We start from the raw sequence: 72,089 nt of genomic DNA, 5'->3' as shown, positions 1-72,089 counted from the left end.
TGGAGGGTAAGAATTTTTTACTACAGTAAGCAGGTTGAGATGGGTGCGTGTTGCAGCAGGCATGAGAGGTGAAAAGGCTTGCACATAATACACTACCGTGGAAAAACTGCATCGGACTAGTCTTCCGAGTAAAGACCACAAAAACAACAACAACTCTTATTACAACATGACGCATGAAAATGAATGAAGACTTGCATCACTACACAACAGCGTGTCAGTAAGCGTCACGATGTAATGATGACTTCTTAGTTTTGAGAGCTATCTTGCTATCAGCTACGCAAGTAGCGTACTTGGAACCAGCTACGTCATCCTTAGTTAATCGCTTGACAGCAATGCCATATTTCAGCCTGACGACATTCTTTGTTATACGCCGAAACTTGAGTGACAAGGAGCTAATCGCTGGGATATCGCGAGGAACAATGCTTGAATACAAGTCTCTTTGTTGAAGGAATAAGGGGGAGAGGAAATGGGGTGAACAAATCCTAGCGAGCTTTTTTTTTTTAACTCCATTGTCTTCGTTTACAGTTGGAATTTTTACATACATTTAAGCATTTTTACAATGAAATGTTAACTGGATATCATAACTAGTTCCAGTCTACCGAGCGAGGCGGCGCAGTGGTTAGCATACTGGACTCGCACTCGGGAGGACGACGGTTCAAATCCGCGTGTGGCCATTCAGATTTAGCTTTTCTGTTCAAAAATGGTTCAAATAGCACTGAGCACTTTGGGACTTAACATCCTAGAACTTAGAACTACTTAAATCTAACTAACTTAAGGACGACACACACATCCATGCCCGAGGCAGGATTCGAAACTGCGACCGTAGCTGTCGCGCGATTCCAGACTGAAGCGCCTAGAACCGCTCGGCCATAGGTTTTCCGTTCAAATGGCTCTGAGCACTATGGGACTTAACGTCTGAGGTCATCAGTCCCCTCGAACTTAGAACTACTTAAACCTAACTAACCCAAGGACATCACACTCATCCATGCCCGAGGCAGGATTCGAACCTGCGACCGTAGCGGTCGCGCGGTTCCAGATTGAAGCGCCTAGAACAGCTCGGCCACAACGGCCGGCAGATTTTCCGTGATTTTCCTAAATCGCTCCAGACAATTGCCGGCATGGTTCCTTTGGAAGGGCACGGCCGATTTCCTTACCCATCTTTGAAACAATCCGAGCTTGTGCTCATTCTCTAACGACCTGAATGTCGAAGAAACGTTAAACTCCAAACGTCCTTCCTTTACAAGACCGTTTGTAGCAAGGATGCGTGCAAGTTGACGTCCTGTTTGCGTGGAAATTATTAGAAACGAAGAAAACGGTCGTTTTTACATGGATGTAGGTTGCCCTACTGTTGTTAACGGAAGCCTCAGGCAATGTAATGAAACGGCGAAAAACCTAAATCGATATGACCTGATGCGATATGAACGTAGAGGCTCCAGACCACGGACTCAGTACTCAAATACTGCGCCAGCTCTCTTGATTACATCTGAGACAGTTTTAATGATGACGTGTAAGTATTTTCCTTTGCTGGAAGTTAGAGATTAAATTTTCTGTGATGTTAGGCTGTATAATAGGTACTTTACACGGTTGCTGGGATCTTCCTCAGGATCTAGCAGTGTCCACAGTTGACGGCTGACTGAATGTTCTCTGCCCAGGACATCGCTAAATCTTGAAGAAGATACCAGCAGAGGGGTCGAAACGTCAACTGTGAAGAAGTAATATGACGCGGTCTAACAACCCAGAAGACTTTGCCTCCAGTGACAGAGCCCACGAAAGCCCACAGACGTACACCAAATCAGTTGTGGATAAATCAGTCAAGGTGCTGTAACAACATACTCAGAGTAGAACAGAGGATGAATTTCGTCAGGAGAAAATTCGTGCTGCCCTCTCCAGATTCTCACCACAGTCATAGTATTTTCAGAGCCTCTTTGGGTCATAGGAGGATGGGATGGAAATATTTCCTGTAAGTAAGTTACATGAAACTGCAACCAGTCACTTTTTTGAATAATTTGTTTTATTCCATGAACCGGTTTTCAAACCTTTTCAGTTTATCTTCAGATGGTTTCTGGAGGTTGCATCATTATTTCTAGCAAAATGCTGGGTGCTGGTTCTGTGACAAGATGATGGAACACGTTTTAATGTATCGCCATGACTTTTGTTTATCTGTCGATACGGATACAAATTTAGTTTTTTACTTACTGCGACAGTATGGGCGGCTTTTTTCCCGTTAGTCTCCATCTGTCTGCTTCCATTTTGATGGCCAGTTGGTATATCACTTGACACACTTTTACACAATCGATATTAATTTACACTCTGACAGCGAAACTTTGCCAGCATCCAGCATATGCTGTACAACTGTTGCTTGTAACAAAGATCTTGACAAAAAAATATGGCATAGGCCTACTTTGCACAGAGATGTGATTTCTTCTTTTTTACATGTATTACAGTCGATATAAGGGCAAATATTTTAATCAGACTGGCGATAACAAGAGAGCACAAAATAAAATAAATAAATAAATAAATTACAAGAACAAGCTTCAAATGATCTGATGTATTATTTCTGTCTGTATATTAACGTATAATACATTCAGTTTATAGCAAATATTTTAATCAAGATTGGCGCTGACATATATCCCAGAAGTCAATAATACAGAGTTATTGTATCTGCAATGAGATACTGCTGTTTGTATGACCATGACCTCTATATTTAAATTTTAAATAATAACAAACCTTCAAATGAACTATTAATTTATTTTTGTTCTTACGTTAATATGATCTGGAATATTAGTAAGAGTAGGTTCTATTTATTTTAGGTAAAGGTAATATGTAGAAAAGTTGTAGCGTTTGTAATGGACTAAAGCTGTTTGTATGACCGTACACTTTATATTCAAAAACCAAGAACATTTCTGTTTATGTGGTCTTCAATCCAAAGACTGGTTTGAACCAGCTCTACACGCTAATATGTCCTTGTAACCCTCTTCATCTCTGCAACCTACATCAATTCGAACCTGCTTATTGTAGTGAAGCATTGGTCACCCTCAAAAATTTGTGCCCTCTTGCTTTCCTCCAGGGCGACATCATGATGCCTCATAATGTGACCTATCAACTGAACACTTCTTTTAGTTAAATTTTGCCATAAATTTCTTTTCTCCACAGCTCGATGGCCTTAGTTGTCGGATCTACGTCAACTGATCTTCATCATTACTCTGTAGAATTGCATTTCAAAATCTTCTGTTTTCAACTTGTATTATCTCTTTACCGTCCTTGTTTCACTTTCGTACAAGGTCACACTTCAGACTAATCATCCTAACACTAACAGAAGATGTTACCAAATTTCTGTTTTCCGTAAACGCTTTTCTTGGTATTACCAGTCTACATTTCGTATCCTCTCTACTTCTGCCATTATCACTCATTTTGCTTCCCAAAGAGCAAAACTCATCTACTTCTTTCAGAGCCTCATTTAATAATGTGATTTTCTCAGTATTGCCTGATTTAATTCCACTACTTTCTATTACTCTCGTTTTACTTTTGTTGCTATTCATCTTATAACACCTGTTCAGGACACTGTCTATTCATGTCAACTGATCCCCAAAATTTTGTAGTTTCTGACAGAACTACAGTGTCTTAGGTAAACCTGAAAGTTTTAATTTCCTCTTCCTGCACTTTACTTTCCTTCTCAAACAGTTCCTTAGTTTCGCTTGCTCAGTGTACAGACTGAATAACATCGGGGATTAGCTACAAACCTGTTACACTCGTTGTTCAATTACTGCCTCTCTTTCCTGTGCTTAGGGTCTCATAACTACAGTTTGATTTCTCTAAAAGTTGTAGATAACGCTTGACTCCTTGTTTCTTACCTCTGCCACCTTTACATCTAAATCTACATCATACTCCGTAAGCCACCTAAAGGTGTGTGGCTGAGGGTATTTGTGGTACTAACTGATTCTCCCTTCCCTGTTCCACTCGCGAATGGCGCTTGGCAATAATGATTGTTGGTAAGCCTCTGTATTAGCTATAATTTCTCGAATTTTCTCGTCGTAATCATATCACGGGAAATGTTGTTGTTGTGGTGGTCTTCATTCCTGAGACTGGTTTGATGCATCTCTCCATGCTACTCTATCCTGTACAAGCTTCTTCGTCTCCCAGTACTTATTGCAACCTACATCCTTCTGAATCTGGTTAGTGTGTTCATCTCTTGGTCTCCCTCTACGATTTTTACCGTCCACGCTGCCCTCCAATGCTAAATTTGTGATCCCTTGATGCCTCAGAACATGTCCTACCAACCGGTCCCTTCTTCTGGTCAAGTTGTGCCACAAACTTCTCTTCTCCCCAATTCTAGTCAATACTTCCTCATTAGTTATGTGATCTACCCATCTAATCTTCTTCTGTAGCACCACATTTCGAAAGCTTCTATTCTCTTCTTGTCCAAACTATTTATCGTCCACGTTTCACTTCCATACGTGGTTACACTCCATACAAATACTTTCAGAAACGACTTCCTGACACTTAAATCTATACTCGATGTTAACAAATTTCTCTTCTTCAGAAACGCTTTCCTTGCCATTGCCAGTCTACATTTTATATCCTCTCTACTTCGACCATCATCAGTTATTTTGCTCCCCAAATAGCAAAACTCCTTTACTACTTTAAGTGTCTCATTTCCTGATCTAATTCCCTCAGAATCACCCGACTTAATTCGACTATATTCCATTATCCTATCACAGGATATACCTGGGAGGAAATAATATGTTGTCTGTCTACTCCCAGAAAGTGCTCTCTCGAAATTTCAGTAGTAAACGTCTTCGTGATGCACAACACTTGTCTTCTATCGTCTGCCTGCGGAGTTTCGTTGAGCATCTCTGTAACGCTCTCGTGCGAACTAAACGATCTTGTGACGAAACGCGCCGCTCTTCTTTGGATTTTCTGTACCTCTTCCATCAGTCCTACCTGATAAAGATCCTAGACTGATGAACTATACTCAAGAACAGTGGCGGATACAGAAAAACCTCAAGGAGGGGGCGCTAAAGATATCTTGAGCTACCTTTACTTTTACCGTAATAAAAAATAATCAAGTCACGTGTAAAGTTTAAGAAAGTATTATTTAAACTGATTATACACATATACAAGACAATGCCATTTCATGATATCAAAAAGTTACAATTGTCGCTCTCTCCCTTAAATTATGAATTCTAGGTGGGTCGATGCAGGGAGCACATAACACCTAACAGAAAACAGCATTAGCATTAGCTTCCGAGTACTAGCCTTTTTTCAAATAATAACATACACATTCAAACACACCACACAGACACCCCAAATGCATACTTCCATGGCCATGGCATTACTCTTCCATCCTAAAAATCATCATATCACAGGTTACAACCATGTCTTTGTACGCCGCAATGTTGAAAAACTTTTTTCTACTGTAGCAATAGATGCAGGTAGACAAGCAAATATTTTGTACAGCGTGTTCAAAGTAGGATAGTCAATTCTAGTGCAACAGACAACGTTTGCGTAACAGAATCACAATCAACTGACCACTCTCACTCTTGACTAATCTTCATACTTGCACCTTCTACAACAAGGACTTTCTACTTGTTCATCCTTCAGTCTTAATGTTTCTGCTTCTGAATGTAACCTAGCATCCTATTCGGCAAATAATCTGTATGTATAACGCTACGTACCGAAGGTTCTCTGTACAAGAAAACAGTAGAATATTCGCGACTTTTGTCCAACAAATTCCCGACAGAATAACGTATCGAGATAACTAGAATAGCCGCGACTTTTCTCGTAGGTCTGTGTAAGCTATCTACGTACTAGACAGAAACGTATAAATACGATGACGCGGGCGCGCGTGCTACATAGGAAAGTACAATTACTTGATAACTCGCACCCCCACCCGCCCCCCATATGTAAGAATCGCTCAAACAAACGCCTTGTAAGCCATTTCCTTCGTGCACGAGTTACATTTCCGTAAGATTCTCGCTATGAATCTGAGCCTAGCACCTGCTACTATTTGTTTTACATAGTCATTCCACTCAATGTCGTTCTGGACAGTTAGTCTTAGATATTTTACGGCAGATATTGTTTCCAGTTGAGAATTCCAAACTGTGTATTCCAGTTATTTTTAAAAGCTTTTTGTAAATCTACAAGTATTGCTAGTGCCGAACGTTGAACGGAAATCACTGAGCGTATTATCTGCATACCACAGACATATCACCATAAAAATGGAAAATAAAAGAAATGCGTTGCGCACGATGTAACAAGGACAAAGGCGCTCTGTTTCAAACGAGCGCTGTAATCGCGTTTTCTGGGGAATGTAGCAAAGGTCAGGAAGGCCATTGAAAGCTGACAAGTCCTCCTTCTAGAAATGAATGTCTGGCTTGTCGTCGATAATGTATTTCGCGGACGATTCTATTTTTTTTTTTTTTCGATGTGGCCCCCCACGATTTCTTTTCTTGTGTTAGCGCCAACCTCTCCATCTCGGAGTAGCACTTGTATTTGTTTGGCGTATTCCTATCTCTGTCTTTCCCTACAGTACGTGCTACTACTCCCTCTAGAAACATGAAAACTACTTCCTGATGTCTTAACACAAGTCCCATCATCCAGTCCCTTCTTCAGAGTCAGTGTTTTCCATAATATTCCTTTCTTCGACGATTCTGCAGAGAACCTTCTCATTCGTTGTCTTATCACATCACCTAATTTTCAATATCCTTTTAACATCCCGCTTACAGAAGACAATAGACAGCTGACATGCGATTTGATGCCCAAATTTTTCAGTTATTGCGAAATGTTTGCGCTATAAGTAGGTGCCGTGCACGCCATTTCTATCAGCAGAAGAAATTTAACAACTGCAGATTTATAAAGACCTTTCGATCATTCAGCATAGGCTTTCAAGGCTGGTATTTGCATCCTTACTTATTTTTGCTATAGAATGTGTGTGAAATCTTATGGGACTTAACTGCTAAGGTCATCAGTCCCTAAGCTTCCACACTACTTAACCTAAATTATCCTAAGGACAAACACACACACCCATGCCCGAGGGAGGACTCGAATCTCCGCCGGGATCAGCCGCACAGTCCATGACTGCAGCGCCTTTGACCGCTCGGCTAATACCGCGCGGCTTTTGTTGTATGGGTACACTGTCGTGGTCTAAGGGACGTTTGTGTGCCTAATGTTTCGTGTCCTCGTGCTGGAGGCATCATCACAAACTGTAAAGATGCAGTTGAAATTTAAAATTTAAGGAAGATGAGCAGGTAGAATTGCTCTTCCGTGACTGCCAAATGATCCGATCGTGTCGTCATCAGACCGCTACAGTGTGTCTGCGATACATGTTGTGGAACTTGCACTGCTGAAGAGTTGGCGCGGTTTGCTTTATCACTAGAGCCCAAACGTTATATAACTTCAGTTCTTTTTCTTTCATGTTAAAGCTTTTTTTTGTGCTTTTGAATTTCCGCAGAACAAGCCCCATGAAACATTGCGGAGCGACTCCGCGATCATAGACAGCGGTCTGATGACGTCACGACCCCGTTGTTACACGATTACGTACAAACAATTCGGCTTGCTGAGCATCTTTATGTTTGAAAATACTAGTTACGTCATTATAGCGTCTGCTGATGTCACAGACAGTAGGAGACGAAACGTTAAGGTTCCCACATGATCAAAATTATTTGTCAAATTCCGTTTTATCTATTCACGGATTTGTCAAACAAGTTTCTCAATGTAATCTCAGTTTTAAATCAGAGCTGTTCGTGTATGCTGTATTTTACCATTCGTGGGAATGGCAACGAACGCATATAAAGCATTTCGAAGACTGGCTCTAGCACTGTGCTAAAAGAAAGAGAATATGAAGAAGAACACAAGAGGCTGGTCCAGGCAATGGTTTAAAATGAGAGAGAAGTATACACCTTTTAAAGAGAATGTTGTCCTCGGAACCTAACGGTTACATCAATTGTCTCTGAATGGAGAGAAACTTTTAATAATTTCTTTAGTTTTACTTCGCCCTCACATTTTTAAAACAAGACACAAGTATGTGAAAATATATTCTCTCTTACTTGGCCCTCTAACGTTGTTGTTGTTGTTGTGGTCTTCAGTCCTGAGACTGGTTTGATGCAGCTCTCCATGATACTCTATCCTGTGCAAGCTTCTTCATCTCCCAGTACCTACCGCAACCTACTTCCATCTGCATCTGCTTAGTGTATTCATCTCTTGGTCTCCCTCTACGATTTTTACCTTCCACGCTGCCCTCCAATACTAAATCGGTGATCCCTTGATGCCTCAGAATATGTCCTACCAACCGATCCCTTCTTCTAGGCAAGTTGTGACACAAACTCCTCTCCTCCCCAACTCTATTCAGTACCTCCTCATTAGTTATGTGATCTACCCATCTAATCTTCAGCATTCTTCTGCAGCACCATATTTCGAAAGCTTGTCTAAACTATTTATCGTCCACGTATACAAATACTTACAGAAACGACTTCCTGACGCTTAAATCTATACGCGATGTTAACAAATTTCTCTTCTCCAGAAACGCTTTCCTTGCCATTGCCAGTCTACATTTTATATCCTCTCTACTTCGACCATCATCAGTTATTTTGCTCCCCAAATAGCAAAACCCCTTTACTACTTTAAGTGTCTCATTTCCTAATCTAATTCCGCAGCATCACCCGATTTAATTCGACTACATCCCATTATACTCGTTTTGCTTTTGTTGATGTTCATCTTATATCCTCCTTTCAAGACACTGTCCATTCCGCTCAACTGCTCGTCCAGGTCCTTTGCTGTCTCTGACAGAATTGCAATGTCATCAGCGAACCTCAAAATTTTTATTTCTTTTGTTTCCTCTACTGTTTGCTCAATATACAGATTGAATAGCATCGGCGAGAAGCTACAACCCTGTCTCACTCCCTTCCCAACCACTGCTTCCCTTTCATGTCCCTCGACTCTTATAACTGCCATCTGCTTTCTGTACAAATTGTAAATAGCCTTTCGCTCCCTGTATTTTACACCTGCCACCTTCAGAATTTGAAAGAGAGTATTCCAGTCAACATTGTCAAAAGCTTTCTCTAAGTCTACAAATGCTAGAAACGTAGGTTTGCCTTTCCTTAACCTAAGATAAGTCGTAGGATCAGTATTTCCTCACGTGTTCCAATATTTCTGCGGAATCCAAACTGATCTTCCCCGAGGTCGGCTTCTACCAGTTTTTCCATTCGTCTGTCAAGAATTTGCGTCAGTATTTTGCAGCCATGACTTATTAAACTGATAGTTCGGGAATTTTCACATCTGTCAACACCTGCTTTCTTTGGGATTGGAATTATTATATTCTTCTTGAAGTCTGAGGGTATTTTGCCTGTCTCATACATCTTGCTCACCAGATGGTAGAGTTTTGTTCAAAAATGTTCAAATGTGTGTGAAATCTTAAGGGACTTAACTGCTAAGGTCATCAGTCCCTAAGCTTACACACTGCTTAACCTAAACTATCCTAAGCACAAACACATACACCCATACCCGAGGGAGGACTCGAACCTCCGTCGGGACCAGCCGCACAGTCCATGACTGCAGCGCCTTAGACCGCTCGGCTAATCCCGTGCGGCTAGTGTTTTGTCAGGATTGGCTCTCCCAAGGCTGTCAGTAGTTCTAATGGAATGTTGTCTACTCCCGGGGCCTTGTTTCGACTTAGATCTTTCATAGCTCTGTCAAACTCTTCACACAGTTACCATATCTCCCATTTCATCTTCATCTACATCCTCTTCCATTTCCATAATATTGACCTCAAGTACATCGCCCTTGTATAGACCCTCTATATACTCCTTCCACCTTTCTGCTTTCCCTTCTTTGCTTAGAACTGGGTTTTCCTTCTGAGCTTTTGATATTCATACAAGTGGTTCTCTTTTCTCCAAAGGTCTCTTTAATTTTTCTGTAGGCAGTATGTATGTTACCCCTAGTGAGATAAGCCTCTACATCCTTACATTTGTCCTCTAGCCATCTCTGCTTAGCCATTTGCACTTCCTGTCGATCTCATTTTTTAGACGTTTGTATTCCTTTTCGCGTGCTGCATTTACTGCATTTTTATATTTTCTCCTTTCATCAATTAAATCGAATATTTTTTCTGTTACCCAAGGATTTCTACTAGCCCTTGTCTTTCTATCTACTTTATCATTTGCTGTCTTCACTATTTCATCCCTCAAAGCTACCCATTCTTCTTCTACTGTATTTCTTTCCCCCATTCCTGTCAATCGTTCCCTAATGCTCTCTCTGAAACTCTCTCCAACCTCTGTTTCTTTCAGTTTATCCAGGTCCCATCTCCTTAAATTCCCATCTTTATGCTGTTTCTTCAATTTTAATCTAAAGTTCATAACCAACAGATTGTGGTCAGAGTCCATATATGCCCCTGGAAATGTCTTGCAGTTTAAAACCTGGTTCCTAAATCTCTGTCTTACCATTGTATAATCTGTCTGAAACCTTCGAGTATCTCCAGGCCTCTTCCATGTATACAACGTTCTTTTATGATTCTTGAACCAAGTGTTAGCTATGATTAAGTTATGCTCTGTGCAAAATTCTACCAGGTGGCTTCCTCTTTCATTTATTACCCCCATTCCATATAGACCTACTACGTTTCCTTCTCTGCCGTTTGCTACTATCGAATTCCAGTCACCCATGACTATCCTCCCGAATGCGAGCCCAAGAGGATGCCATCATCATTTAACCATGCAGTAAAGCTGCATGGGAAAATTAGGGCTGTAGTTTCCCCTTGCTTTCAGCCGTTTGCAGTACCAGCACAGAAAGGCTGTTTTGGTTAGTTTTACAAGGCCAGATCAATCAATCATCCAGACTATTGCCCCTGCAACTACTGAAAAGGCTGCTGCCCCTCTTCAGGAACCACACGTTTGTCTGGACTCTCAACAGATACACCTCCGTTGTGGTTGCACCTACGGTACGGCTATCTGTATCGCTGAGGCACGCAAGCCTCCCCACCAACGGCAAGGTCCATGGTTCATGGTGGGGTGGTTTTTGCTATATCACTGATTTGTGACAACGACACAAATAAGGAACTTCTGGTGTCTGATCTGATACAAGCAGCTCTGCCATGCCATCGACGTCAGCACCTATTTGGCCTGCCACATAGTCTTGTGATCCACGCCCTCTCCAGGAAGGATGCAGCCTGCACACTGAAGTCTCACACTGGTATTCACACCTGATGCTGTTTGCTTTGATCCTCTGGTCTGGAATTATCATGACGACTCAGCAGTCCACAGATTTCTACCTACAGATTCGATTAAAGCTCTGCAGTTATCAACCAGTGCCAAAAACGCTGTAGCATTCGACTTCCACTTGGCACCACTGATCCCCATGAATGCACCACCAAGATATTATTATATATACAGTAAAGTGTTCACATGGAAATTTCCCTCTATAATGCAAAAATTTGCGTCTCAATAAACATCTGACGAAGCAGAAATAAAACTTTAGCCCCTGCGATGCCACACTTAAACGCAGTCAGTGTTTTATTTCCAGTGGGGTATCATCCCAGATAATTCATTTGATAACAGAATAACTCCTGTTCGGTTTTTGAGCTCCAAACGGATTATGAATCGTTTGGGAATCAATGTACTGATGGCTACTGCGTCCCTGCAAATCACAGCAACTCCTCTTATTGGTGTAATACACGCAATGAAGAACGGTTGTGGGTGGGTATTAAGTCGTATAAAGGTGTTTAGAGCTCATTAGAATGCGATACCTGAAGCATAGTCACAAGAAAATCTAACCAAGGAATTATTCAGCTGATATAATTTAGGGAAACATTTGTTGACAGTAGTAGGGTGCGTCAACATGTTCTACCGAGCTGTACGGAGTCTTAGTAAAGTGAATCTTATTTTTCGCTACAGTGTACTCATAAAATGTTATCACACCAGAAAGATTCTGTATTCACAGCATAGTGTTCTAGTAATATGATAAGAAAACGTAACTAACTGCATTTTCAATGTTTATTGAAGTAAATTATGTTAACCTGTTCCATACAAGGCATATTTTTGTTTGTACATAATGCAAGGCAAGATAAAATTGCGTATCTGTTTGCCGAAATGTGAATAACTGCAAGTAGTCCACTGAAGGTTGCTGATGTTTTAGGTGCACCTAGAAAAATAGTTACTTGTCTGATAATGTCATATATGTGTGAACTGCTGCAAAATGTCGTCGACTAACTTTAGTACTCGATGGAAGCGAATAAAATTCAAAAGGAATGTCATAAAACTGTTTAATGCAGCAAAAGAGAGAAGTTTTGTTTTTTGCTATCAAACTCAGATGTCAGCAGTACAAACTGCTGGTGAATTACTGGGCAGTAATCTGTGGTCGTTTATGCCAACACATCAGCATGAGTGAAATAATACTGATATAATATTAGGCCAACCAATTACGACTGAAAAATACTAGCACAGTGCACAGTAATCTTAAACCTCCATTTAACAATACATCAGAATGGCGTTTACCCCTACTCTTATACACTAACAGTGAGTGATGCTTCCCTAATATGTCCAACATCCTTTTCCCACTGTCAACGCAACAGTAACACACCGTACCAAGTATTCCATAAGGAGACGAAATATTAATGAGCTGTAGTGATGCACAAATGCTGATTGGCCACCCTCAAGTTCGCAATTTGGTATGACTGGGATCCAAAATATCCATGTCCTAACTATATCATCCCAGATGGGGCTGGTTGGAGTGCCTTCTGTTAACATTGTGGCCAGACAGTACCATAATATGTTTATTCAACCACAGTAACAGACATAGTATTGTGCTGATTGTAGATTACTGACTAGATGCAACAAGTGAGCATGAGTGCAAATGATCTGACAACAGGACACTGTGCTCCTATAGTTCACATGTGAGAGTGTGAGACACTATGGCACACATAGTAGGGTTACAGTTCTGTTATCTTTCTCATCTTTGATGTAAAAATTGCATTAATTCTACAAATTGTAGTTATTTTAAAAACAGCAGACATTATAATCTGAACAATATTAACAATATTCTTCATTTTAGAGTTTAACATTTTGCTTTTATATAGGTTTTCGTTGGTCTTTCTATATTTAATGATAATGTTTTGATGGTGTGACATGAAGAATAAATAAACTTTTCAATATTTATGTTTGTTGTTTTGATCCATTCCACACAAACAGTCCCCAACCAGGCACACAACAGCAGATCAAAATCGCCACTTGCTGGCATAAACTGTCATTTAACGCAGACTCATGTAACTTTTGATAAAGTGATACCTTGCCATGATTATCATCTGTACTATGACTCAACAGTCTGAGTGATGTTTACCCAAGGCTGGAGAATCAATAGTGGCGTTCCTTCATTCGAGATTAGTCTGCACTGAGTGATGTGTGTCTGGCAGACCTAATTGTGTGGGATGACAACTTCTATAGTTTTTTAATGAAGTGGTGTTTCTGGATAGTAAGAATTGATGTTTATTGAAAGAGCTGCTACTGTGTGACCATCTACACGATATTAAAATCTAGCACAAGCAGTAGCAACTTTGGTCACTGGCTTATTGCTGATGAAGTATGGGTTGTGTAAAGTCCAGTGCCAGCAAGTATTTGTGTTTGAAGTTTGTCATAAATCTAGTCCTAATATCATGTGGTGACTAAATGTGCCACATATCTTATACATGCTATAATCAACTAGTACACTTGCTGACAAGGAACTATTTATAATCTAATGGCTCAGTAGTGACCAGTGGGTATTTACATTGCCCAGCAGCATCCTCACAGGCATTCAGATCTTTCTTCCAATCATATTCGTGTCATTAACATTCCTTAGTAAGCATTTTGACCACACAATCCTTGAGATACACAAACCAGCACACAAATATGTTGAATGGACATCTATTCTTAGTTCAGTATTCTTTGGTGTGAAATTCAACGAAATAGCTGCACTTTTAACTGTAAATCTTTTTCTTCTAAAAAATAGTTTCATAAATCGGTAAGAAGCAATTTGTAATGTATGCAGTTGTCATTGTAGTAATGCCTTGTCTGATAGAAACCATCACGATATTATGTATTTACATACCCAGGATGACTCAGCATGAAAAAGATATTTGTAACCATGTGCAATGGATTGCTTCCTGTAACATACTTTTGGGAACCATATTTTTGCTGATTCTAAATAAAGGTTGAAGGTAATGGAACTAATAAAGTGTTGTATTAATATGAAAATAACCTATGGAAGATGGTTAACAGTTCATGCCTCTTGTAGCTCCTGTAATGTATTTGTGTCGACTAGTTTTGATTGAGAGAATTCTGTGAAAAACACTGTTTACTCTCCTGTATTTATCTACCAAGGCACAGGCAATAGGTGGGGGAGCAAGTTAGGAATTAATCCTTATTGATATAAAAGTGATTAGTCACTCATATTACATAAATTATTCCAAGTTTTGCCAAAACTTCAAATTGTATACTCCCACTTGATTTGCTTCACAACAGCATTCTGTTTACAACTGGACCAACTTAGTAGAAAATATGTGGGACGTTTTACATTTCTTGGAACTCTAATTACATTGACTGTGGTGACACTGGACCTAGAGCTGTCGAAATGTTTCTCTGAGATATTCCATGTGTATTACTCAACTATGTATGACCTCTGGCAAGATACGATCAGAAGCACCAAAATAGAAGTTTAGAAAACCTAGTACACTCCTAACACTATAGACACACTTGATTGGGTGCAATAACATCTAACTCTACTACACTCACATTCAAAGAACATACATTTCTTTCAATAATGAAAGTTATATGAAACACTGATGGAAATATCTGTCATTGTTGTATATCCTTTAAATTGTGTTTTACCTTTTTTGCAATTATAACTCCAAAATATTTTTGTCAATAATATCAAAATTTAAAAAAGAAAAGAAATATCATTTTTTGTTGTATAACTCCTGTATTCACCACATATATAGTTTGCTATTTGTTAGGTTTGCTTCTAATAATAATTCTAATGACAGAATCAGTTCCTCAGCATTCAATGATTTATGTGCAAACTAAATCATCACAATTATAAAAGGCTAACAATAAACATACATTACTTTCTTCCATTTTAAGTTGTCACTCGGTAACCTATAGTTACTTGCAAATTCAAGAAATTCGAGGAGTATTGTAAAATAGTTTTTTTATGTTTTCAATTAAAGATTATAAACCTACATTATATAAGTGGTCATTAAAACGATATTTCATGAATTTCTTCACATCTCAATGATCGGTCTCTGCTTACTGTTTGCCGGTATCTAAGTATGATCTTGCAGAAAAGTGAAAATAATATGAATGTAAGGAAATGTCAACAGATTTGTTTTACCAGTAAGTAACCACAGTACTTTTGAAGAGATAGTCTGAACTCACACAAAGGAAATAGGGAAACAATATGAAATAAAACCTTATGAATTTTAATACAGAATATTTGACAGCTATTCTACAAATTTATTTGTTTATTTTGAAAATTAATTAATAAAATCAGAATTTATTCAGATTTTGAAGGAGAAAAATTATGAAGGTTTGTATATAAGTTCAATATGTTTAATATACAAGACACTAGTACAGAATATTGTAGTTTACTACGGCACTAGCTTCCAATCACTCAAAAGTTATGTAGAGATATATTGCTCCTCAATTGAAAATTGTAATGAACTTGAAATTCGCTTCAGTCAGAACAGTTTAAAGCAGCAAATTGTTCCAGTGAGCTGGACTGGATCTATATCAAGAACATTAGCCTACCATGTAAGTACCTGAATGTACCTCAGTACATGGCACATGTATCTGAGCTCTTCTGTACATGCTACTATTTAAGCTCTACTGAAATTTGCAAATGTAAGGTTATGTCAAAGCGCCTTTTCTGCTTGAAAGAGTAACTGGTATCTACGAGATTTCTTGCAGATAAATATATTTTTTGTGGGTTTAAAGAAACTGGTATATTGCTGCAATAGAAGTGAATACAGAATGCCTCCTTCATGAACCAATGTAAATAACACCAATTAGTACTTTTGAAAGGTAATATCAAACCATATTTGAAATTGAGCTTGTTGAATTAAAGCACTACAATTTCTTTTCTTTTGTTAAAAAAATATATATGTACATATTTTATTTAACACATGTAAAAAATATTTTACAAGCAGGAGAAAATCCAAATGTATTACATTTCTTGATGCACTGTTATGTGACTATAAAATATAACATAAAACTGTTATACAGTTTAGTGTATTCTTTAACTATAAACTCAGAAAATTGAAAAATTTTCAAAAGGAAATTACTGTTACATTCTTCAAAGTAATAACAGGTATGATGTTTGCGACAATGACAAGAAAGTAAAAATCAAGGCACCCAATAACTAACTATTTCTTGTACTTACATGTAACGTGATAACAGTATCACCAATATTATAGACCCTTTTACTTATCTATTTGTCATTAGAGAAGTATTTAAAGTTGTGTGTGGTTTTGCCCATTTTATATGTGACTGTAAAATAGACAACATACACTATTCAAGAAAAATGAGATACTACAGACATTGTTTTTACTGGTATCCAGTTGTGTCATGTAGTACTGTCAGTAATGTTACTATGTACTATGCTACTTGACAAAAGCCAACAAACCTATCTTATAAAGGTAATATGTTGTGCAAAGCATTTGTCACTTATTGATAGTAAATTATATTTATATTCTGTAGAGTACACAAAAACAGCAAATTATACTTGCATTCTGTGGAGTACTGACATCATGCATTTGATACTGCAGCAATGTATTTAATCAAATAGTTGCTGCATATGTGCATGTACAGGTATGTTACAAGTAAGATCATTCATATGTTTCTCTTTACAAAGAAATACAATGATGATCCGACATCATCTCAAGAAAATTATTTAGATGAAATTGGGAATGCAGAATTAATGTTTAATACTGAAGCAATATGGTTATAGGAGATTTATATACACCACACCAATGACAACAACTATATGTTCAGACCCCACATCAGATAAGTTTCAGTACTACTTCAAGTGTGAAGGTATAGATGTCTATATCAAATAAAGAACATTCATGACTGGGTTAATAACTTTCAAAATTTGATATTTACTGTGAAGAAAGTATTGTGATATTCATCTCAAATTCCGAATTTTCTAGATGCACTTTAGGATAGCACCCACCATGCTCTTATAGGAACTAACGTTAGAAGCATATTTTTTATCAAATAAATAGAAATAAAAAGACAAAGTAAAGTTTTGAGAATTACGTAAAAATATGTTTAATATATGCATTTCAGGTACAATATTCAAATGACCAATAAGACACAAATATAATTTTTTACTGTTGATTTATCATTTACTTTTGCATATTTACCAGTAATCTGTTAGATTCCAAATTGGTCTTCGATTTTTAAATGCATGTTCAGATAAAAATTGATTGCATTAGAATCTTAATGAATTATCAGTCTTCCTACAAGGAAACAATGCTTAATGCCCTGAAAGTTGCTTCATGTCCTGATAAAATATCGTAGAATATTGACATGTTTGCATTTCAAGTTATGAATATGATTTTATTTTATCTAGCACCAAATCAATATATAACTAAAAAATCATGAACCTAAATGTTTCTTGTTATTAAGGTAACTGGAGGTATACTTAATTTAGCTAGTCAAAGCTTACAATTTGCACTGCAGAAGATCACTGTTTACTGAGCTTCAACATATCATTTCGTTTCAGTAGTACACAAAATGCTTTGCTCTCATCTGTCAAAAAATAGTGATATCCTAAGAAGACGTGGGTACTTCTGCTGTAAATTATGAAGTGGAAAGTGTACCCACTATGCTAATGTAAGGAATGCTAGAAACTGTAACGACAGGAACTCTAAATGCATGTAAAGCAGTGTTTCAGACAAGATGAATGATTGTAGGGACAGTACTGCATGCGTCCACCACTATAATTGAGCAGTCAGTGCAGTCAACTGCCATGCAAAGAACCCGGGTTCGATTCCCTGTAATGCCTAGGAATTTCCTTGGCGGAAGGACTCAAACAGGGGCCCTCAGCCTGGTGATGCCAATTGAGGAGCTTCTTGACTGTGTAGTAGTGGCTCCAGGTCACAAAAACTGACAGCAGTCGGGTAAGCAGTATACTGATCCCACGACCCTCTACATTGCATCCAGTGACGTGATTAGGGAGGGTAACATGCTGTTTACTCTGTACTGATAGGCCCACTAAGGCCTATGGACAGAGTTTATGTTTTACATGAAGAGTGTTTTCAGCAATCAAACAGTTTTATTGATTTTTTTGTATGTTTATAAGCTGTGTTTGTGGTCTTTTTCTGCTTGTATGACCGATAATGACTGGAAAAGTAAAAAAAAGAAGGAAATCAGTTCTTTAGAAGTAAAATCGCAATATTTCTTTTGCATTACATAAGGGAAATAGCAACAGGAAACATGTAACAGATATTTTTAAAATATTCCCTGAAGGCAATGAAGTTAAGGGTATCAAATGGAAGGGGAACATCAAATAAGAAGGAGAAGAGGAAGAAGAAGAAGAATGGATATCAATGTGAATGGTAAAGAACTATAAAAATGTAAAAGCGTGAATTTCTGTGGCACAAATTGTGCAGCCTTGGAGCATTTTCTTCATATCTGCAGTTCAATAGACACCAAGTACAACAGCTCTTTTGTGATTCTACCTGTCAGAATTTTCATAAGGCGAGGCGATTTTTGCTAGTTTCTAATTACAAGTCGAAATGCTGTACAGAATCTCAAAGATATCTGCCATTTCAAGATGTCTATCAGGCTGCAGATGAAACTGTTAGAAGGCCGGTAGATGGCGCCCTACAGCATAAAAAGGTGTAATAAAAAACCTTTCTTCTCACTGTAGAGAACCTGCTTCTTATTTTCGTAAAGCTCGTGCCTCATAGCTATTAGAAAATATTTGCATGACACCACATGTGGCTGCATTATAAGCTTTTATTTCTCACACTGAAGAAGTGTTTGGGCAAAGTATATTTTCAACAACTGTGGTTATCAAAGGATGGGCTCGAAGTTATATACACATATATGGGAAAATGGAGCGGAAATGAAAAGCTAGGTTTCTTCTGTGGTTCTGCATGTCACGCCTTTCTCAAGGCGAGGAACTAGAAGATGAACGAAAACAGAACGACATAATTTCATTTGATCAGCTCACAACTTCTTGTAAGTTGAGATAACCAGGTTAATGAAGGTTCTCTTACATTTATTTTATCACAAAAACTGCTGAAAATGATTTTGGTCCGAAATGTATTAAGTGTGAGAAATAAACGATTATAGAACAACCCGTAGGTGTCTGAAGATGTTTTCACTCTGACCCTTCTACTTTGCAGCAGTTGGCGCCTCGGAGCAGCCTCGTTGTCACACACTGTGAGACGGAGTTAATGTGTGGACGCCAGCCGTTGACTCTGGGTCGATATCTGGCTGATCGGTAAGGTGAGACCGCGATATTGTAGGTCTCGTTGCTCCCGTTCTTACTGGAGATACTCGGCTTCTCGCTTCGGTTCCACCCACTGCGAGACAGTAGTCGATGTGTAGACGCCAGCAGTCGACTCTCGGTCGATATCTGGCGGGCTGGTAAGCTGAGACCCAGCTGTCATGGGTCTCAGTGCTTTTTTCTACTCGTACCGGGGTCCATCACGATAAGTAGACTCTGGCCGTGTTCTGGAAGGGTTGGCGGCAGACGGGACAATCTGCAACTGACAAGGCGCAGTCGACGCAGGCCACGATGTGCCCACAGGGCAGGAATACGACGCCCATTTCCTTTTCGAAGCATATTTTGCAGAGACGCTTCTCTTCGGTGGCACCGTTTTCCGTCTTCTCGACTCGGCTGTCCGGTGTCTCTTGTCGCGGTTGCGACTTGGAGCTTTCGGCCCGCACGACGGTCGCAGTTTGGTGGGGATCCGTTTTGGCGGCGATTAAGTCGTCCCTCTTCCGAGCAATCTCGTTGACGAAGTCGTTGCCGCGGTGCAGCGACACGTGCCAGCAGCCGGGGAACCAGAGCTCGTGCTCCACCCAGGGGTCGTCGTTGGCGTCCCAGTCGCGCAGCCCCCTGCCACAGTAGTAGCAGATGGTGCGGTCGCCGCTGCCCGAGTAGAAGAAGCCCGCCTCGCTGAGCGCCGCGGGCTTCACGGGGATGGCGGGCGGCCAGTCCTTGAACGAAGCCAGCCTCGCCTCGCGCCCACAGTACTGCGGAAAGGCGGGGCGCTTCGCGTGCACCGGCGTCGGTTTCGGCTGCGGCCGCGACTGCAGCGCCGCTGGCGGCCCGAACGGGCTGCACGAGTCGTAGGAGACGGCGTCGGCGCAGCCGCGCCGCGACGGGTTCAGGAACGGGCACCGGGGCGACCACCTGCGGTGCTCCGCCAACGGGTCGTCGCTGGGTTCCCACTTGTTGACGACGACGTCGCAGTAGAAGCACTTCACCGCGTCGTCGCCACGGCGCAGGAAGTAGAATCCGGCGGCCGCCACCTGTAACACACCAACAATGCACAACCTTAGTACACGACCTCAAATAATCCTACACTTATTTTTATTTTACACATAATCACATTTATAATAAGATTATGACTGAAATAGAAGGGATACAAAATGCAGACTCATACACTACTCGCCATTAAAATTGCTACACCACGAAGATTATGTGCTACAGACGCGAAATTTAGCCGACAGGAAGAACATGCTGTGATATGCAAATGATTAGTTTTTCAGAGCATTCACACAAGTTTGGCGCCGGTGGCGACACATACAACGTGCTGACATGAGGAAAGTTTCTAACCGATTTCTCAAACAGTAGTTGACCGTCGTTGCCTAGTGAAACGTTGTTGTGATGCCTCGTGTAAGGAGGAGAAATGCGTACCATCACGTTTCTGACTTCGATAAAGGTCGGATTGTAGCCTATTGCGATTGCGGTTTATCGTATCGCGACATTCCTGCTCGCGTTGGGTTCTAGGCGCTACAGTCTGGAACCGCGCGACCGCTACTGTCGCAGGTTCGAATCCTGCCTCGGGCATGAATGTGTCTGATGTCCTTAGGTTAGTTAGCTTTAAGTAGTTCTAAGATCCAGGGGACTGATGCCCTCAGAAGTTAAATCCCATAGTGCTCAGAGCCATGTGAACCATTTTTTTGCTCGCGTTGGTCGAGATCCAATGACCGTTACCAGAATATGGAATCGGTGGGTTCAGGAGGGTAATTCGGAACGCCGTGCTGGATTCCAACGGCCTGGTATCACTAGCAGTCGAGATGACAGGAATCTTACCCGCATGGCTGTAACGGATCGTGCAGCCACGTCTCGATCCCTGAGTCAACGGATGGGGACATTTGCGAGACAACAACCATCTGCACGAACAGTTCGACGGCGTTTGCAGCGGCACGGACTATCAGCTCGGAAACCATCGCTACGGTTACCCTTGACGGTGCATCACAGACATGAGCCCCTGTGATGGTGTACTCAACGACGAACCTGGGTGTACGAATGGCAAAACGTCATTTTTTCGGATGAATCCAGGTTCTGTTTACAGCATCATAATGGTCGCATCCGTGTTTGGCGACATCGCAGTGAACGCACATTGGAAGCGTGTATTCGTCATCGCCATACTGGTATATCACCTGGCGTGATGGTATGGGGTGCCATTGGTTACACGACTCGGTCACGTCTTGTTCGCATTGACGGCACTTTCAACAGTGGACGATACATTTCAGATGTGTTACGACCCATGGCTCTACCCTTTATTCGATCCCTGCGAAACCCTACATTTCAGCAGGATAATGCACGACCGCATGTTGCAGGTCCTGTACGGGCCTTTCTGGATACAGAAGATGTTCAACTGCTACCCTGGCCAGCACATTCTCCACATCTCTCACCAATTGAAAACGTCTGGTCAATGGTGGCCGAGCAACTGGCTCGTCACAATACGCCAGTCACTACTATTAATGAACTGTGGTATCGTGTTGAAGCTGCATGCGCAGCTGTACCTGTACACGCGCCATCCAAGCTTTGTATGACTCAATGCACAGGCGTATCAAGGCCGTTATTACGGCCAGAGGTGGTTGTTCTGGGTACTGATTTCGCAGGATCTATGCACCCAAAATGCGTGAAAATGTAATCACATGTCAGTTTTAGTATAATATATTTGCCGAATGAATACTCGTTTATCATCTGCATTTCGTCTTGGTGTAGCAATTTTAATGGCCAGTAGTGTCAAAGCAAGAGGAGTGTTTACGTAAAAGACAAATTTTTAAGATGTATATAAATAAAAAATCAATTGCCGCATATGAAAGATCATCACTTGGGAATGGCTTGACTCGTTTGGCTGATTTTTTTGTTGTGTTTGTAACTGTCAGGACAGGGTCTGTATGAAAGACATTATTTGCAAAATTCAAATCGTAAGTTTGGAGGGCATTTCTGTATGAAAATCTCAATGAAAGAAGTGTGGCGGTCAGTTTGACAGTTCTGCAGTCACATGCTTTCATAACATTTATTCGTGGATGACATTCAGTGGCATCACACATTCACTGATACTTGTTGCGTCTACTGCACATCAAATTCGATCACATTTTGTCATCGTCATTTAAACGTGTTTTCCTTCGAATCTACTCGTTTTACGGAAAAAATACAAAGACAATATAGCTGAAAACATTCTGCATTGAGTGCGTACAACAATAACGAATGCCGAACTTGAATTTTACGGTGAGATTCACAACGCACCACTGATTTCTATAGAGAATTTGTACCTGATGATGGCGGCTGCTGTGGCCGAGCGGTTCTAAGCGCTACAGTTTGGAACCACGCGACCGCTACGGTCGCAGGTTCGAATCCTGCGCCAGGCATGGATGTGTGTGATATCCTTAGGTTAGTTAGGTTTAAGTATTTCTAAGTTCTAGGGGACTGATGAACTCAGATGTTAAGTCCCATAGTGCTCAGAGCCATTTTTTGTACCTGATGATGTCCGGCACGACGTTGCACGAATTCGGAATGCCAGCGGCGAATCGCGTCATGCATGATTCATTCGGTCAAGAACTTGACCGAGAACGGGAATACGGTCGAGATGCTTTGAGTCACGAAAACAGCTCCCACTTTTGAATCAGCAACAGAAAACCACGCACAGTAATACATTGATGACAGCAGCCAAACACGGATACGCAGGAATCTTCTTCCTCGATGCACCTGGTGGAACTGGCAAAACGTTCCTAATTTCATTGATTTTAGCTTAGATTCACCACAAAGTGAATCAGCGCTGGGCATAATATCATCTGGGATCGCTGCCACATTGTTCGAAGAAGGACGAACACCTCACCCTGTGCTCAAAGTGCCGCTGAATTTACAATCGATTGGTAAAGCGACGTGCAACATTGGCAAAAATTCAGCAATGGTGAAAGTACTACAGAAGAGGAAAATAACCATTTAGGACGAATGTACGTTTCCGCACAAACGAGCAATGCGGGAACTCGATCGAACATTGAGAGGCTGGTGCAGTAATCTGGACCTCTACAAATACGACCACTGTACAACGTTATTAATATTCAACGAAGAGAATTACTTATGAAACATCGTGGAACATCACTGGAGTCCGCAATGGGAGGGGGAGTGGGAGCGAAAGGAGCCACTTGTCCTCTCCTGATATTTGTGGTACACTTTTTATTAATTCCAAAATTCTAAGGTATTTCGCGAAATGATTGTCTCTGTCACTGATCAACATTGTTTGGTGGTCAGGTTGCTCACGGGACATTATACAGTTTGCTTGTCATGGCGGCAGTTTCGACGTCGTTTTTCAACTTAGGTTGGTGTGAACATTTACACAATACTGCCGAAATGGTGTATCTGATATTTTCTCTGACGCTTCTTTGTGCAGCCCTTAATAAGCTACAGAACAGCACACTTAGCCCAGTATAACCATGGCTGCATTATACCCGTCCAACGCTTTTCCCTAATTCCCACAAGGACAGGCCAGTCACTTGCGCACATCTTAATCTCCACAGTAAGTTTACATTTGACCTGTCAAGGTTTTCCGAGTCTTCATTCAGTTTCACGCGGCAGAGTTATTGTACGAGGGGCGTTCTGTAAGTAGTGCAACACATTTTTTATGAATGTAAACACGGTTTACTCAGGATTCCAATGCACCAATTATTCCCCACTCTTTTGGCTAGAAAGCTCTATTTTTCAACATAATCCCCTTTCAATGCGACGGCCTTACCCCATCTTACTGAGAGTGTCTGTATCTCCGCATAGTACCATTCCATTGGTTGGTGTAGGAGCCAAAGTCTTGCTTCATCAATAACCTCCACATCATGCACATACTGCTTTCTGTGGAGTGCAGCCTTCATTGGATCAAACAGATGGAAGTCGGAGGTGCGAGATCCGAGCTGTAGGTTGGATGAGGAAGAGCAGTCCAATGATGTTCCATGACCTGCACGCAGGTGCGTGGAGTTATGTGAGGCCTTGCATTGTAGTGGAAAAGTAGTCCGCTTCTATTTTACTGTCTTCCATTAGGCGGCGAGGAACCCACCTTAGAGTAGCCCAACTGATGGACGAGTGTCAGCACTACCATCAGAGACGTCCAGTTGAACAGCGAGATGTCTGATTGTGATCCGTCAATCACCTCGAATAAGAGTGGCCATATGTTCCAATATTGCTGGAGTCACAACTGTGTGAGGCCGGATGGCGCACGGGAGATAGAACAGGTTATGCCTCGCCCAACGATTAAAGGCCGGTTCCCACTAGGGCTGCCGCGCGTCAAAACCGCGCGTCAGCGGCGTGGTTGCCATGGAAACGGCGTCAGCGGCACGCCGCGGCGGGCTCTGCGTCGCGGTTTGACCATGTCGAACCGCTTCCGCTGCTGCGTGCCGCGCTCCAGGTGCGCGCCGCCAATCACAGAACGCGCTGAGCGTGACGTCAGGAACGAAACCCCTGGCCACACGAACTTTCGCCGAACCGCTGGCGCGGACGCGGCGGCAGCAATGAAATACTTATCATCCGATTCCAAGGAAACTATTCGGCAGAAAAATTTGATTCTTGGGTATGTTACAGCCTGATATCTTCTCTCGATAAAGGACCGAATTTCTTTTCGTTATTCGTCGTGGTTACTTGCTGTATCGCATTTACGTAAACCTTTACACGAAATTTTAATGAGTGTGCAGAGGTAAAAACGCATTGCGTGGACTTTGCGTACAGTTCATTTTAGGTAATACATTATTGCGTATGAAATTTAGTCAACATATGGAAATTGTTTTTAAAGCTGAGAGCAGAACGATAGCTATCGCCGTTCTCGAGATATTGTCTGATATGTCGGCGGACGGGCTGTGCGGTGACCGGGCGCGGGTCGCTCGGCGACGCGACCGATACTTCGTCCTGCTCGTCGTAAACCATGGGGTTGTATCAACCGCAAATTTCGTAAACGGTTCAAGAAATCGAAACGTGTTTTTTTGCAAACGATAACTTGTGAAAAGTCATGTATTTCGTCGCATGATAAATATCCTAAATCTGTTTATCTACCGCGATATGAAAGTAACTACAGTTTTTCAGAAGGGATAGATGAATTTTTTTAAACAGCATTTAATAGCATGTGGAATGAGAAGTTAAACCGAAACTAATTTGCTGGTATGTCATAAGATGTAATTTACTAAATATCTACAGCTATTGATTATTCCCTTTGGTAAGTAAGAAACTTTTTTTTCTTTATCCAGTGTACTTCACTGATTGAAGACGCGTTTCGCCTTTTACTTTAAGGCACCTTCGGTGGAATCTAGAATGATTCAGTTTTGTTTTGATATGTGATACTTGCAGATTATAAAACAGTTCACATCTTTTTTTACGTGAATGACTGATTACTTACAGTGAACCGAGTTTTTGGCGGACAGGCGGACATATACGTTTCCCTTCACCTGGTCACATGCTGGAGGTTGAACTAAAACTTAGATTATGGAACATAAGCACATTTTCATGTTCGCTCTGTTTTTTTCTGTCACTAGCAGTAGACGTTTTACCGAAAACTCTGATTTGAAGTCCTAACTACAGTGTGTTCACCTCATGTCCCTTCCTGTCTGGTTTGTTTAGGTACATGTTGCCATCCTGCAGAATTATATGCTGAAAACTAATGTTTGTTTATTTTTGTTCTCCTTATATCTGTATGTGCGTGTGGCTAGTCAGTGATAGTTATAGAAAGTTGAAACTGAATCCAGTAGTTGTCAGACAGTGGTTGAAAGATTTGGTGTTCAGCTGATTTCAGTTTTGGTTTAAATGTTTTGTGGAGGAGTGCATGGAAGAGTAAATTCACTGCTTACATTAATAGATAAAATAGTAGAATAGCATTTCAACAGATGATTATTATCATAGTACTATCACCCAACCCCTTTGTCCTCACTCTTTGACGCCTCATAATATGTCCTGTCAACTTACCCCTGTTGTAGTCAAAGTTGTGCCGTAATTTCCTCTTCCTCCTCTATTTAATTCCGTACCTCTTCATTAGTTACACGATCCTCATATCTAATCTTCAGCATTCTTATTGATCACCACGTTTTGAAGCGTCCATTGTCTTCGTGACAGAACTGTTCATCGTCCACGTTTCACTTACATACAAGGCTGCAGTCCACACAAATACCTTTGTAAAATAGTATCCAACCATTATAATTTATATTCGATGTGAACAAATTTTCTTTTTCAGAACGCTTTCTTGCTATTGACAGTCTTCATTTTATGTCATCTCTACTTCTACCTTCTCAATTACTGCTTCCCTTTCAAGTCATTGAAGTCTTAGAAATGCAGTTTGGTTTCTGTACAAGTTGTAGATAATCTTGTGGCCCTGTGTTTTATCGCTGACATCTCCAGAGCTTCAAAGAATGTTTTCATTTAGATTGTAAAAACCTTTCTCTAAACATGCAAATGCTATAAACACAGTTTCGCAGTTCTTCAGTGTGTCTACTTATCTAAGTGGTAGGATCAGTATTGCTTTGCGTGTTCAGACATTTCACAGGAATCTAACATTGTGCTTATGTTAGTTTGCACAACCCCTCCCACTCTCCTACCTACATATTCCTTCCACTTTCTAGCCTTCTCTTATTTGCTTAGTTCTGGCTTGCCAAATGAGTTCTTGACAGTTGCTTCTCCTTTGAGGAAAGTTTTCTTTGTTCTTTCTCATTTTCATTCCCCTATGTTTTCCAAGTGCAAAATCGCGTTGCAATTTTGGACTTTCTGTCGACGTCATGTTTAGACATTTCTGTTTCCCATGGTCTACTTTATTTGCTGCATTTTTATAATTTTTCCTCTTGTCAAATTTAATATCACGTTTTATCTAACGATTTCTACTGTACCTTCTTCCCGTTAACATACTCTGCTGCATTCACCACTTCTTCTCTCAAAGATATCCATTCGTATTCTAGCGGATTCCTTCCTCTGTTTCAGTCAGTCGTTGCATTACGGTAAATAAGATTATCGAATAACTGTGGTTCTTGACTTATTCAAGTTCCATTTCCTTAATTTGCTATCGTTTACTGTATTTTTGGTTGTAAACTGCAGATCGTAACCAATAAAGTATTGTAGGTTTGCGTCTGCACAGGGAAAATGTCTTATAATTTAAAATCTGGTTTCGAAAACTTTGTTCCAAATATGTATTATTCTTTCATGAGTGTTAAGCAAGGTGCCGGCGATGATTACATTATGCTCTGTGCGAAATTCTACCAGGTGGCTTCCACTTTCATCCCTTTGTGTTCTTACTGTTTTCCTGTACCTGCTACCGTATCAAATTTTAAATTTTTGTCTCGCTTAACTATCTGAATAATCTCTTTTGTCGTACATTGATTGTTTCAATGTGTTTATGGTAAAATGAGAAAACATGAATAATGAAATATGTGAAAGAGTACATTCTACAGAAAATGAAAATTTGGTATTTCTTCACCCAACTTCGTCTTTCGTTCTTGTAGGTGTAAGATATAGTTAATCAAACGCACCGGGCGTTTCAGTGGGTCCCGCCCCGTACCTCAGTGGCTGTCCGTCATTGGCTACCGCTAGCGTCTGCCGCTTCCAGATGGGAACGCCAATTCCGCGAGCCGCCGCGTCAAAGCGGAAAACGCTTGCCGCCGCCGTTGCCGCACGCCGCGCTGCCGCGCTCTAGTGGGAACCGGCCTTAACAGTGCATTTGTTCACTGCCATCTCTTCATAGGCATTCTGCAAGTGAAACTGAATATCTGTGATGCTATTGTTGTCAGCCAAAAGAAACTCAGTGACAGCTCTCTGCTTGGAAAGCACCTCGGTTACAGATGCCATCTTGAAAGCTACATATAGCTCCGCCACCTATCGGAACTTCATGCAGCTATAGGGGCTGAAGCGGAAATATTCCACAATGTCCCACAACAAAGTCCCAGATTCTGTATTCTTTAAACCATAAATCGCCAAGGAAAAAATCTTGTGTTACATATTGCCTGGAACCGCAAGACCGCTACGGTCGCATGTTCGAATCCTGCCTCGGGCATGGATGTTTGTGTTGTCCTTAGGTTAGTTAGGTTTAAATAGTTCTAAGTTCTAGGGGACTAATGACCTCAGCAGTTGAGTCCCATAGTGCTCAGAGCCATTTGACCCATTTTTTTTGTGTTACATATTGAATAGCCCTTACTATATTGCATGTGTATTTAGCTATACTTCATCTGCGGCTCCAAACACAGAAAAATAGAAATTTCGGTACCAGGAGAAAGGAAAAATGGATAAAATCAAGGTTGAAAAGATTTTTGGACATTCATAAAATACATGGTTCTTAAATTATATGAGGTGCAAACCTGCATGACATACAGCCATATGAGGGAGATAAAGACTATTTTAGTTGAGGCCTAGCCTGTTAAGAGTTGGTTCTACTGACCAATTTGATGGTTGTTTCTATAGGTTTCCTACAGTCATTCTCTTATTAAGAAAATAAAAAAAAATGTATTTTAGATATACAAATGAAATATGCTTACATTTAAGGTATAGGAGAATCGACCTTGAAAAAAATATTGACTCGATAACTATCCAGAGTTTAAGATACAATAATATTTGTGTACTTCAAATACATCTTCACTTAAGCAAATACATCTCTGCTAGCAACTCATTTTTATCCATAGTCGATATCAGAAAGAAAACTAAAATTGTTTGATCTTCTTGTTATGATAGCAGTCATAACTAGTGGATGCATTCAGAAGTGCACCCAGGTTTTGGATCTGATTTTTCCCAGTGTTTGGACAGTTGATAAGAAATTCGTGTTGCCTTCGTTATTTCAAGACCAATACTTTTAATGATATTTATGTCTCAAGCAAGAAGCAGAAATGAAGTGTGATGAGCACATTTCAGATTTGAAAAGATTGGAGATTTGAGGTTTTGACAGATACTTCTTTGTTACATTATAGACTGTATTATGAAATTTGCAAAACAATACTTTTTCTGGTTTTGTCTCATTAGTTTTAAAATAGGACAAGGAGTTTCTAATTACCTTTAGTATTACTGGATAAGCATTTGAACAGTACTAAAGTTAATTATTCATTACTTATCTCATTTAAAAAGTAAATAAAAGTACATAAAAATGAAAACTGAAATAACGCTGTATAACTAAAGTAATGGGTAAACTGCACAATATACCATGAGCCACACTGTAAATTTTGTTTGTACATAAAATGTCTATGCTCCTCATGTATGTATTATTTTAGCTCTTTAAGTGTTTATTATCTTAGTAGTTACAAAATCTTTGGCATGCTCAGTCCACTCAATTGTAAACAACCTTATGACAGAGTGTGGAGTGGTAGTGTAGTTTGTGTACTTGTGCTGTGTGTGCCAGATAAGGATACATTTCCAAACATGCAAGTAAAAATATCCCTCAGATTATTTAGATTTAAACCACAGAGAATGGTAAACACTGACACATATTAATTTTTCTGGGCAGGGCCAACAATACTTCAGAACATTACATTACTGGCACACCCAGCAGCAAAACATTTCACATCACTCTAAATCTTAATGAGTTAAACACTAAGCTGAACCGGTAATTATTTGGATGAAATGTATTCGCAATTGCATATATGGACAACCATCAGCTGTATAATGGAATGAAAATTTCTGCTGTACCGGGACTCCAACCCAGATTTTCCACTTGTCACTAGCAGTCAACTTATCATTAGGCTATCCAAGCATGACTCACAGCCAGACTCACACATACATCTTCAACTGTGTGTCCACAACCTGTACTTGCACAAGCATTATGTATATTACTGTACAGACGAGGTATTTAACTTCAGAGTCACTTGCCTGGTGTCAATAAATAAATACGATATTACAGTGCTCACGTTACTCTGAATTACAATCAATGTTCCTTTGGAATATGTACAACCTACTGCTAAATCACACAGCAACCACAATGATAATCGACCGTCAAATGAGTAGCAACAGTATTTTAAATAATTCGTATGTCAGCTATTTTAGCAATGTTTCATCTATTGTGTTTTATAATCTCCAAATATTAGCTAACATTGTAGAAAAGGCCAGTAAATTCTGTAATCTAAATTACATACTTGCATGTATAGAGGGCTCTGAACGCCATTATGACATACACAAGGGTTAGCAGTGTAATAATTGTGCACATATTTGGTATTTCGTTTTCCAGTGTATAGCTGGAGACAGGGGAAACTATGAAAATAATCGTTGGTACCTACCGAAGGGTCTGACAACTAGACACATACCTACCTTTCATAATTGCGATGATGAGCCAACACATTATGACTACCTGCTGATATATAAAACAATGGTGAGACGATGAATGATATATATATATATATATATATATATATATATATATATATATATTTAAAACCAGGGCGAGACGAACAATGATCTTTTCAGGGCAGATGTACATGTCGAAAAGATCATACAAACATATACAACCAGGGCGGGATGGCCAGGGGTCCTTTCAGTCCAGATTCACATGTCTGAAAGAAAAGACATCACATATATATAACCAGGACCAGATGGCTATAATCCATTCAATGCAGATGCACAAACAAGTCAAATTCTTATGGGAATCAGCGATTGCTGCGAGTAGTGAAGATACAGACATCACACACACACACACACACACACACACATATATATATATATATATATATATATATATATATATATATATATATGTGTGTGTGTGTGTGTCTGTGTGTGTGTGTGGTGTCTGTATCCTCACTATATATATATATATATATATATATATATATATATATATATATATATATATGTGTGTGTGTGTGCGTGTGTGTGTGTGTGAGTGTGTGTGTGTGTGTGTGTGTGCGGTGTCTATTTTTTCAGACCTGTCAGAAAGAACAGTCACCACATATACAGTGTGTATATTGGTACGTATATGGTTTACTGTCTGTCCTGATGGCATATAACTTCTGGAAAGGGGGGGGGGGGGAGGGAGGTTGGATGGCAGTATGGAGAAATGCCATATAAAGCCGGAACGCTGTACTTACAAAGTTACTTGTTTACGTAACTGACCACTGCTATGTAAATAACTAGAGTAGTCGTAAGGAAGGGTTGTAGGTAACGTGATACTACATTAATTTACAAAAGGACTGTCAGATTTCGTGTATAGTATAATGCAGAGCATCAGGTGGTCCACCCTTACCCACAAAAATCTAGCCATGGTTAACTGGGCATAGCTGCAGGAACTTTGTGGTAACACTCGAGCACGATCATGACGGTTTTCTTGCTTTCATACTTCCCGGCAGATTATAACTGTGTGCCGGACCGAGACTCGAACTCGGAACCTTTGCCTTTTGCGGGCAAGTGCTCTACCGACTGAGCTACAGCTACCCAAGTACGACTCACACCCCATCCTCAGCCAGTACCTCGTGTCTACCTACCAAACTTTACAGAAGCTCTCCTGCGAAACTTGCAGTAACAGCTCTCCTGGAACAAAGGATAATGCGGAGACATGGCTTAGCCACAGCCTGGGGGATGTTTCCACCAGTACCTCGTCACCTACGTTCCAAACTTCACAGAAGCTCTCCTGTGAAACTTGCAGAACTAGCACTCCTGGAAGAAAGGACATTGCGCAGGCATGGCTTAGCAACAACCTGGGGGATGTTACTAGAACGAAATTTTCACTCTACAGCGGAGTGTGCGCTCATATGAAACTTTCTGTGAGATTAAAACTGTGTATCGTACTGAGACTTGAACTCGGGACCATTGCGTTTTCTGGGCAAGTGCTCTACAGACTGAGCTACCCAAGCACGACTCATGCCCCGTCCCCACAGCTTTAATTCCGTCAGTACCTCGTGTTTTACTTCCCAAACTTCACGGAAGCTCTCCTGCGAACCTTCGAAGTAGCAACCCTGGAAGAAAGGAAATTGCCGAGGCTTGGCTTAGCCACAGCATAGGGGATGTTTCTAGACTGAATTTTTCACTCTACAGCGGAGTGTGCGCAGATATGAAACTTCTTGCAGATTAAATTTGTGTGCCAGACCGAGACTGGAACTCGGGACCTTTGCCTTTAGCGGGCAAGTGCTCTACCAACTGGGCTACCCAAGGACGACTCACGCCCTGTCCTCACAGCCTTAACTCATCCAGTATCTCGTCTTCTACCTTCCAAACTTTACAGAAGCTCTCTTGTGAATCTTGCAGAACTAGCACTTCTTTAAGAAAGGATATCGCCGACTCATGCCTTAGACATTGCTGGGACTCAAGCTTATGTAGGCTGTAAAAGAGGTGGAGAGGTGTCTGAGTAGGTGTGGGAATTTTCTGAGTTGGTATAGGGTTTGATGTGAAAGGTAGTCAGATGTGGAAAGTACAGGGGAGTGCATATCATTTCAGAATTTTGAGGGAATGGTAATACATGGGAGGAGCGAAGTTTAAGCTACACCGGCATAACTAAGGATAGGGTACATGATGGTTTTATATGTATTACCCATACTCATTGGATTTAATCCCCATGTTCGGACATTTAATAGTTTTAGCCTATTGTGGGCTTATTTTGGATGGTTAGTGGGTGAATGATATAGGTTACTGTTTGATCAGTCGTTCATCCATGTTATTTTAGTGTTTCAGATAGGTGGATTTGATTTTGCAGCCCCTATTTGTCCATTTTCCTTCATATAATGTGTCTCCACCTACATAAATTTTATTGTCGTTGGTTTACTATCAGCAACTAATTCCCAGAAATCATTAAAATGGCTGATAGGTGAGAAGGGTCGCATCATAATGGTGCTTAGCGCCTCCCCAGCAAAAGAAATAATTACAGCATAGTCAGTAAAGTAAGACATCACCACAGAGAGATTGCATGAGTATAGTCATCCCATCAGCAGGAAAATATTTAAATTATTTGATGTGATTAGCGGACTGTGTCATGAGTAAAGTGTATTAAAACCTTCTTATTACATTCCTGGTTTTGTGGTATCTAAGTTTAGCATATCATAATCACAAAATTGATAGACTGACAGTGTAAAATATTGAAGGTTGCCAATTCGTGAAGTATCGCTATGTTTACTGAGAAGAGTAACCACTTTTTAACACCGCGAATGTCTGACGTTTCAGCTGCCCCAGCAACAAGCTACAGCAGTAGTTCTGCCGATGCAATCCAAGCTGGAGGATCTGCACCAGCCACAGGTAAACCACAACTACACCATATTGCACCATCCCCAAACCCACAATCAGCAAGAAGCCGTAAAAAGGTCCAATTATGGAAACTGCTCCCAATCCCACTTCCAAAAAATTCCAAATCCAAACAGATAACAATCTGTGGATAGACACAATTCCCTCCTCTGCATCACCTTCTATTATGAACATCTTCTCCCATTCATGCCCAAAATTCCTAAACCCTAAATCCCTAATCCTATAAATCAAGAAAATCCTATCAAACCTCCCAATACAAATAATAATATTCAGAGTAATCTCTGCCTCAATGAAGACTCCAAATCCCAATTTTTCCACTTATATATTCCATAAATTGCCACATATTACTTTTGGTCCCAAATCGACCTTACCTTCTCTACCATTCTACCAGCCTTGGGGCCAAACAACCTCGACCTTCCACACTTACCATTGTCGTCATGGGTTGATTACAGCGGATGAGGTGGAATTTGAACTAAATTTCAATCCAGATGCAGAATTCAGGAAGGCCCTCCACATCAACAATGACTCTCACTTTCCGTATCCACATATTCATACAGTCCCAAGCTATCACCTACCAAATCGCAGTTAACTGTGCCTTTATGAGTCTTTGATAACTCTGTTCATCCTAATAACCCCTCCTCTCTGTCCTCCACTGCGGAATACGTTACAAAGTTCTTGTCCATTACACTAAAGAATATCCACACATTCCAATGACAACACTTCCCCCATCAAATCTTCTCTGTAACCCACTCCATATTACAGCAAAACACCCAGGCCACCAACACATGTAACAAAGCATACTCTGTCCTCATCTGCATAACAAACTAGTCTAAGCCTTCTGCACCCACGCAAACCACTCCCTGACACTCATCGTGGCAATACAGTATCCTGTTCCACAACTTTCATTCCCTCCCAACAAACAAATCCCAACTTATGTATACTCTGCCCCAACACAAAGTCCATACCTTCACCCTGAAAAAAAACCTTCCTTCATCCCTACCATACCATCTAAACCTCCTCTCAGTTATACTCTGTACAGATAACCCCCCCCCCCCCCCCCCCGCTTCACATGGGCTCAGACAGAGTTGGAATTGTCTGCAATAGAAGCATCGCCACTCAGTCTCAACCTCAACCTCTGTACAATACTCTCATGAACTACTTCATTATTACTCTCTTTTTCAAAACTTTATCTATTACCTATGTCACTAATTGTATTCTCCCTGATCATCCCACCATCTACAGTTTTCTCACTCACACAGACTGTAGCTTTTTCATCTACATCATTATCACAGACCTAGAGTCAATAAAGTACCAACTCCAGTGGTATTGTCAGTTTACTAACTCCCTCCAAGGTGATAGTGTCCTCATCTTCCAGCAAACCGAACCAAGAGAAATACAACTCAAGATGACCTGTTAGCATCATTGCTGAAATACTTTATCCAATCGAAAGTAACCAACCACCCACCTGTTTCCCAAGTGGGAAGGCATGCTAGTCCCTGGCACGAATCTGCCTGGCAGATTAGTGTCGAGGTCCAGTGTGCCAGTCAGCCTGTGGGTAGTTTTTAAGGCTGTTTTCCATCTGCCTCGATGAATGTGGGCTGGTTCCCCTTATTCCGCCTCAGGTACACTGTGTTGGCGACTGCTGTGCAAACACCGTTTCCACGTACGCATACACCGTAATTATTATACCACACAAACATTTGAGGTTACACTCGTCTGGTACGAGACGTTCCCAGCTAGGGTCCACTGGGGGCCGAACCTCACAAGAACGCTGGGTTCGGTGTGGGGCGGCGGTGGGGTGAGTAGACTGCAGTAGCCTGTTGTGGGGTTGTAAAGCACTGAGGGCTACGGTGGGATGAAGCCTCTCTGCCATTTCTAGGTCCCCAGTTTAATACATTCATACATACATACAACCACCTACCTGTTCTATCCACTATCACCTCATTCCCATGCACACCATTCAAACATCCATCCAAAAGTTATCCACGTCTATTACTAAAGGAAACAAATTTCTGAAACAGATCTGTGATCATTATAGACTTACGAAAATAATACTGTCTAGATCGCTTAATGTATTTATATTATCTCGCTGACATGTTATGACAGCTGCAGTCTTTTCAGATCTTGTGATTAAGATAGCAAATGACATAAGAACAAATATACTGGTAGATGAAACATGTCAGTAATGTAATAAACAAAAAATACACAAGGTACCTAGACAGTATCACAAAAAAGTCCAAAACTACTCCCATTTCAACTGGAATATCTTCAGGGAACTAATATGCAGACACTCACAAACCTTCCAACACCCAGACAATATTCCTCACATTGTCTCCTAGCTGCAGCACATCTTGTTAGATGCTGTATCTATCCACATCGTTACCAAACTCATGTATCCCAACCGCCCCTTCTCCACCCAAAAGCTTTAGCACTCTTCTGTGAATTCTGTCGACTGTGCTGTTCCTTCCTTTTGACACCTGACCAAGATACACTCAGAGATCACTGAGGAATATGTATCAGAAACTTACTAAATGCTAGTACTGGCACCAAAGGTACATCAAACTAAGCGCCACACTTCCCATTAATTTCTCCAAAAAAAGGAATCTATTCAACCCAATTACCTGTAGTAATTCCATACCTCACTATCTGATACTGCACAAACAAAAAACAAACTGTACTAGGCAGTTTGAACTTAACATATTATCTCTCTGACACCTGCACAATTCCTGATGACCCTCATTTAGGCTACTGCCTTTCCACTACAGTCTCTCAACGTATTAATGCCTCTGCCCCACCCCTTAGTCTAAGCTTCCACTACATGAACTACATAGCACAGACAGAGCTGAATATACAAATTACACATCATGTGATATGGAAACAAATACTACAACAACAAAAAAAACAACAACACAACCCCCAGTCAACCTTGCAAGACCTACAAACGCACATTCGTTCCTAGTAATCCTTGCAACCCTTTACAAGATGATTTTCTCCACTGGTTACTATCCTGAGCTGTGAAAAGCCTCCAGAACATTACTTTCCCTCAAACTGACATACCTTCCTACCACATTGTCAGTCTTACCCCAATGTTTTGCAAGATCTTTGGTAAATTCCCTCGAAACATGAGCACAAACCACAGACACGTCCACCAGTTACCCCTCTGTGTTAACCAGTCTGGCTTTCATCCCAACTTCTCCTCAGACGACCAACTCCTGTACGTCACCACTCTCACATCCCATCAACTTAACAATTACTAATCCACGATTTTTGTGTTCCTTGTCAACGAAAATGCTTATATCCATCCACAGCAATCTGGACGCCTCCGACTGCAGACATATGTATGCCTTATCTACCTTCAGTTGTTTGTGGAAAATGGGGTGGGGGAAATGGGTGTAGGAAAGAGGATGTAGACAGCACTGGTTTGGTCTTGTGTTCAGGTGTGGACATTACACTGAGGTGACAAAGGTCGTGGGATACCTCCCAATATCATGTTGGACCTCCTTTTACCCAGTGTAGAGCAGGAACTCTATGCGGCATGGACTCAACACGTCGCTGGAAGTCCCAAACACAAATACTGAGCCATGCTGCTCTATAGCCGTCCATAATTGCGAAAGTATTCCCAGTGCAGGATTTTATGCACAACATTACCTCTCAGTTATGTCCCATAAATGTTTAATGGGCGATCAAATCAACTGCCCAAATGTTCTTCAAACAAATCGTGAACAATTGCGACCCAGTGAAATGATACATTGTCAAGGGTAAAAATTCCATCGTTGTTTGGGAACATGTAGTCAATGACTGTCTGCAAATGGTCTTCAAATAGCCGAACATAACCACTTCCAGTCAATGATCGGTTCAGATGGACCAGAGGACCCAATCCAGTCCATGTAAACACAGCCCACACCATTATAGAGCCACTAACAGCTTGCATAGGGCCCTGTTGACAAGTTGTGTCCATGGATTCGTGGTGTCTGTGCCACACTCGAACCCTGCCATCACCTCTTACCAACTGCAATCGGGTCTCATTTCACCAGGTCACGGACTTCCAGTCATCAAAGTCCAACTGATACGGTCACGAGCCCAGGAGAGGAGCTGCAGGCGATATCAGTCGTCTGTTGCTATAGCACATTAATGAGAGACTTCGCCGCACTGTCCTAACGGATACGTTCGACATACGTCCCATATTGATTTCTGCCGCTATTTCACGCACTGTTGCTTGTCTGTTAAACTAACAACTCTACACATACACCGCTGCTCTCGGTCGTTAAGTAGAAGCCGTCGGCCACTGCGTTGTTCGTGGTTAGAGGTAATGCCTGAATTTTGGTATTCTCAGTACACTCTTGATACCATGGATCTTGGAATACTGAATTCCCTAATGATTTCCCAACTGGAGTATCCCTTGCATCCAGATCCAGTTACCATTCCGCGTCCAGAGTCTTTTAATTTCCGTCGTGCCGCCATAATCACGTCTGAAACCTTTTTACATGAATCGCCTGAGTAGAAATGACAGATCCGACAATGCATTACACTTTTATACCTTGTGTACGCGATACTACTGCTATCTGGAAATGTGCATATAGCTGTCCAACGACTTCTGTCAACTCAGTGTACTGAATAATGCTGATGCACACTGATGTGCCAAAACAGTATGACCACCGTCCATCGCGACGCTGGATGCCTATTGGTGGCGTTGCGGTCACGTGACACGGTAACGAAAGTATGTAAGCGGAGCAGGCATGGACGGGGAATCGTCCTAGCGAAGATATGGGCTGCAAATGGGGAAATCCATTGAGATATGCGACTTTGACAAAGGGCAGATCATTACTACGCAGAGCTTTTGAATGAGTATCTCGAAAACGGCGAAGCTGGTCGAATGTTCACGTGCTACTGTCGTGAGCATCTATGGAATGAAGTAGCACAGTGAAACAATCACTAGGCCATAAATGGTTGGATGTCCACTACATTTCACAGAACGTGGGATTTGGAGGCTTGTCTGCTCTGTGAAGTGATCTGTCGCATCTCTGCCGTAAGAGCACAATGCTGGTGGACGCAATAGTGTTTCGGAGCGCAGCTTTCATCATACGTTGTTGAACATGGAGCTCCGCAGCCGACCACCCCTAAGTGTTCATATGTTGACCCAATAACGTTATCAGCTACGATTGTAATGGACGTGGACCATCGGGATTCGAACGTCGATCAATGAAAATGTGTCGGATCTTCGGGTAAACCACATTTTTGCTACACTAGATCGATGGTCGTCTCCACAACCTCCATCATCGAGGAGAACCGGCGGCTCGAAACTTGTGGTGCGCCACGGATGCAGGCTTGTGGGAGCAGGGTTATGCTCTCCTGCGCTTGCATGGGACATGTGGTGGTAATGGAAGACAAGCTGGCAGCTGCGAACCACCTGCATCCCTTCATGCTTTATGTCTTTCCCGACGGCGATGTCATCTTTCAGCAGTATAACTGCCCGTGTCTCGGAGGCAGAACCGTGTGACAGTCGTTTGAGGAGCATTATAGTAAACTCACGTTAATGTCTCGGCGACCAAATTCCCCTTATGTAAATACGAGGGTAAGTCAATTATTATCCGCAAAGTAGTTATAAAATTTTATTGTAGTCAAGTAGAAAACTTAGAAGAACATAATTTTTCGGCATGATCTCCTTGCGTTTCAACGCACTTGGTCCATCGTTGAACAAGCTTCTTGGTGCCCTCATAAAAGAAGGTTCTCGGTTGAGCTGCGAGCCAGGAATGCATCGCTTCTTCCACTGCTTCGTCCGAGGTAAATCGACGGCCCCTTAATGCCTGTTTGAGTGGACCAAACAAGTGATAGTCAGAAGGGGCAAGATCGGAATTATATGGAGGATGATCCAGTACTTCAAACTGGAGTTTCTGGAGCGTTTCAGCAGTGCGGGCAGCAGTATGCGGACGGGCATTGTCGTGCAACAACACAACACATTTTGACAGCAATCCTCGGCGTTTGCTTCGAATGGCAGGCTTTAGCCTGGCAGTAAGCATTTCACTGTAACGTACACTGTTTATTGTTGTGCCCCTTTCCCCATAGCGTTCCAGTACTGGACCTCGTGCATCCCAAAAAACAAGCATCGGTTTTCCTGCGGACGGTTGGGTCTTGAACTTTTCCTTGCACGGTGATTTTGAATGTGTCCATTCCATATTCTGCCGTTTACTCTCCGGCTCGTAATGATGGATCCATGTTTCGTCACCGGTAATGATCCTGTGTAAGAAGTTGTCCCCTTCGTTACCATAGCGATCCAAGTGTTTTTTGCGGATGTCCAAGGGCGTTTGTTTATACAACTGTGTGAGTTGTTTTGGAACCCATCTTGCACAAACTTTACGAAACCCAAGTCTGTTGTGGATGATGTCGTAGGCAGAACCATGACTAATTTGCAGACGATGTACCATTTCGTCAATAGTTAATCGTCTGTCTGAGAGAATCTTCATTAGTGGCTGTAATCGGTCGTCCGGTTCCTTCATCTTACGTAACACTTGTGCGACCATTTCGAAATTTTTCAATCCATTCATAGACACTCCGTTGTGGCAAAACACTGTTCCCGTACTGTAACGAAAGTCTTCGATGAATTTCGGCCTCCCGACCACAAAAAACGGATCACTGAACGTTGCTCTTCTTTGGTGCAAATAGACAGCGGAGCAGCCATGATTAACAGCACGGCAGCGATAACGAAACTAACCTAGCAGCTTGAAAATTGGAAAGATATAACAACAAATAAACAAAGCATGCGTGATCAATGTAAAACGACAGTACTACCAAAATAAACAAAAATATACCTAAATTGCGGATAATAATTGACTTACCCTCGTACTATGGAACCCATCTGGGCCGATATCGGGTGCCATCACCCCGTACACAAATCAGCGGCACGTTATTTACGCGAATTACGTGACCAGTGCGTAGACATCTAATGGCACATACCTCCAAAAACCTGACAACACACTGTCGGATCCCTGATACGAAGAATCAGTGATGTACACTACTAGCCATTAAAATTGCTACACCACGAAGATGACGTGCTACAGACGTGAAATTTAACCGGCAGGAAGAAGATGCTGTGACATGCAAATGTTTAGCTTTTCAGAGCATTCACACAAGATTGGCGCCGGTGGCGACACCTACAACGTACTGACATGAGGAAAGTTTCCAACCGATTTCTCATACACAAACAGCAGTTGACCGGCGTTGCCTGGTGAAACGTTGTAGTGATGCCTCGTGTAAGGAGGAGAAATGCGTACCATCACGTTTCCGACTGATAAAGGTCGGATTGTAGCTATCGCGATTGCGGTTTATCGTATCGCGACATCGCTGCTCGCGTTGGTCGAGATCCAATGACTGTTAGCAGAATATGGAATCGGTGGGTTCAGGAGGGTAATACGGAACGCCGTGCTAGATCCCAACGGCCTCGTATCACTGTAGTTCAATTCTTTTATCTTGGCGGCTCGCGCATGCCCGCCTAGACGCGGGAGATTGCTGCGTTGCCAGTTGCACACGACGCACGCTCCAAGAGAAGCAGCGCCATAGTATAGCATAGTTCGCAAGCTTACGTTTAGGGGGGAGCGCGCAGTTCATGAAGTAAAGCCACCACTGCCGCATTAACTCTTTCGCTGCTACAAAGACGTGCTCCCTGCATTCCGCGCTGTGGGCGATTTTATCACTGCACTGCTCGCCTGTGCAGACACATTGTGTTCCGACTGCTTTGACACTCTTTATCATTCGATTCCACAAAAACTATTTGGCTCAAAAATTAGATTTTTACCTATCTTCTTGACTGATACCTTCCCCCCATAAATGACTTAATTTTGTTTTGATGTGCAGCATTAAATGTAGTAAACCATTGCACGAAATTTTGAAGAGTTTGCAGAGGTAAAGTCCATAGAGTATACTTTCCGGATGGTCGATTTTAGTTGCCACAATGTTGAGAATGAAATGTGGACAAGATACCTATATATTTCATTTAATTTAAGTACCACATAAGTGTCGTATGTAATATTGAGAAATATTCCACCTTTCGCGACTGCAACAAAAGTTTTATTTACACTGGGCACGTTTGGCTTTATTTTAAAGCACTTCAATCAATCAAAAGGAAGTAGACAAAATACATTAAACAAAACTGTGGACTTACAAAAACATTGGGACTTGAATATACCGTCTGTCAGTGAAGTGCTCAGAGCTATGTCAAATATAATTTTGTGTGTGGCACACACAAACAGCATTTATTTGCTAAAACACTGACGAGCCAACACAAACGTTGAATATTGTACTACCGCAGCACAAAACTACGAAAGGTGACTTGGCAATGGAGGACACAAAATACAGTCCTCTTATGATGCTTCAAAAGAGAGAAACGCGTCTGGTCCAAATAAGTCGCTTATTACAGTTGCAGAAGAGGGATATATTTTAATACCATTGGTAAAACTGTGACTGTGGAACAAAAACAAGAAATAGAACATCAATACCATTGTGTATGTGCCATGCCTTTCACCGATGGAAGTGCTTTAAAATAAAGCCAAAAGCGCCCTGTGTAAATAAAACTTTTATTACAGTCACGAAAGACGGAATATTTCTCAATATTACATACGACACCTATGTGGTACTTAAATTAAATGAGATATTGTTATACAGAAAATATTATATGAAATTTAGGTATCATGTCCACATTTCATTCTCAACATTGTGGCAACTAAAATCGACCATACGGAAAGTATACGCTATGGACTTTACCTCTGCAAACTCTTCAAAATTTCGTGCAATGGTTTACTACATTTAATGCTGCACATCAAAACAAAATTAAGTCATTTATGGGGGCAAGGTATCAGTCAAGAAGACGTGTAAAAATCAAATTTTTTGGCCAAATAGTTTTTGTGAAATCGAATGATAAGTATGTCAAAGCAGTGGGAACACCATGTGTCTGCACAGGCGAGAAGTGCAGTGATGACAAAATCGCGCACAGCGCGGAATGCGGGGAGCACGTGTCTGCAGCAGCGAAAAAGTTAATGAAGAGGCAAAACACTAGAAATTTAATTCAAACGAATAAAATTCGTGAAGTAAGGCACTCCAATATTGTTTTTAAATAAAGAAAATATTACGCACCGCACAAGGTTTGAACTCTTAATTTTTCATTGTCAGCTGAACACCTTAACCGCTCCGCTACCTCAGCTCATCGAACAGTGTAACTCCATAAGGAGTCTAACACCTCACGCAACTACTTATAAACACTGTTGGTATGACTATGAATTACGCTTCGTCGAAGTACAATAGGAAATAAACAATTACCGCTCTTCTTTATTGCGAAAAAGCAGTTCGTGAGATTGAAACAAACACCTTTCCTTGCTATCGCCTGAATTAGGAGTCTTATTGCTTGTTTGGTTTAATTAATTAATAGAATATGAAGCAATTGATATAAAGAATGCTTTTTCCAAACTTTCTATAAAAGAAAGTCTGCTATCAAGACATTGCTTTTGTTCTATTACTCTATTTATGACAGAACATTTCTAAAACTGAAGACACTCATCCGTGCTCTGCACTGCAGTCGAGATCTGGCAACGTCGTTCTCTGTTCATTGGCTGACTGTGTTTTGTGACGTCAGATGCGCAAAACGTACCTAAACTCGGCCACCACGATATATGACGCGCACTTTAGCAGTCGAGATGACAGGCATCTTATACGCATGGCTGTAACGGTTCGTGCAGCCACATCTCGATCCCTGAGTCAACAGATGGGGACGTTTGCAAGACAACAACCATCTGCACGAACTGTTCGACGACGTTTGCAGCAGCACGGACTATCAGCTCGGAGACCATGGCTGCAGTTACCCTTGACTCTGCATCACAGACAGGAGCGCCTGCGATGGTGTACTCAACGACGAACCTGGGTGCACGAATGGCAAAACGTCATTTTTTCGGATGAATCCAGGTTCTGTTTACAGCATCATGATGGTCGCATCCGTGTTTGGCGACATCGCTGTGAACGCACATTGGAAGCGTGTATTCGTCATCGCCATACTGGCATATCACCTGGCGTGATGGTATGGGGTGCCATTGGTTACACGTCTCGGTCACCTCTTGTTCGCATTGACGACACTTTGAACAGTGGACGTTATATTTCAGATGTGTTACGACCCGTGGCTCTACCCTTCATTCGATCCCTGCGAAACCCTACATTTCAGCAGGATAATGCACGACCGCATGTTGCTGGTCCTGTATGGGCCTTTCTGGATACAGAAAATGTTCGACCGCTGCCCTGGCCAGCAAATCTCCAGATCTGTCACCAATTGAAAACTTCGGTCAATGGTGGCCGAGCAACTGGCTCGTCACAATATGTTGATGAACTGCGGTATCACGTTGAAGCTGGATGGGCAGCTGTAACTGTACACGCCATCCAAGCTTTGTTTGACTCAATGCCCAGGCGTATCAAAGCCGTTATTACGGCCAGAGATGGTTGTTCTGGGTACTGATTTCTCAGGATCTGTCCACCCAATTTGCTTGAAAATGTAATCACATGTCAGTTCTAGTACAATATATTTGTTGAATGAATACCCGTTTATCATCTGCATTTCTTCTTGGTGTAGCAATTTTAATGGCCAGTAGTGTATTTCGTTCCAAAGCCAGACAAACAAGCTGTTAAGCAGTGGTCGTAATGTTTTGGCTGATCAGCGTAATTATGAAAGGTAGGTTTTTATCTCGTTGGCAGACCCTTCAGTAGATACCAACTTCATGGTATCCGCTGAAGTGAAATCAACGCAGACGCCACTGCAAGATACAAGTTTAATTTTGGTGATGGGACTTTTTCTTCTTTAAAATATTAAGTATAAGGGCAGTCAAATGAAAGCAATACGGATGAAAAAAAAAACTAGGGTTGATTGGATTGTTTTGGGGAAGGAGACTAGACAGCGAGTTCATCGGTCTCATTGGATTAGGGAATGACGGGGATGGAAATCGGCCGTGCCCTTTCAAAGGAACCATCACGCGGGATTGAACCGTCGTCCTCCCGAATGCGTGTCCAGTGTCTAACCACTGCGCCACCTTGCTCGGTGAAAAAACAAACCACACTACGTAAACTGTTCATTATTTCAAAAGTGATCGGCGTAAATGTTGGTACGTTTACGCCACTGTGAGACAAGATGGTCAATGCTTTCATGGAAAAATATTTGTGGTTTCCTACGTAACCATGACTGTGCCCAGGCGTGCTCCTCTTTAAAGCAAATCTGCGGCCACGAAAGCCTTTCTTCGGAGCTCCAGAAATACAGAAATCATATGGGAAGGCAGGTTTTGGAACAGTTTCCCAGCGAAGCGTCTCCAGCATAGTCGAAACATTTGGCAACAAGTGGGCGGGCACTATCCTCCAACAGAACAGGTCATTTCGATACGCTGCAAAAGTTGCACTTCGACATACACAAGTTGAACAACAGTGGTTGCAACGTTGCCATATTCCCTTCTCAACAACAAGTTATCTTTCTTCATCTTGTACTTTGATTACTCCCACTTTTCTTTTGTAGATGTTGCAGGTTACCTGGCTGTCTTTCTCCTTTAGCCCCAGCTGCTTCGGACAAAGAGGTACATGCCTGGTTACAATCATGGTTCCGTGGGCAACATTTTTGCGCATTCACGGTCTTCTCTCGCAGTAGGATAAATGTATTAACGGCTATGGCGGTTACTTTTGTGATAATGAATAGTTTACTTAATATTTTCCATCTGTCTCGTTTTAGTAGCGAACTTACAACACAGTCATAATTAACTTTCTGGTGAGAGGACAACTCTCATAGCGAAGATTAGAGCAGCTGCAAGAAAGAACAAGGAATCAGAGAAGCGGCTGTAACATTGCGCTTAGGAATGGAAGGCAAAGTGAAGAGAACACAGGATACCATCCTAGCATTTATGGAGCTAGACTAAATCCTCTATACTCTAAAGTGTTGACAATCCCTAGGCAGTTGAGGGTAAAGGAGAAAACAGAAGATACCCTGCAGCACCTCCGAAAACCAAGTGGGAATAACAAAAGTGCAAGATGAAGAAAGGCAAGTAGTTGTTAAGAAAGGAGTGTAGCAAAGTTACAACCACTGTTGTTCAGTTTGTACGTTGAAGAAGCAACGAAGACAGTGAAAGGAAATTTCAGTGCCTAGGGAACAGATACCTGCGCTAAGGATCGCAGACGGGATAAGCGTTCTAACCCGATGTGAGGCAGACCTGGAAGTCTCGTTTGCAGGAATGAACAGCGTACTTAGCACAGATAAACACAACAGGGACAAAGGCGATGAAGAGTAATAGAGAGGCGAATGGCGACTCGCTTAACATCAGAAATTGGGAACGGAACTGTAGCACATGAGTGTATCATTCTTCTGTCCACAAAGCAAAATTACTGAAGATGGTCAAACGAAGGAAGACATCAGAAGTAGATTGTCATAGGCAAATGACACTCTATTCAATGAAACAGCTCCATTGATATCTAAAATTGATTTGGAACTGAGGAAGACGTTGCTGAAAGAGTGCATCTGAAGCACAGCACTTGCAGAAGTGAAACTTGGCAAAAAAAAAAAAAAAAAAAAAAAAAAAAAAAAAAAAAAAAAAAAAAAAACACTCGACACTTTGGAAATATGATGCTAAGGAAGAATCTTAAAAATTAAATGGACACGAAGTATTAAATGAAGAAGTATTAAAAAAGAATAGATTGGGAAAGATGTCTAAGCAAGATCATTCAAAATGGTTCAAATGGCTCTGAGCACTATGCGACTTAACTTCTGAGGTCATCATTCGCCTAAAACTTAGAACTAATTAAACCTAACTAACCTAAGAACATCACACACATCCATGCCCGAGGCAGGGTTCGAACCTGCGACCGTAGCGGTCGCTCGGTTCCAGACTGTAGCGCTTAGAACCGCACGGCCACTGCGGCCGGCCAAGACCAATACCAGAAGAAGAGACAAGTTGGTTATTGCGACAACTGCTACGGCATTCAGAAACACTTAAACTTGAGCTGGAAGCAGCAGTATTGGGGAAAATTAGTAGTGACAGACAAAGATTACAATAGGTAGGATACAACTTAAATTTCTTCATACTGCATGAAATTGGCTGAGGATTGCGACTGTGTTACGAAACATATAAAATAGCAGTTTTTCGGTTTCACTCACGTCTGTTTTCCAATATTTATGGCACAACACGTTTCGGCAGTATCAAGTACCTAATATTTATGCATACATTTTTAATTATAGATTCCCGCGAAGTACACAAGCTATAAGGATTTTTGGTACTTCATGGGGCTCTGGTATCAACACTTGATACATAAATATTACGCACCTGATGTTGGTGGTATGCTGCCAAAACGCATACTGCCAATAAATATTTGAAAATAAGCGGGAGTGAAGATGAAAAGGTGCTTTTTATAAATATACAATACAAATTAGTGAGGGTGTGGGACGCAGTAATTAGTTTATTTAGAGACAGAAAGATTAGCACAAGATACGGTAAGATGGAGGACAGAATGAAACCAATGAAAATACGGAAGTTCTTTTTTTTTAAAAAAAAAGATCCACTGAAATGTACATATAACATAAATTACAGTAGCATATAGGGATTCTTGGTAGTCTCTCGGGAAGCTCGTTGAAGGGAGCAGTTGAATCGATAGACATCGGTTACTATTCGCTGGTATTGTTTTCTTGTCGCTGCCGAGATTAAGCAGCACATCGTCTCATGTTACTTGCGCAGGTAGATGGAAATAATTACTAAACGAGTCACGCTAACTTCGTGATCAATAGAGTCTTTCTCCACCTGTTGTGCGATTTTTTATGCGACCTAGACAGCTTAACTACAGATGTACACATATTCACTAGAATGGTAGCTAGTCTCCTACGTTACTTTATGTCGCGTCGTTATTATTAATCACCCTGTTTTATGGGTGTGATATGTCAATAAATAAGTTTAATTGAGTTACACGTAACATTACTGAGATCTATAACTCTGCGCGTTATTTCTGCATTTGCTAAACAGTGCTAGCTTCCTGGCAGATTAAAACTGTGTGCTGGACCGAGACTCGAACTCGGGACCTTTGCCTTCCGCGGGCAAATGATCTACCAACTGAGCTACCCAAGCACGACTCACGCCCCCTCCTCACAGCTTTAATTCCACCAGTACCTCGTCTCCTTCCAAACTTCACGGAAGCAGGAGAGCTTCTGTGAAGTTTGGAAGGTAGGAGACGAGGTACAAGCGGAATTAAAGCTGTGAGGACGAGGCTGTGAGTCGTGCTTGGGTAGCTCAGTTGGTAGAGCCCTTGCCTGCGAAAGGCAAAGGTCCCGAGTTCGAGTCTCGGTCCAGCACACAGTTTTAATCTGCCAGGAAGTTTAATATCAGCGCACACTCCGCTGTAGAGTGAAAATCTCATTCTAGAAACATCCCCCAGGCTGTGGCTAAGCCATGTCTCCGCAATATCCTTTGCTCTGAGAGTGCTAGTTCTGCAAGTTTCGCAGGAGAGCTTCTGTGAAGTTTGGAAGGTAGGAGACGAAGTACTGGCGGAATTAAAGCTGTGAGGACGGGGCATGAGTCGTGCTTGTGTAGCTAAATTGGTAGAGCACTTGCCCGCGAAAGGCAAAGGTCCCGAGTTCGAGTCTCGGTCCGGCACACAGTTTTAATCTGCCAGGAAGTTTAATATCAGCGCACACTCCTCTGTAGAGTTAAAATTTCAGTCGAGTGCTAGCTAAAATTGGTAGCGACCAGAAATCTGACAACACTGGTCGATATAGTTTGATTTCTATCGATTCAACTACTCCGATCAGGCGCCTCGTCAGAGTGCGCGTACACACCTCTTCGGCGGCCAGGAAGCTGACGGGCCAGTCGCCGTGCCTGAAAGTCCGCAGGCGGCCTTCCGTCGTGGCCAGCGACGGCGCCGCGTAGTCCGGGACGTCCGCCGGCCGTGGCGGCTGCCGGTGGGGCGCTGCGCCGCCGTCGCCCGCGGCGGCTGTGGACGGCGTGGGTTGCAGCAACATGGCGGCAGCAGGAGCAGCTGTACGTCCGCGTGAGTTGGTCTCTTCTCGCTATCCGCGCCCCAACTGACGCGCTAGCGCTGCGCATTTTCCTGCGCAGCCTCGACGCAGGCCGTTATCTGTTTACTGCTGCGGTGATTAATACCGGGAAGTAGCCACCACATGCGGTAACCGCACAGCAGTCGCTGCTGCCAGCGACGACGCCTTCCCAGTGCCTGCTGTGTACTAGAGTTGGGCAACACTATTCTTTTTCCCGATTCGATTCCTACGATTCAATCTCACATTGCGAATCCATTCCTACGTTTCGTTCACGATTCTTCCACGATTCATTTCAGTCTGCGATGGCACGATTCTTACGGAATGCAAAAAGCTCTACACCTTACTCACAGATTGCAGGACATGTCTGAAATTTTCAATGGGGTTAGAATCGAACTGTGTCATGATAAGATATGCCAGAAATAGTTTATTTATTAGTAAACATGTATATACCGTTACAAGTGTGATTCTCGATTTATACGTGTAATGCCTTAATTGATGAAAGATCACGTTTGATTTGATTGCACCTATTGTTTTATTTCAGTATGCCAGGAAAGAGGAGTCGATTTGTGTGAAAGGTGGTGCAAAATTGCCGGCCGCGGTGGTCTCGCGGTTGAGGCGCTCAGTCCGGAAGCGCGCGACTGCTACGGTCGCAGGTTCGAATCCTGCCTCGGGCATGGATGTGTGTGATGTCCTTAGGTTAGTTAGGTTTAAGTAGTTCTAAGTTCTAGGGGACTGATGACCACAGAAGTTAAGTCCCATAGTGCTCAGAGCCATTTGAACCATTTGGTGCAAAATTGCTTCCTTTGTTCACACGCATCCTCCAATTGACTGCCATCTGGCGGTCGTAATCATTCTGCACGACTCGGCATGATTCGGAAGTTGCCTTCGAAGCATAGCGTACTAAGAATCGATGAATCGTTGGAATTTGGAATCGTCACGACTCGGAAACACGCAATCGTTCTTACGATTCTTTTGAACGACGATTCGTCCGTATCACGATTCGATTCTTACGATTCTTTATTTAGAGTCGTTCAAATGAACGACTCATTCACGAATCGCCACAACTGTACTGTGTACAGAGCGCAGTGCTAACCACTCGCGAACTTCTCTCTGCAGCGTTGGCTGTCGCAGCTGCAGCCTGGTTTCTGTACAAGTTGGGAACAACCTTTCGTATCACGTATTTCATCCCTGCTACCTCCACAATTACGGAGTGTTTTCCAGGCTACACGGTCAAAAGTTTCCCGTAAATCTAAAAATACCATGAACATAGTCTGCAGAATCTATACTGGCCTAGAAGGAAAGAGTATATTTCAGTTGGACGTAAGCAACTGAGGAATGAAGATTTCAACTGTGCGTGCCGGCACGTTAAAGCGATATTAGCACTTCACTGGTGCAATTCTCAGGCCCCTATACATGAGATTTTAGAGCATCAACAAGTATACAATGTTGATGGTGTTAGGACAGCAACCAGCTACAAATTTACTTCCAGTTCCTTTATTCAAAGGGTACCGTTACCGGTTTCGAATCGTTGTGATTCATCCTCAGACGGTTTACACGCTTTCTTTATGACATGTGGTGTGTTTTTCATAGATTAATTGTCGTGAAAAACACACCACATGTCATAAAGAAAGCGTGTAAACCGTCTGAGAATGAATCACAACGATTCGAAACCGGTAACGGTACCCTTTGAATAAAGGAACTGAAAGTAAATTTGTGGCTGGTTGCTGTCCTAACACCATCAACATTTGTCCTCAAACAACAGCCACGGTCTCCATCATGTCATTATACAACAAAATTGCATTAAGTATACAATGTAGTCTATGGTTTATAACACAAGTCAATTATACAGATACAATGTAAGACCGGCAGAGGCCTCTACACGATAAAAAAAATCTAACAAAGGAAAATAAAGAGTGCCATGTAGTATGAGACAGGCGAAATAACCTCAGACTTAAGGAAAAATATAATAATTCCAATCCCAAAGAAAGCAGGTGTTGACAGATGTGAAAATTACCGAACTATCAGTTTAATAAGTCACAGCAGCAAAATACTAACACGAATTCTTTACAGACGAATGGAAAAACTAGTAGAAGCCGACCTCGGGGAAGATCACTTTGGATTCCGTAGAAATATTGGAACACGTGAGGCAATACTAACTCTACGACTTATCTTAGAAAATAGATTAAGGAAAGGCAAACCTACGTTTCTAGCATTGGTAGATTAAGGAAAGCTTTTGACAATGTTGACTGGAATACTCTCTTTCAAATTCTGAAGGTGGCAGGGGTAAAATACAGGGAGCGAAAGGCTATTTACGATTTGTACAAAAACCAGAAGGCAGTTATAAGAGTCGAGGCGCATGAAGGGGAAGCAATGGTTGGGAAGGGAGTGAGACAGGGTTGCAGCCTATCCCCGATGTTATTCAATCTGTATATTGAGCAAGCAGTAAAGGAAACAAAAGAAAAATTCGGAGTAGGAATTAAAGTCCGTGGAGAATAAATAAAAACTTTGAGGATCGCCGATGACATTGTAATTCTGTCAGAGACAGCAAAGGACCTGGAAGAGCAGTTGAGCGGAATGGACAGTGTCTTGAAAGGAGGATATAAGATGAACATCAACAAAAGCAAAACGAGTATAATGGAATGTAGTCGAATTAAATCGGGTCATGCTGAGGGAATTAGATTAGGAAATGAGACGCTTAAAGTAGGAAATGAGTTTTGCTATTTGGTGAGCAAAATAACTGATGATTGTCGAAGTAGAGAGGACATAAAATGTAGACTGGCAATGGCAAGGAAAGCTTTTCTGAAGAAGGGAAATTTGTTAACATCGAGTATAGATTTAAATGTCAGGAAGTCGTTTCTGAAAGTATTTGTATGGAGTGTAGCCATGTATGAAAGTGAAACATGGACGATAAATAGTTTAGACAAGAAGAGAATAGAATCTTTCGAAATGTGGTGTTACAGAAGAATGCTGAAGATTATATGGGTAGATCACATAACTAACGAGGAGATATTGAATAGAATTGGGGAGAAGAGGAGTTTGTGGCACAACTTGACAATAAGAAGGGACCGGTTGGTAGGACATGTTCTGAGGCATCAGGGGATCACAAATTTAGCATTGGAGGGCAGCGTGGAGGGTAAAACTTATAGAGGGAGACCATGAAATGAATACAGTAAGCAGATTCAGAAGGATGTAGGTTGCAGTAAGTAATGGGAGATGAAGAAGCTTGCGCGGGATAGAGTAGCATGGAGAGCTGCATCAAACCAGTCTCTGGACTGAACACCACTACAACAACAGCTTGCAACAAACCACACTACAGCAGAACATGTTCACATGCTTTCTGACATGAATAAACTAACATATTACACATAAAAGACATCTAATAGAAACTACGAGAAAAAATATGAGGTGTGACATAACCAGTCAAATGCATGAAATGATCGTAAATCAGAACACATAGTAGTAGAGGGGTGAATTTTTTTATATGAAGGTGGGTGGTTTTCTTTGTACAGTTAGGATTGGTTTTAGCCATGTGACATGAATGCGTCTTACATTCTGTATTAAAAAATGCACCTCTCTACAAGCTGTGTTTTCATTTATGTTCATTTCATGCGTTTGACTGGTTACATCACATATTTATTTTTCCTGTGGTTACTATTGGATGTCTTGTATGAGTATTGTGTTTGTTTATTGATGCCAACCAGCATGTGAAAATGTTCTGGTGTAGTGTGGTTTGTTGCAAATTTAACTCTTTATTTCCCTTTATGTTACATTTTGTGTAGAGCAACGAACTTTGCCAGTCTTGCCCTGTATCTGTATTATTACTTTGTGTTACACACCAGACATACTGCATTGTATACTTGTTGATGTTCTGATGCACAAGGGTCTGAGGATGGCACCTGTGAAGTGCCGAATCTATTAGAACTTAAAGAAGAACGGTTGTTGTGTGGTATTTCCTCTACATACTGTTTGATCAGCAACTGTCCCGAGTTCGTGATGGACCCAAGAAAATTTTTCAGAAATGGTTTGCGTACAGCGTGTGCTGAACAACCAGTTCCTATAAGAAATCTATCTAAATCTCGTTGAACTTTTCTAAAAATATTTTCATGTCCCTTTCTTTTCACACGACCAAAATTACTGTTAGTGTTATCAGCAGTATAAAACACCAACTTGTCTTCACGCACTGCAAAACATATTGAGTCAAAATTTGATCAGTGTGTAAGGTGCCCCTTACGTGAGGAAGACATTTTTTACCAGTTTTAATAAATTATTGTCTCTTATTGATGTATTCACGACAGTTAGGAAATGCTGTAGTCCTTAGCCGGCCATGAGTCGGAGACCATTTCCCACGCTGGCTGGCCAGGTGACGAAGCGGCCATATGTCGCGCGTAGCGGGGTGGGGCTCGGCGCTGGACCGTAGCAACAAGCGTCAGCCTGGGAAATATACATGACGGGAAGTACCGCCATCTTGGCGCCAAAGTCACCGATTTTGTTTATTTATATTTAATAATTAAAGTAATTTATGACAACATGAATACTAGTAGCAGCCTCTAGATGTAAAATCTATTTATCATAATTTTGCCTCGTTAAAATTCACACCCGTTGATTAACAAATGCATATCTTAGTAAGTACGAACTTGATCGGAAATCCACGAACTGTGACGAAACTAGTAAGAGATACGGACTGCGCGCCATAGTTGGAAGTCGGCTTGTTCGATGGTAGACATGCTCTCGGTTACGAGTAGTTTGTGGCATGAGTGTTTTATTATTTATCTAATAGGAATGAAAGTTATATTACGGCATTCTGAACGTTAATTTCGAGTAAATAGATATACCAAAGTTGATCGACAGCAATTTCAGATAATTAGCTTCCACCGACAGAAACATCCAATGCGCCAATGAAGAATCTGCACGGGACATTTACGAGAGCTGCACCGCGCATAGGTAGGAGGAAATCCGACGACACGACCCACCAAGGCGGATCAAGGAAGGTCCGACTTACACTCGCAAATTCCGGGTGGAAATGCTGGCCAGTTATACTGTACGTCACATATACCACCCTCTACGGACTCGCGGCTAAGCTGAGTAACAACAGTATCAGTTTAGAAGCGAGGGGATCATGCAATTTTCACTTGAAACTTCATGGAAATCTAAAAGTTTAGCTTCTCTTCCCTCCTATAGACTGAAACATCTTACGACGATCAGATAAAGTATTACTTCAGTTCTGTTTGGATTATCCTATGGAGGTAAAAAAAGAAGGGGGATGGCGTTATAGACTTCGCTAAACGTGTTTTGAGGCCAGAACGGCCGGGACCTACCGCCATCTTAAATAGCTCAAAACATTACAAGACAACTGTTGACGACTGCTTCTTATTCATTATTTCTGTCGTGTGCACTCAACAGCTGTTATAAGTACTAAAAATTACAGCGCTTGCGTGAACAACATAAGTGTCAGGTATGCAATTTCGAACGTTTTTCTGTTAATGAATGCGTATTTGCTTAAGTAGTACAACACATTTTGACTCGTTAATGTAACTTGTTTTTTGTTGATATATTTTTAAGAAACAAGAACAGAAGTAGGTCACGTGAGAAGCATTCTTTCGTAACCCATTTAATTTCACATTTACGTTATTTGTATCGATAGAAAATGAAGCAGGATCACCGAAACCAATGCTTGTTTGCTTACTAGCGCACTTTTTTCCGTCACATTTTCAGCTTTGAACTCGTGTGCGCAACAGTTTTAACATTCACGTTCCCAAAAACTTATCTTCGTGTTCTTTGCTAGCTCATAAACGTGTGCAATGAGGAAAGAAGCAAGGCATGCTATTGTTATCTTGTGCATGTCAACAAAGTGAACGATTATTATTGAAATAGTGTGAGGAACGGAACCGCATAAGAGGTATAGCTCCATGCAGAATAGAGTTCTTGTTTCATTAGATTGTCAGCGCATTAGTTTCACATGTAGTTTACACATCTTCTTACTCTGAAATCTTACCTACGATGTCTCATTCAGTGTGTGACCCAATTTGCAGGGTAAAAAAAACCGACATGATTTTTAAACAAGTTCCAGCTCTGTGCAATACTGTAAATGTGACTAAGGAAATAGTCTCAAATGCCTACACCCGTATGTAACATATCAGTCTACCGTTCCAATAACAGCCTACTTGCTTCTTTTCCCAAATAATTCTCGCCGGGAATTCTGTCAGTTTTTTTAGGAACAAACATATCACAATTGGAATGTACGTCTACTTTGATCATCTGCTTCATTTTACTTTCGAATTCCATTCCGAGGTTTTCAAACTATATAAGTCTATACCTGCTTAGTGATATATCAATAATTAGTTAATTACTTGGTTTCATGTTCCATCTATGATTTGCACGATAAATCGTAATGATGTGGCGACTCATTTATATTAGCATTAATTTTTTTGCAAATATGCCTCTGTGCTGATACTTTATTATTTTTTTCTTTATTACAGACATATGTTAGTCAGTAATTCCTATACATCAAATAATCCTATCCGTCACAAATTACAATAACAGCCTTCTATGGAATAGGCGGCGTTGTCAGAGAGAAACAAGTTCAGTTTAATATCAAATTTTATTTTATATCGCAGGGTTTTATTTTATATCGCAGGGTAAGCGGTCAAAACTTTCCGTTGCAATAGTGTGGACCCCTGTTTGTGTTACTGACAACTTCAAAAAAATGGCTCTGAGCACTATGGGACTCAACTGCTGAGGTCATTAGTCCCCTAGAACTTAGAACTACTTAAACCTAACTAACCTAAGGACATCACAAACATCCATGCCCGAGGCAGGATTCGAACCTGCGACCGTAGCGGTCTTGCGGTTCCAGACTGCAGCGCCTTTAACCGCACGGCCACTTCGGCCGGCTGACAACTTCAATGTGGCATAATGAATGTCATTTTTAAAATTCTGGTATTGTAATTGTTCCTGTTGAAGTAAGGTGGATTATTTACAACAAACTTTATGAGGGGATAAGTACACTGTGAAGAAGATAAGTTATTCTTCATACACCGAGCAGCAAGCAGACACGACGAGAAGAGCGTTCATACAAGTTTTCGGCCAAAGCCTTTTTCAGAAAGGAAGCAAACCACACACACACTCACTTATATAATCATACACACAAAACTAACACACACATGACCACTGTCGGCTGTTCTAGCCACAATCTTTTTTTAAAGAGGGAGGAAATAAGAGCAATGAATAATTGCCGACGGGAGGAATTTAGGTCATGAAGTGCTGCACCAACAATCATCGCGGTCACACAGCCGTGTGTTTTGCGGGGACGACACCGTTGATACAGTACGGCTCGGGTGCCGGAGCGTTTGCGGTTTGGAAGGCAACGAAAAACACAGGACAGAATAAAAGTAAACAGCGCAGCAATGATTTCATGTATACAAAAGAAAATATTGCTTGAACGGCTCCACTTACGAATGAAATGTGATTAGTAAGTAAAGGACGCAAGCTGGCATATTTGATGAAACGACTCCGGCTTCACACAAAGCACCAGATGCTATTTGCGATACGACTACAAAAGTCGATCGATGTCCGTAACGGTCGAATCTGGCCATAGGCACGTCAGAGCGACATCACGGGCAAGTATCACCGCGGTGAACCATGGACGTATCAATGCGGTAAACCTACTTTTCTGATCTATGTAAGATGACGGCTGTCGGCTTCAGGTTTGTGGCGTAATGACAACTCCCTTTTGTTTTTCACCTCCATGGGCTGTCCATTGTTACGGTTAGATAATTAATGTTTTCCAAAGAACGCAACACATTAGCAAATGTAAATGCCGAAATAAGGTTAACAAGTCACTGCTTCGCTTTTGGTTCTAGCAGATGAAAGTTTTGGGTAATATAATTGTTTAACCAGTTTAGATGTGCAGACTGATGTTTTGAAACTGAGTCGTGTCTGGCAATGTGGTACGAAAATGTAGCCTCCGTACCAGAACACTCCGGAACAGAAGTCCCATCTTTTGCTTTTTCTTAGAAAATCTCTTACGTTTAGTGAAGCAGTACAATTAATAGCACTCCTATGTTTCGTTTTTCTTTGTACATGGTCACTAATATCACCGTTTTCTTTACGTGCAACAGAAAATCCTCCAGTACACAGCGTTTAATAAGCACGGTCATATTTACTGTCATTACAAAGTTCGAAAAATTAGTAAAGCTGTTGCGGGTTTACATTGAAAACACTCTTTCCCTTACCCATTGCTAAACTAGAGAGACACGGCTGTGAGGGAATGTTTAACGACGTTGATACCGAACACCTAGGTCTACAATTAAAAAAAAAATCCTCGCCAGTTAGAACATTCTCAAACCCAGGACATTTTGGCAACCCCGGACACTAAAAAACCGAGACTGTCTGGGCTAATCCCTGCCGTATGGTAAGCATACTTATGTTGACCTGTGGCATAGTCTGACGGCAGAAGGCAAAAAACACGACATTACTTTAGTACTAGGCTCAATGTTTTGTGGAAGTCTCTGACTAGAAATACGAGCATTGATGTAAATACCTCCAGTGATCACAGGCTTCTTTTCTTGTTGTGCCTTCGTCACCTACAAAACACGTATACTTTATTTACACAGGAGAAAGCAAAGATGGCTTATTAGAAACTAATAAGTGCGAAGAAAATTTAAATAATGTGGCCAAGAGTGGCAAATTCACATAATATTTTAATTATTATTTTTCATTAAACTGGCACTATGTTTGTGTGTGTGTGTGTGTGTGTGTGTGTGTGTGTGTGTGTGTGTGTGTGTGTGAGAGAGAGAGAGAGAGAGAGAGAGAGAGAGAGAGAGAGGGGGAGGGAGGTAGAGAGAGATGAGGGAGGGAGGAGCTGGGTTATAGAAAATGAAAAGGAGTAAGGAAGGGAGAGAGAAGAAGAGAGAGAGAGCACAGTTTTGATTATGACAGAGTAGTGGGTTGTTAAGCACATGATTTTCATTTTTTTATGAAACTTTTTGTCGATGAATATTTAAATTTTTCTCGCTTGTTCTAACTAGTTGAATCGTTGCTTCTGTGAGAAAATTGTCACAACTGGACATGCTATCATCTCCAGGTGTCTGCTGAAAAACGGAGGGCTGTTCTACAGGAGGGTCCTTTGCCCAAAAAAAAAAAAAAAAAAAAAAAAAAAAAAAAAAGTGAAACTGGAGAAAAACTGACGAACTGTATTGGGCCAAATACGCTTGTAGCCATCATTCGATACTTCAAAAACCATTCTGACGGCCAACTGATACCATAATACAGACAATGAACCGTGAGGACTTGGAGGAAGCAGTGCTTGCACGAGGACTTACAGCTCACTTCTCTGTACCACATCCCTACCTGGACCATACAATCATTCCTCAGCAGTCATTTAGTGATGGTGGCAAATTTCGTTGCCGAAAAACATTTCTTGCTCCTTTTTTTAAATTAAATTGTTGCTCAGAACCTTGTGAAATTCATTACACCATCTTCTCTGCTCACTCAACAAACCACTTGAAGCGTTATTCGCTGTCTCTAGTGGATTGGGTGTTGTTGCGTATGTGTACTTTGTTTTTCTATCTAAAAGGTATTTTGGAATTAAGCTGAAATTACGAGGGCGAGTCAAATGAAAACCTTAAATTTGTAATAACAAATCGAAATTTCGCGCCGTTATCCTGTAAGTTAGTAAGCGTGCTACAAAAAGCGTGCAGAAAGGCCTGTAGGTGGCAGCATAGTGCAGATGCACACATACTGTCGCAGTATCAGTATAAAGATGGCCGCCCCACTTGCGACTTGCACCAGGGAAGACGAGCGTTCTGTTATTCGGGTTTTGGGTAGTGAAGGTGTGAGACCTATTGAAATTCATCGACGAATGAAGGTTCAGTACGGTGATGCATGTTTACCACAGCAGCAGGTCTACGAATGCAGTAGGAAGATCGCAAATGGTGTGACTTCAGTGGAAGATGCTCCTCGTCCAGGTCAGGCACAACGAGTTGTGACTCCACAGAACATTGCAGCAGTTGAAGCCATAGTGAAGGAAAACCGCCGAGTGACACTGAATGACATTGCAGGATGTTTACAGATTAGTCATGGGTCAGCACACCACATTGTGCATGATGTGCTACAGTTTCATAAAGTGTCTGCAAGATGGGTGCCACGGCAGCTGACTCCTGAAATGAGAGAGCGACGTGTTGATGCTTGTGAAGAACTTCTTCGGCGCTTTGAACCAGAAGGTGATGGCTTCCTTGCAAGAATCGTTACTAGGGATGAAACCTGGGTTTACTTCCACCATCCGGAAACGAAGGGAGCGAGCAAGGAATGGCGCCATGCCTCATCACCAAACCACAGAAGTTTCGAACAGAACCATCAGCAGGGAAGGTTATTGCTGACTCTCTTTTGGGACGAAAAAGGCGTCATTTTGGAGCATTACATGCCTAGAGGGAGCACTGTCACCAGTGCATCATCACAGATCTCCTAAAGAATCATCTGCGGCCTGCAATCAAATCCAAGCGACCTGAGTACAAACGGCAGCTTCGCCGATGCGCTGCCGTTTTATACGCTCTGTACACGATTCTACGGCCATTTGTATATGTGCATTTAGCTGTGTCATGACTTTTGCCACCTCAGTATAAATGACACTAAGAGCGTACTGCAAGCTGTTCCTGATGTTTAATCATCTACTTGTCATGTCATTCTCAATGGAGAGAAGTCTTCCGAAGTAAGAGTTATTTCAGGAGTGCCGCAGGGGAGTGTCGTAGGACCGTTGCTATTCACAATATATGTAAATGACCTTGTGGATAACATCGGAAGTTCACTGAATCTTTTTGAGGATGATGCTGTAGTATATCGAGAGATTGTAACAATGGAAAATTGTGCTGAAATGTAAGAGGATCTGCAACGAATTGACGCATGGTGCAGGGAATGGCAATTGAATCTCAATGTAGACAAGTGTAATGTGCTGCGAATACATAGAAAGAAAGATCCTTTATCATTTAGCTACAATATTCCAGGTCAACAACTGGAAGCAGTTAATTCCATAAATTATCTGGGAGGAGGCATTAGGAGTGATTGAAAATGGAATGCCCATATAAAATTAATCGTCGGTAAAGCAGATGTACGCCGGCCCTGTGACCGAGCGGTTCTAGGCGCTTCAGTCCGGAACCGCGCTGCTGCTACGGTCGCAGGTTCGAATCCTGCCTCGGGCATGGATGTGTGTGATGTCCTTAGGTTAGTTAGGTTTAAGTAGTTCTAAGTCTAGAGGAGTGATGAACTCAGGTGTTAAGTCCTTAGAGCCATTTGAACCAAAGCAGATGCCAGACTGAGATTCATTGGAAGAATCCTAAGGAAATGCAATCCGAAAACAAAGGAAGTAGGTTACAGTACACTTGTTCGCCCACTGTTTGAACACTGCTCACCGGTGTGGGATCCGTACCAGATAGGGTTGATAGAAGAGATAGAGAAGATCCAACGGAGAGCAGCGCGCTTCGTTACAGGATCATTTAGTTATCGCGAAAGCGTTACGAAGATGGTAGATAAACTCCAGTGGAAAACTCTCCAAGAGAGACGCTCAGTAGCTAGGTACGGGCTTTTGTTGAAGTTTCGAGAACATACCTTCACCGAGGAGTCAAGCAGTATGTTGTTCCCTCCTACGTATATCTCGCGAAGAGACCATGAGGATAAAATCAGAGAGATTAGAGCCCACACAGAGGCATACCGACGATCGTTCTTTCCACGAACAATACGAGACTGGAATAGAAGGGAGAACCGGTAGAGGTACTCAAAGTACCCTCCGCCACACACCGTCAGGTGGCTTGTTGCGTAGGGATGTAGATGTAGATGTAGATACTTTTGAAAGGCAAGGTCCGGCTTCATGCCTCAGTCAGGCACACAGTTTTAATCTGCCAGAAAGTTTCAGAACAGCACACCCCTGCTGTATGATGAAAGATTCATTCCCGTTTCTCAGTGAGCACACGGATCATACATAGTACGCCTCTACGTGTGAATAACATAGCAATGTAACAGGAACGTCGATAGAACGATGTCAAGATGGTGTTGTTGATCATTCCCTAAACATGCTAGATAAAGGTGAGACTTAAATGTCTCGGGGAAAATTTAATTATGAGGTCTATATGATTCCCTAAACTGTAAAATGTAAATGGTCCTGAAGTCCACGGGTCTGCTCGCCTCCTCATCGCTGTCTCCAGCTGTTCAGAATTAGTCAAAATCGTGTAGCATGAACTCACGTTGTGTAACTGTCAAAGAGTCACGCTGGCGACGCCTGATGCGAGGCGTCAGCGGCTGATACGCTGACTCGTGTTTGCCGCTGTCTCGGAGTTGTGTCACAGGAGCAGGATCCCAACACGGATAGGTCGCAAAAACGCTTCGTTAACTGTCGCGCTCCGGTGAACCGCAATTTTCAAACAAGGAAAGAAGGAAGATCCGTGACAACAAGGTGACTAAATACGGAACGCAGACTCGGATTGGGGGAGGAATCGAGGAATCAGCAGTGTCCTTTTCAAATGAGTCATTCCGTTATTTCCTGAAGCAGTTTAGCGGAAAACCTCAAAGTGGCATGGCAGATCTCAAATACTTCCAAGCATTAATAATCCATCGGGCCATGAAATAGACACCTGCTTCTGCGACTGAAGAACTGTTCAACATAACATTTCTTGACATTTAGTGTCGTTTATAAATATCAATACGATCACTAAGAAAAAATTTATTTTTTATATTTTTATGGAGTTGAAGGAAATACGTCGTATAAATGACATTTGAATTATGCAGTAGTCATATAGAAATCAAGTTCAAAACTGATATGTTTTAGAGTGTCATCAATTTCTATGAATAACAATTATCGAGAAAATATTTCATTAATTTTTCTTAAATAGATTTAGTTCCAGTTTTGAAAATATACTTTTAGATTACCTTAATTATTATCTGAAAGCTGCAACCTGTTTGTAGGAGATGAAAAAAGCTGAATTTCCAGGCAATGACCTCACTTAGTTCCCAGTATCTAACACAACATTTTAGGGCCACAGTATTATATTCCTATTACATTTTGTGGTCTCTTGTTTTGTTTTACTATTGTATCCTCACCTAAAAAATATGTGGGAAGTGATGGAGAAAATATAGTATGGCAATTGATGGAAAATGACCTAAGAGAAACTGACTCGGACTGTGCAGTGCATAAAGCCTTCCGCATTAGCCATTAACATATATTTAAGGTACTAATAACTAAGATAATTATTGAGAGACGGTACTCAAATAGTTCCACATTGTAGGTTAAAACGTCCAATGCTGGAGTTAATAATAATGGCAAACTCATACAAGGAATTTATTTTTTTATTAAGTTGTCAACAAATACTTCATTCAGAACACATTTTGCTGTATACCAAGACACAGGAAAACACCAAGAAGGTGAAAGTTGGATACATCGCACAGCAATAGAGAAACGTATAACTAAAGATCGTAACACATGTGTAATCCTGGAGGATGTCTTTATCGATCAGTGACCGTCGAATGTCTGATGACGTCGAAGTTGGATGCCGAAGTCTTCGAAGTTGTTGCACTCGAATTCGACGACGTCAAGGCGATGGTTCTGTTTACAGTAGGCTGCAGTTCAAATATTCACTGTGCAAGAAAATATGTGGTACTGGTTGAAATGGAGGCTGTTTAATATTTCTGCATGTCACACGATCTTCACGAAACCCCAGGTACACAACAATCTGTTGACTACCTTCTCGGTAAATGCTGTGTTATCCATTTCAGATGTAGGATGAATCTTTCGCACTGCTCGGAAGTGTGAGCTGTAATGAAACTCTATGACGGTTTAAAACAGTTTGAGGTTCTGGGACTTTAACGTTGATCTTCGGAAGATTCCCACCAACACAGATGTCCAAATACACCCGCAGTCTAATTTAGAACTTCAGTCATACCACACCTCTCACTCTTCCAACCTCGACAAAGGTCCTGTAGGAGGTAAGATGGAAAAGTAACGGCAATTTTTTAATTTTACGGGCTTTATACATTCGACTTAAAAAAAAAAAAATGTTTACGCTGCTGGTACACATGCCCCGTTGTATGTTTGCATTTTCAGCTGTTTTGAATATTTAGTTTTTTGCTGATAATCGAAAAGTTTATATGTATTTTCAAGTGCTCGGCAAATTTCTACTTTAAAGAAAGATGGATCAAAGAATTTGCATTAAATTTTCCTTGAAAAACTGGGAAAAGTGCAGCGCCGCATTCGAAATGTTTACTGTGGCTTTTTGCGAATCTACTATGAGTAGGCAAGAGTTTACAAGTGGTGTAAACGTTTCAAAGAGGGTCGAAAAGACGTTGAAGATGACGTGACCCTGGACGCCCTACCACGCCAATTACTGACGACAGTGTGGAAGAAGTAAAGAAAAATGGCTCTGAAAAATCGCGAATTACCATCAGAGACGTTGCTGGTGATGTCGGCGTATCCTTAGGCTCACGCCAAGAAACTTTTTCGTATGTTTTGGGCATAAAACGTCTAGGAGCAGGGTTTGTGCGAAATTGTCGACTTTGGACCAAAAACGACGTCGTGTAGACATAGCTCTGAAACTGCTGAATGAAGTCGACAGTGATCCTGAATTTCTAAAGAAGGTTATAACAGGTAACGAAACACTGGTGTACGGGTATAACGTCGTAACCAAGGCTCATTTGTCCCACTGGAAGCTGCCTGAAGAGCCAAGACAGAAAAAAATTCGAGAAGTAGGATCACATGTAAACGTTCTTCTCACTGTTTTCCTCGATTACACTGGTATAGTGCATGATGAGGTTCCTGCCTTATGGTCGTGCGGTCAATAAGGAATACCTGGAAATTATGAGCCGTTTTGCGAGAAGCAATCCCAAGAAAACAAGCACAATTGTGGCGACACCACTTGTGGAAACCGCATCACGATAATGCCCTCACTTACGCCTCAATGCCAACGAGCGCGCGTTATCGAATATCTCCACAAGACACGTAAAACGGGACGTAAGTTTGGAAAGATGGGCGATATCTGGGAGGGTGAGGGAAATAAGTGCATATAAATAACTCGAGCGCTGCAAACTGCAGTGTCTAGACCCAGCAAAAAGGAGGGGAGGAAGACGGGTATACACAAGGAAAGGGGGTGGGGTTTTACCATGGACATTGCAAGAGGGTAACTTTTTATACCGCAGGGTTATCAAAAGGTAGGGGTTCATAACTATAGTAATATGACATTGTTGCACCGTTGCTTATGAGAACAACAATCTATGGACTAGGAAGTATTGCTGCATAGCCATTCAGTATGACCCTGCCTAATTCCAATGAAGAAACGTATCATATAGTGACATAAGAACTCTTGGATGCCAAAAAACAAAACCGTTATGTTGCCTCAGTCACCGTATTCGCCGAAAATGGTCCCTGCTACTCCTTTCTGCTTTCGACGCTGAAAAGAACCATGAAAGGACGTTGTTTTGCCACCATTGCTGAGAAGGGGCAGAACGTCATATGAAAAAGTGAGTTCCAGAAGTGCTTCCAAAATTGAAAAAAGCGCTGGCAGAAGTGTTTATGTCTGAAGAAGATTACTCTAAAAAGGAAAAAAAGTTGAAGTTGATGAGTAAATGAAGATTTTTTTAACAAAAATTAAAATTCCCATTTCCTTTTGATAACACCTTGTATACGTTACGCTTGAGAATCTCCCCTCGAAGAAAGTGTATGATGATAAGTAGTTTCGCTGCAGACAAAGGTTTACATCAAGAAAGAGCATGAGATTTATTCATTCTTACCGACAGCCCCATGGCTGTGGATAAGCCGAAGCTCCTTGCAGTATCCATCTTTGTGCACTCTGGGAGAGCTTCTCCACAGATTGGAAGGAAGAGGGACGAACTGAAGCTTTGAGATGCCCTGAGAAGACACAGTTGGTAGCGCATTCCACCCGAAAGTTTCCTGTCCCCATTGGCGTACTTTCAACAGAGTGTATACTAGTACAGAGTTGAGCTGTTATCACACGGGACGTGTTTCTCATCGTGAAACGCGCGAAACTTGGTTTCCATTGTGGTTGGAGCACACTTAAACCGAGCTGGTACGTCATACGGAATGTGGCTGAGTCCGCAGCGCTTTCCAGCGGCAGTCATCGGCTGCATGTGGCGTGCGGACCACAGACTTCGTTTATGAAAACAGGGGGCGAGTTCAACCGCTATGTTACCTCTATTAAAGCGCACATTGCTCTCTTGTCCATAATGCTGTCTGTGGCACACATTAATAAAAACTTCAATGTCTATGAACATGGTTCAAGGCAAGAAGAAAAGCCTCATGCCGAGCCAGTTAGGACATTAGCTTTTAAAATACTCATTACGAATAGGGCGATATGTGTTTGGAATAGTCTTCCACGTAGGATAAAAATTATTTCGTTATTATTGCTTTTTAGTAAAGCTCTAATGGCATTCTTATTATATTGCTGCTTCTGTTCAGCAGCAGAATTCTTAGAATGTGTGAAATACAAGACAACTGAAACGAGAAAGTGTAGTAGCTCATTCTGCAAGTAGTAAAAGCTCTCTTGTACATAAAACAAGAAGAATCATTTATTTGATAGAATATTACTATTAAATTTTCTGCACTTATGAATAATGTGTGTGTGTGTGTGTGTGTGTTATTTACAATGGAATCACGTCTCCCATAATGTGGAAAGACCTTGGAATGAATAAACAAATAAATATTTATTTGATACAATATTACTATTAAATTTTCTGCCCTTGTAAATAATGTGTGTGTGTGTGTGTGTGTGTGTGTGTGTGTGTGTGTGTGTGTGTGTGTATGTATGTATGTATGTGTTATTTACAACGGAATCACATCTCCCATAATGTGGAAAGACCTTGGAATGAATAAATAAATAAATAAATATTGAATTGTGAGCGATCAGGCGGTAACATAGACAGCAGTCTTGCAGTTCATTGGCCCCGTGTTCCCTGGCATGTTCACAAAATAAAACAAACTCACTCCCGACATCATTAAATTAATACGAATGTCCTAGAATCTTTTAGAAAATATGAAGGGGAATAAAAAATATATGCAGAAAGCAGGACGCGAGCTTCTTATCAGAGCCTACATCTCTGTTCAGGACACCACAACTTTTTAAACTAAAAATTATTGATTAATAATTCTCAGATTCGATTATGTCTTTGATCTTATAGTATCCTGAAGGCATTAACAAGCAATATGTCATTGATTTGTGTTTTATTATAACAAATCGTATCAAAAACAGCGCGTTTCTTGTAAGGTTTCAGCGTACCGATGTTTTGAACAGAAAAGGCCTTTTTGCCACCAATATGTTGTTTCTCGTCGTATTATTACAAGAAACAGCAGCAAAAACAAAGCGTTTTCGGGAGATCCTTAAAATGCCGGTGCCTTGAAACAGCATATATTGATAGCACGTAAGCTATAATGTAATCCAAAATCGCGTCTCCTAAGACTGCTTGTCGCGTAACAGTGATCTTGTATCTCACTCTCCACGTACCTCTCCAAGAAGGAAAAGTCTGACATGTCGTATTCTGAAGTTAAAATCTTCTGGGTTATTAGGCCGCGTCATGTTTCTTCTAAAATGTTTGACGTTTCGACCCCTCTGCTGGGATCTTCCTCAGGATCTTTTGGTGTCCACTACTGCTGGAACACTGTCAGAGACGAGTGTCGCGTCCACTTATAAAAGGAGAGTTTTCTGGCAGTCGTGCTGGAGAAGTGATTGTATTGGTTAAAATTCATATGGCTACCGCTGGTGGGCCATAGTCATAGGCTAATATTCCCGCTCTGATGCAGAAGCTCATCTCCTGTGGATATCATTGACGGTCCATCGTCATTGGCTAGAAAGCCACTATTCCACACTTATGCTGGAGAAGGGTTATTGGTTGAAATGCCTGCTAGCGCTATTGGTTGGTCGTAGGTAGCAGGCATTTCAACCAATAACCCTTCTCCAGCATAAATGTGGAATAGTGCCTTTCTAGCCAATGACGATGGACCGTCAATGGTATCCACAGGAGATGAGCTATCAACGCCCCTTCTTCTGCATCAGAGCGGGAATATTAGCCTATGACTATGGCCCAGCAATGGTGGCCATATGAATTTTAACCAATACAATCACTTCTCCAGCACGAATGCCAGAAAACTCCCCTTTTATAAGTGGACGCGACACTCGTCTCTGACAGTGTTCCAGCAGTAGTGGACATCAAACGTGTGGTGTCACCGCCAGACACCACACTTGCTAGGTGGTAGCCTTTAAATCAGCCGCGGTCCGTTAGTATACGTCGGACCCGCGTGTCACCACTGTCAGTGATTTCACACCGAGCGCCGCCACACGGCAGGTCTAGAGAGACGTCCTAGCACACGCCCAGTTGTACAGCAGACTTTGCCAGAGATGGATCAATGACAAATACGCTCTCATTTGCCGAGACGATAGTTAGCATAGCCTTCAACTACGTCATTTGCTACGACCTAGCAAGGCGCCATTACCAGTTTATATTGAGATGGTAATTATGTATCATCAAGAGCGATGTTCTCCAATTATGGATTAAAGTTAAGTATTCAAGCAACTACGTTCTTTTCTTGATAGGATAATTACTTTACCTTGTTCCAGACCTCACGCCAGTCTGCGTGAGATTAAACACGTGCATTTCGGCATCCTCTAGCAACACGGTGTTGGCTCTTCTGCCAACACTTCATATGGCGACGAGTGTAAAAACGGTCTTCTTCTTTATATTGCACTAATTTACTTGTGTCATGGCTTCGCCACAATCTCCAGATGTACTGTCCGAATTTTATTGCTTACAGAATCAGCAGACGCAGGCCTTATTGGATGCCCTTGGACAGCTCGTCCAGGGTCAACGTGCAATGCAAAACGATGCGGCAGTCGCCGCTCCACCGCTACCGCAGCCACAACACGCAGTTGCACCACCTTTCCGTCCTTTTGATGCTGCACTGGAAATCTGGACGGAGTGGTCACGCCAATTTGGATTCCATCTCGCCGCCTACAGAATTCAAGGTATTGAGCGGCAGCCATTTTTGCTTTCTTGTGTAGGAGTGTCCACCTACCGTGTGATAGTGAAATTGTTTCCCCGACGCGACGTAGCAACTCTGTCGTACGAAGAAATTTTGTCTGCATTGGATGCATATTTCAAAGAATCAGTCAATGTAGTTGCAAAAAGGTATATGTTCTTTCGTACAAAACGTACGGCTGATCAAACTAATCGGGAGTAGGTTGCAACTTTGCAAGGCCTTACTAGAGATTGTGCTTTTGAGTGTGAATGTGGACTCCCTTATTCAGATACTATGGTATGTGATGCAACTGCACAGAACGTTTCTGATGTTCGTATACGGGAACAGATTTTGAAACTAGTCAATCCCTCCCTTCAACAAGTGATGGACATATTGGATTGGCAAGACACACTTGACTTTTCTCAGGAATCATTTGCAACTTCGCCAGCCGTGTGTCACGTTAACCGGCCCCCCGGGCGCGCTGCACGGAACAGTAAACAGCCCTCGCGCCCATCCGCGCAGCTGCCGCCAAGCTCTCCGCTACGTGTGCCGCGCAAGCAAGCAAATGCAGTGCTAAAATCATGTCCGCGGTGTGCAACTAGACATTTGCGTGAGAATTGCCCGTCACGCCAAGCTATTTGCTTTTTCTGTAATAAAAAAGGACATGTTCAGAGTGTGTGCCAGAAAAAGCTCAGATCGGACACTCACAACGATTCCAGGCCCTTTGCTTCGCGCCAGAATCGAACCAAGAATACTCAGGCTCGTGAACCTTCGCCCATGGACATTAATGTATTTCATTCCACTCCGCCCAGTGCCACTCTCTCTAACAGTGACTGTGTTCGTCCCACAAAAAGTGTGCGTCGACGTCGACGGAAATTGCGTCAAGTCGCAAGTGCTTCTGTACCAGTGTCAGTTCACGTTGCACGAGACAGTCGCTCTTGTCGTCAGCAGGACAATAAACTTTTTGTAGACTTGGACATTCATGGCCACGTGATACCATTCCAGTTCGATACCGGAGCTGCAGTTTCATTGATCAATAAAGATACGTACAAACAACTGGGCACACCTCCCTTGCGTGCCGCAAATGATAAGTTAAATAGTTATTCAGGACAAGCTATCCCTATGTTAGGACAGTGAGCCTTCTTGCAACATACAAGGGACAAACAAAACTTGTGTCGTTTTACGTCCTTCGTTCTTCTTCTGCTGTGAACTTGTTTGGTTTAGATTTATTTCAGTTGTTTAACTTGTCTATAGTCAATCAGGTCCTATCAGTGAACCAGACTATGCCTTCAGCCAGTGTTTCTCGTCTGTGTGAAGAGTTTGCAGACATTTTTGCACCGGGCCTTGGTTGCGCTGAGAACTATAAGGCACATTTGGAACTGAACGTAAACGCGCAACCGAAATTTTTCAGAGCGCGCAATGTTCCCCACGCATTGCGTGATGAGGTCGCACGAACGTTACACGATTTGGAATCACAAGGTGTAATTGAATGTGTGCAGGCTTCTCTCTGGGCATCACCCTTAGTCATTTTGCCAAAACCTTCCGGAAAATTGAGACTTTGTGTGGACTTCAAGGCAACGGTGAATCTACAACTAGTGACTGCAACTTTTCCTTTACCCCGCCCGGAAGATCTTTTTGACAAACTATGCCCGGGTAAATAGTTTTCGCAGTTGGACCTAGCAGATGCGTACTTGCAAATACCAGTGGACGAAGAATCCCAGCGCGTTTTGGTGGTTAACACGCATCTTGGTTTGTATCGATTCAAAAGACTGCCGTTTGGGTGTGCATCCACCCCTGCATTGTTTCAGCAATATCTGCAAACTGTTTGTGCGTCGGTCCCTACTGCAGCAAACTATCTGGACGATATTGTGATCTCCGGAAAGACGGAAGCAGAACATTTAGCCAATCTCAGAACATTATTTCAGGTCTTGCGACAAAATGGTCTTCGCTTGCGGAAGGACAAATGTGTGTTTTTTGCTCGTGACTTACCCTATCTGGGCCATGTACTCAATGCCCAAGGCATACGTCCGAGTCCAGAGCACCTCCGTGCCATACAGGACTTGCCTTCGCCGCAGAATTTGAAGCGCCTACAGAGTGTGCTGGGAAAAATCAATTACTACCATAACAATGTGCGCCACGCCTCTTCCATTTCAGCTCCGCTTCATCGCTTACGCCGTAAAGGTGTTCCGTTCATCTGGACGACGGAATGCGAACGCGCCTTTCGCCAGTTGAAATCGGCGTTGCTTTCTAATACTTGCCTTACGCCATTCGATCCCCAGAACCCCTTTTGTTGATGGTAGATGCATCGGATTTCGGGATCGGTGCTGTGCTTGCGCACAAAGATGGATCGCATGATCGCCCTATTGTCTTTGCGTCCAAATTGCTCTCGTCTGCGCAAAGAAATTATTCACAGATCGAGAAAGAAGCATTGGCTCTCGTATTTGGTGTTACTAAGTTTCATGATTTCTTGTATGGTCGTCACTTTACCATCATCACAGACCACAAACCCTTGACGTCGCTTTTTCATCCGAACAAGCCTGTACCTCCACGTACAGCGCAGAAATTCATTCGCTGGTCTATTTTCCTCTCGCAGTACCGCTACGATATCTTGTATTGGTCCACTGCTAAGCACGGAAACGCCGATGCGTTGTCCCGTTTGCCTGTTCCTGGGGATAGAGCATTCGATTCCTCCGAACTTGCTTGCATGTTCATTGATGCGGAAACCGATGACGTGGTCGAATCGTTTCCGATTGATTTTCGTCGTGTAGCTACGGCCACAGCTGCTGACCCTGTCCTTGCCACAGTTTTGCGTTTTGTTGCTACGTAATGGCCCTTGTCAAAGTCACGGATCGAGGATCCGTTGGTTCGCCGATTTTTTGCTCACAAGGAGAGCCTTTTTGTTCGACGTGGTGTTTTGCTGCTGCGTTCTGATAATGATCAGTCCAGGGTCGTGGTCCCACGTTCGTTACGGTCCTCTGTCTTACGGCTTCTCCACCAAGGACATTGGGGTATAGTGCGAACGAAACAACTTGCTCGTCAGCACTGTACTTGCTTCGGAATCGATGCAGCGATTACGAATATGCGCTCTTCTTGCATGGCGTGTGCCGAACAACAATCCGCACCGCCGCGGAAATTCTTTGCATGGCCGAAAGCCACTTCCCCTTGGCAACGCTTACACATCGACTTTGCTGGTCCATTCTGAAATGCTCGATGGTTGGTTGTGGTCGATTCTTTCAGTAATTTTCCTTTTGTTGTCCGGATGTCTTCCACGATGTCATCTGCCACCATCCAAGCGTTAACCGCTATCTTTTGCATTGGTCTTCCGCAGACTATTGTTTCCGACAATGGCCCACAATTCATGTCCGCAGAATTTCAGTCATTCTGCAAGGCCAATGGTATTCAACATCTGACATCCGCGCCGTTTTCGCCTCAGTCAAACGGTGCCGCTGAACGATTGGTCCGGACTTTCAAGTCACAGATGTTGAAGTTGAAAGAGTCGCATTCTCGGGAGGACGCGTTATTGCTCTTTTTGTCCACCTATCGCTCTCAGCCCCGAGATGGTCGCTCGCCGGCTGAGTTGCTCCGCAGTCGTCCTCATCGAACCTTGATGTCTTTGCTGCATCCGCCGCATCAGGTTCCTGTGCAGCGGCAGACACCTGCTTTTGCCCCAGGCGATGTTGTATACTATCGAGGTTCACGGCGTTGGCTCGCAGGGCGCATTCTTCGCTGCCTCGGCCGCGCTATGTGTCTGGTTTTGGGGGCCTCTGGTGAGGTGCGTCGGCATCTCAATCAGCTGCGCCTCTGTCGTCGCACGGGATCTGCCGCTCCCCGTCTGCTTTCAGCGACGGTGCCGTCCCGTCAGCGCCCTGGGGACCCATCTACTGGCTCGCCTCAGCCCCAGGTGTTACCGACGCTGCCTTCCATTTTGCCCCATGGCGACGCGCCGCCGCCGCCGCCGCCTGTTCTCCCGCCGGCGACGCCCGAAGTGGACGCGTCGCTGCAACCGCCGGGTGCCTCCCTGGGTCACGCGCCGCCGATCGCTTCCCGTGACCAGCTGTCCTCCGACATGGAACTCTTGTCCGCTCCGGACCAGATGGCGTCTTCGCCCGTCGGGTACCCCGACGCGATGGAGGTCGACGGGCGCATACACCGCATGTTGGCGTGCACCCTAGACTAGGTTTTCAGGCGTTTCCTAGATGCCCTCGGACCGAATGGCAGGGTGCGGGTGGCACAGCCTCGCCTGTTGTTAGGCTCCCCACCTCGTCGCATACGTCAACATGGGGTCCTCCCCACGGCGGGTGGAAGCCTTATAACACAACCGTACGCCGATTTGCGGGGGAGGAATGTGGTGTCACCGCCAGACACCACACTTGCTAGGTGGTAGCCTTTAAATCGGCCGCGGTCCGTTAGTAT

General features: G+C 42.2%; 1 protein-coding gene across 1 annotated transcript; it reads right to left on the bottom strand.

Annotated features, from left to right (window-relative positions):
• Positions 1-15,547: 15,547 nt before the first annotated feature.
• On the bottom strand, positions 15,548-48,692 carry LOC124605376 (baculoviral IAP repeat-containing protein 3-like). The gene is made up of 2 exons (XM_047137011.1): positions 48,461-48,692; positions 15,548-20,504 (listed from the first exon to the last, which is right to left on the bottom strand). Exons 1-2 carry the CDS (start codon positions 48,641-48,643, stop codon positions 19,674-19,676), a joined length of 1,014 nt encoding a protein of 337 aa, XP_046992967.1. The 5' UTR covers positions 48,644-48,692; the 3' UTR covers positions 15,548-19,673.
• Positions 48,693-72,089: the final 23,397 nt, after the last annotated feature.

Source organism: Schistocerca americana, chromosome 3, assembly GCF_021461395.2.
Source record: "Schistocerca americana isolate TAMUIC-IGC-003095 chromosome 3, iqSchAmer2.1, whole genome shotgun sequence".
Lineage (NCBI taxonomy): Eukaryota > Metazoa > Arthropoda > Insecta > Orthoptera > Acrididae > Schistocerca > Schistocerca americana.
The sequence above is the reverse complement of the archived record's forward strand: the minus strand, read 5'-3'. Positions and strand labels throughout refer to the sequence as shown.

What these genes read in the sequence shown, in the direction of transcription:
- LOC124605376 (XM_047137011.1), bottom strand. Translation starts at nt 48,643, where the DNA reads ATGTTGCTGCAACCCACGCCGTCCACAGCCGCCGCGGGCGACGGCGGC. An exon ending in GCTTCCTGGCCGCCGAAGAG is followed by an intron (nt 20,505 to 48,460) that starts GTGTGTACGCGC and finishes GGTGTGTTACAG; the next exon opens with GTGGCGGCCGCCGGATTCTA.